We start from the raw sequence: 72,089 nt of genomic DNA, 5'->3' as shown, positions 1-72,089 counted from the left end.
TCCTCCTCTGCGTCCAAGGAGGACCACGAGGAGACAGAGGAGAAACTCAAAGGGTCCCTGGCTGAGGCCAACCAGAAGCTGCTCGAGCTTGAGGAAATGCACAGTCGGGCCAAGCAGGAAGTGAGCTTGCAGCAAAGAACATCCGATGCATACAAACAAGAAGTTACTCAGCTTTCAGAGCAAGTACGGGCCAAGGAATCTCTGGAGGCCGCACTTCAAGAGGCGAAAGCCAGGGTGAAAGAGGTAGAGCAGAAGTTGGCAGCTAAGGACCAGGACGTGCAGCGGCTTCAGAAGGAGCTGGAATCCAACAGTCGGAGGACAGAGGCGGAGCTAGAGCACGAGCAGATCCGCTGCACCCTGGAAGCCGAGGTCAATACGTTGAACCTGAAGCTGAATGACCTGACTGTAAAGCATGAGAAGACCTGCACAGAGGTATTCCAGGTGCAGAGGGAGGCGCTGTTCATGAAGAGCGAGCGTCAATCTGCTGAGGCGCAACTGGCCACGGTCCAGAAGCAGCTAGAAACCCTCAAGTCAGAGTCACACAGAGTCCAGGAGCTGCACGGTCACATTGAGGCCTCAGCCAATGTGGTCAAGGAAAAGGATCGCAAGGTAAGAATATTTCTGGGTATCCAGGTCCCCACTTCTTTAACCTTCACCCTTTTTTGCCTTCACTTCTACCTTTCCCACCCTTGCCCTTGACAACATGAGATTCCTCCGACTGCTTCGTCTGACCGCTTGTGCTTGTAATCAAACCTCTTCTGTAAACTCTTTGCAGATCACAGAATTATCCAAGGAAGTCTTCAAGCTGAAGGAGGCCCTCAACAGCCTTTCACAGCTCTCCAGCCAGGGAGGGGTCCTCCCCAAACCAGGGCAATACCAGAAGCAGCACCAAACCCAGCAGGAGCTAGATGCACTGCAAAGCAAGCTGAAAGCCATGCAGCAACAACTGACAGTAAGGAGCGACTACTTCTGCGATCTGTAGATCGCATTATTGACTAGTGAATTTGCCAGAAGCCTTTACAGGAGGACGCAGATGAAGAACTTAGAATCAAAAGCTATTTAACAGGGCACCATAGCTAGAGGCCTACACATGTAGTCAGGGCAGACTAATACAGAGCTTGCAATATCATCACAGTGAAAGATGTAGCCCTAACTGCAACATCATTATATTGACAACTTACCCCCCATGCGCCCTTAAGATTAAATGACCACCACACTAGAATGGAAAAATAATAGTTGGATACAGAAATGTTCCATGTCAAGCTATTTGCAAATACATGCTAAATAAAGAATACATCTTATGACTATTAAAGATTGAGATATTTTCTCGACCATGAAAATGTAACATATTTGTTTCCCGCCGGAGATATCTTAACTTAAGTCAAAGCACAAAAGCTGATCCCTCGCCCCATTTGAGCCATTCTCAGGTCTTTGATGTCTTTAGGCTCCCACTACAGACAGTACAATTAAAACTCCAACAAAGGATTGTCTAACTCACAATGTTTTAATGGCCACACAAGATAAAATGCACACAGAGGATAATGTAACGTATATAACTACCCAACTGGAGACTGTTATGCTACAATGTCACATAGTAGATGTTTCCATGCATCACTCACATAGTTGAAACCCCACAACACAGCAATTGACTCCATCTGAGATGTTACTATCAGCCGTTGTTGGCCAGTGTTTTAGCAGTCGGTGCCATTTTCCTGGATCTTTTTTTCAATTGGACCCCTTCCTGACCATGAACCTGACTCGACCTCGCGAAGTGGTCGAGTCTTGAGTTACTGATATCGCTTTATCGTCTCACATCTCGGTAGACCTCTTGAAGTCGCTGAGTCCTGAGTAACTCTTTGTGCCGCTTGATTATTCCACATCTACGTGAACCTCATCAGTACTTGAGTCCTGAGCTACTTTTATCTGCCTCATCCACCCATACCTTGGTGAGCCTCTCTGTGTACCTGAGCCCTGAGTATTTACCTGTCCACCTCCATCATCCCACAATTGCATAGTCATCACAAGAATGTAAGTCCTGAGATACCTGTCTGGATAGCTCTGTGTATTTGAGGCCTCAATAACTTTGATTTAATGCTAATACTTTAAAGTTGCCTTGGTGGTGCCATTGTGAGATCATTTCCTGCTGCCAAGACATGCAATGCTTTGGTGGCAACACCCATGCAGGGCCATCTTTTGCGAGCATACCATTTCTCTGAAACTGTTTCATTGTATATATTTGCAACATCATACAAGCCTAACATTTTAAAATACTTTCATAAATAGACCCCATCCATCAGCCCATTGTTAAAATGTCATCCCAGAATGGCTGTAATAAGCTGCATTTTAATAGGGGAGATGTGCCCTGTACATCATTTGCAATCATCACTGGCCTCCATTGGTCTATATTGATCTTTTCATACAGGAATCAGTGCTATCCTATTTAGTGATAGGTCAGTTCTGTCCAGTTCAGGGATTGGTTGATACTTCTCTGGAGTCTGATTGGTTAATAATAAATTGCTTGATGTTTGTAGGACACAGAAAGGCAACATCGTTCGCGTATTGCATTGTACCGGACCTACCTACTAAGTGCCATTCAGGTCAGTCTCTGTTCTCTCTGATCAAATATCACTCTTCAGGTGAAAGGTCACCAGTAGAAAGAAATGGGTCAGTCTGACTAGTCTGAACTGATATTTGAGTTACCTTTTCTGTATGAGGTGGTGTTTCATGGCTCTGTGCATGAGCACTGGTTCAATGTCTATTGAATATATGTTGTAAGGTCTATTTATTGTGTGTGAGCATGAGACTGTTATGTTATGTTACAGGTTTTTTAGAGCACATAGCTGTCCCAGCAAAGGGGTGTCCCAGCGCTAACTGTAACAGTAGTGGGGGGGGATACTGAGAGGAACAGAACCTATAGTATAGGAAAAAGATGAATCTTACTGGCTTTGTGAAATACCATGTAGTTGGTGATGGTGAGAATGTGCACCGGGAGGAAGCTCCAGAGTTTTGCCGCTAGGAGGCGGAACGAGCATCCTCCTGATCGCTCCCTCCTCACCCGAGGGACAACCGCCAAATGCTGGCCCATGGACCGTAACTGGCGAGTAGGTATGTAGGGTGAGAGCAGGTTCGCCAGGATATCTGGGGAAGAAAGATTCAAGATTTTATGGGCAATGCAGAGAGCCTTAAACTCACTGCGTTTCGCCACCGGCAGCCAATGTAGTTTACGAATGGCGTTGGTCGTAGAGCAAGTTTTTGGAAGGCCAAGTAGGGTTCTAGCAGCCTAGATATTGGTTGTGTGAGCATGAGACTGTTGCGTGCCCATGGAATATACACGTCCACACATCCTGTTTTTCTTTTCTAAAGATAAATACATCATACAGTCTATGTCTCTGATTGTGTGTTTTGTGTATAAGCATTTGTGTTTGTCTTCCTAGAAGTTATGCTTGGCACCTAATGAGCACGTCGGTCAGGAATGTGTGTCTGCCTCAAGTAGTCTGTGTTGTATAATTGTGTTTCTATGCACTGGTGACCGTGTTTCTGTGCCTGCCTTTATGCTTTTATCAGAATGTGTTATATTGAAAAACCACACCCCAGAGACACTCCAGAGACACTCCTGGCATGGGGAAGAATGACTGGGGTAAACAGAATATGAAGATGCTGTGCATGAGTTCCTGTGTCTGTTTATGTTTGTCCACGTGTGCATGTCTATGCACAGCCATGCGGTTGTGCTGACACTTTTCCCTTCCCCCAGTTTGCGTTGACCATGGTCTATGTTCCCACAGGGACACATGGATGAAGAGGCACAGAATGTGTTGATGCAGATCTTGAAGATGCGCCGGCTTCAGGACAACAGGCGGTGAGCGCCCTTTACCGCCTCACGGCTTGGATCTCTCTGAGTGAAGCTGAGATCCTCCATCCTTCCGGAGACCGCTCCTATGAAGATCCAGAAGAACTGATGCTCCAGACTGAATACGGCATGGAGTCTCCACATGGCCTTCGATTGGGGGGGGGGGGGGGGGGTCCTGAATGGCACAGATGGAGCTCTGTGTGTCTGGAGGCCTCATGTCTGCATCATATCTGTAGTGGTATATGCGGAGGCACACTCTTTTCAATATACAGACATGTGGGAGATGTTCTGCATTCAGTATCAACATTGTGCATTATGTAGACAAGAGTTGTAATACCCTTGTTTGAAATCTGCGTGGGGACACTAAACCAAGGGATGCACTCACTTGCGGTAGAACTTTGTCTCGCCTAGCTGCGGCATCTGGTAGTGTGAGCAAGAAATCGCCTATGTGTTAATACTCCAGAGGCATCCTATTAATCTCTTAGGGTGGGACCTGCCATCGTTTAACACCACCGTGACAACATACAGTTGTTGGCTTTTGGCAGTGTTTGGGGTGTTTGATTTCTCAATGTCATGCAGTGCAGACTTCTCCAGGGAAGCACCGATTAAACTGAAAAGCTGGAGTACTGAAAAGCTGCAAGGGACCTGTCCCCATTTGGATAACTGTTTGCCAAGTCCCGGAAGACCTGGTTAAAATGAACTTTGGCAAATGTATCCCCATCAAGAGTTGGACAGTGATACCACAAGGTTACCAGACTTCCAAACACCTGGTAGAGGACTATCTACCAGGTTTAAAGATTCCCTCCAGATTAGTGGGCACAAGTTTGCCATAAGTGCACTTGCTAGAGAGGCGGATGCACTTTCGGCAAAATTAATCCCTTGCAGGCTGCCATGTCGGTGCAGCCGACTGGGTATTTCTTTGTTTTTCTCAGAACAACCCCCAGAGCAGGGCAGTCAGACAGGTAATACTTTTTCTTCGCATTCAAGATTGATGTACAATTTAGTGTGGATTACAGTTTGTACAATAGTTTTTCTGCAACAGATTATGTTTCTGGGTCTAATTCTTCCATTGCAGTGTGTAGATTTATTTTCTAAACTATTTATGACCTCAACTGTGCATTCAGTTCCACAGGTATTCAAGCAATATCAAGAAGTTGAAGGCACCTGAGATCCTATAGGAGAAAATTGAGACTATGTGATCCGCTGAGACAAATGCTTGCTGCAAAGTATTTAAGAGTTCTTCTAGACTGGAGGAACACAGAGTGCCTTTAAGCGTCAGTCAGGCGGCCAGTGAGATTATTGCTTTCTGTATGTTTTCTTGTGTGCATCAGGATGGTAAAATGTAGGGCGTTGGGGTAAGTCTGAGGGAGTGTGAAGGACTAATGGGTAAGTAAGATGGAATTTGGGTTAGATCCGACGATGTGCGGTGCTCCAGAGAAGCGTTGATGGAGATAAAGGGATTCCAGAGCGGCATGGACAAATCACCACAGTCTGGGAAGTCGAACCTGGCATACAAATAGCCAAGTGTCATCAGTGAGGGGTGGTTGAGAACCACAGACACATAGGGATCTTGGCGGGTGGGTCACTCCGTCACAACGGTGATGGATATCCTGTCCGCCAAAAATATATCCCATAGGAAATAATGGGATTTATATTTCGCCAGACAGGATATCCATCACTGTTCCGACAGTCCAACCCATTGGCAAGATTTATATCAGGTCCATAGTCACAGAAAGAGTAAGTGAATTCAGGATTAGAAATGGGGGTCAGTAATTTAGTAAGAAATAGATTGTGACTGAGGAAGAAATAGATCCTTTGAAGAAGGGACTCACATTTAGAGTTGATGTTTCCGGGAATGTCAGCACTGAGTGAGGACTTGTGGGTGATGACGAGGCCGGTCCCTCGTTTGTTCTTCTGGTTTTGGAAGACGGTCATATCCATCCGGGATTGCTTCATGAATAAAGACTGTATCTTCCTCAAGGTAGTTCCAGTAATGAAGAGACGCTCAGGTTGAGATTATCATGTATGTGGTGATGATTTTTTAAAAGATCATCATTGTAAGACAGATTTTAGCGAAAGAAAGTCTCAATTTAGGAATTGAGGGGAGGTGTGGAGTGGTAGTCGAGGGAGGTGATGAAGGAAGGGGTGAGGTGTAGGGAGTTGGGTGATCAACAAGATTAGTAGATATTTGATAGGTTCATAAAGCCAGGGAAAAGCAGTGGTGTGGTGGACAGGAGAAACTGCAAATCGGGTGCAGGGATTTCATGGCTTTTTGTGTCAGAGAAATAGGCGGGGTCGTCTTCTAAAGTCAAGCTGAAGTGATGGGCAAAAAGAAGTTGCTCACATCCAGTCGTGGGAGACCTGATGAAATGATGTGACCGGGAAGGTTTGAGGTGGAGATAACAGTTGGGTCGGGACATACGGGAGTGATGCTGGAGGGGTTTAAGTAGCACCTCATGCGGATCAACAAGAAACAATGTGAGGGAGAGATGGACCAATAGGAAGGAGAAGTGCATTGCTTAAGGTGGAGGGATGCAGGTATGAGTGACCATTAGTTGAAGGGCCAGAAAGCACACATTTGCTTTCAAGAAAGGAGAATGTATAACTAGCTGAATTTCAACTAGAAGATGTCCCAGCCACAGTACAGGGGCAGAAATAAAATACACAATTGTTTGTGCTCTGTCTGCAACAAGTTTAACATTTTGGGGGTCAGCTTGGCCATTACTTTGTATTATGTCTCTCCTCAAATGCATCATGTAAAGGGAGCCGGCTAGAGGAGAGAGGCTCAGATGGTGCAGGTTGGCAGTAAACTTTTTAGGGAAAGGACATGAGGTTTTGTCAAAGAGGGTGCTACTTGAAAATTCCTCAAGAGAAGCGTCTGTAAAAAAAGGACATAAGAGTTTAGGTCTGTATTTCAAATCTAATCATGACACTGCAGATGGTCACTTGAGGGGCCTGCGCCACTTGAACCCAGGTGAAAATTGTTAGGATCCAAACGTTGGAAAGCCTGGATTCTGAACCTTGAAGCCATCTTTGACTGGACTAAACCATATTGCAATGTAGATGTCTTGACAATCCACAAGCTAAGATGTTGATTAACTGCAGACTTATCCAAAAAGATGGAATTATGACCAAATGAACAACTTGTTTCAGTTTCACGTTGTTTAATTGTCATGAATTGTATTATCACTGTGTGCCTTTTTGATATTTTACATTAAATAATGTCTGTGTGTACCTGGAGTTGATCTTTTGATATGAATGAAGAATGTTAACATAGAGAGAAATTGGCTTTTAAGGTTTCATATACTTGACAGCATTACTATTGATTTAACACATTTTAAATACATGGTCAAATGGTATTTCAGAAAAGGGTAATGTGGGAGACTTCTAACTTAAGAGCTGTCTCTCTTGAGAGGCACTGTATTTCCAAACAGACTGAATTACTTGACCACGGAATCCGATATGCACCTTTATCCTTATGGGTACCTATCTTCATTCCACGTCCTGACACGGACCTGAATTTGCGGATCTCCTTACCTTGGTGAGATTCTACGTCCTAACACAGACCTTCATTTTTGCGGATACCATTACTTTACCTTGACAAGATTACAATACCCTTCAATCGCCCTGACGAAGCCCATGTTTGGGTGAAACACGTTGGCTGTGCATTTACGAAAACCCAGCATTCCTGCAATAAAGACACACAAAGGCTACAAATAGCGACGTGGACTCATTCTTTCAAGCCAGAGACTTTGTAACTTACTGTCTATACATGTTGACTCTCATACCCCCTGTATGAATGTTTAACTTTATGGTCATGTGGTAGCTGGCCATTTGAGGTGGGCAATATCCCAGGAGGATAGTGACTAGACTGGGCAGTGCAATCCTCTCGAAAACCCGGCTGCCTCTTCCAATTGTAGATAATGTCTGTCTGACGTGTCTGGCTTCATCAGGGCTGATTCATGTAAATCCAGCAATTGATGTTGTGCGTTACAAGTTATAACAATCATACACTGGTTCAGTCAACATGACGCGCCTTAGATAAAAAATGTGTTCACAGTTCTTGTATATCTAGTTTATGATGCAAAACATGAATTGTTGAATTTTTAAAGTTTTCTTTTAATCATTTTTGAAAAAATCAAACTATACAAAAGTGAAGAAGAGAGGCGATAGATATTGGTGTACCTAGGACTCTTTATAGCGAGAGCTAGCACAGATAGATATTTGTAATGGGAATAATGTCTGATATTGTTTTCGGGTGCCACTACACCACTCGGCTATCCCTTCTTAATGATTATCAAACTATGAGGCGAACAGGGAGGTACATTAACATGTTAATACTCTTGACACTGTCTCAATTGGTATGTAGGCCTGTGTACTATTTCAATACGTTATAGCGAGCCGTTTAGGGACTGTATATATGACGTACATTACTATGTATTTTCCAATTTATTTGGATCATCTGCAATAGTAGTAAGCGAGGCTAGATATGACCGATAGGATTTCCATATGATACGTGGTCCAGATTGAAATTGACTCTGGGATTCTATGCCGGGCAACCTTAGAAACTAAACGAATGAGAGCTGCTTCAGGAAAATGCTTAGGACCTGGCTATAATCCCACTAGCCAATCTGCCCAGTATTGATTGCCAAGAACGGGTTATGCCTCAGTTAGCGCTGGGAAGTCTTCGGGTAGCCATGCCCTTTCCAAATTAGCATAACACACCATACCATAACATAACAAACCAAAGGTTTCTGACACGGTACTCAAAATGCAAGATCAATTCTCCATACTTCAGTAGCGGGTGGGGGTGCTCTGCACCATCTGATTTCTATATGTCTAATCGCTTGATTTAAAGTGATCAGCCTTGATGAATGTTAAGTGATGGCGGTGTGCCTCTAAGCTGGCGTGCACGGTTCCCATGCCACATTCTTTTCTGCCAGTGTGGTTTAATAGTTGCACAAGTCTTCCTCAATAATGAGTTTTGTGTTGGACCTCATGCACTTGAAACTGTGGCCTATGTGTGTTTGAAACTTCCTGGCAAGTTGTTAAATTTTGAACTGTTTTTAAGTAGCAAGTGCTATAATCGTTGAAAAGGTAGTAATATTTAAAGTGTGATGAATGCAGTCAACATAGGTTTGCGGCCAAAGTCTCAGCATAAAACTCACTTTTACTGGGAGAATTCTGTTACCAAAAAGTATTTGCAGAAGTTTACAAAACGTTCAAATCTCTGCAAAGTTAGTAGAAGCCAATTTCAATGAAATTTGGAAATGCATTATGTTTGATTTCATTCAGAGCAGTTACCTATGTAGGACCTTTAAAGGTATGTTTGTGTTTGTTTTACACAAGATGGGATTAATTTTGAGATTACGGGGTTAATAAAGACTATGTTACTTACCATCAATTTATTATCCCACTTACGACGATCAGCCGGACTTGTGTGTGGTGCGATGTTCGCGAGAGTATAAAAACAGGGTGTCAGAGGTATGCCCAGCTGCAGTCGAACAACTTCTGATTTCTCTAGGGAAGCCTTATGGTGCAGTGTCCACACTACCTTTTCCAGATGGCTGAAGTCTGTGATAGATGAAGCAGGAGTGGCTGTGTCTGTGTTTTTAGGTCATTCGTCCTGTTGAACAATAACAAGTAGAGTGGGTACAACAGGAAGGACGAACAAGGGTGGCAGACTGGTCGAATGCTAATCTACTCGCAAGGTCATATTTGAAACCCATTGAGAAAGTGTCTTTTGTTGCCTTCAGAGAGCTTTGAACATGTATAGAACTAGTCTTGATATAAAACGTCGTCGATACAATTTATTGTAAAGAAAATCTAGTTTTTATTAAAGACATACATCTAGCCCTATGCCTCCCTTCCACCCATAACAATATTGTTATTTTCTTTAAAAATGTAAGCTGATAGATAAGCTTTGATATTAGGATGAATTTGTTACTGTTTTATGGTTGTGCCGAGAGTTACGGGTTCATTGTTGGTGAAGCCGATTTATGTAGAGAGGATCTACCATCCTTAAACAAAGGTACATTGTCGAATGACTGCTGTTGAAGATTGTTGGTGGGGTAGAATTGAATAAAGAATGCCAGGCCTCTTCAAGCATGGAAGAGTTCTGGGGCCTTTGTCGGTGATTGTTGATGCAGTACTTAGTCAGGAGAACCAGATATTACTGAACAAAGAGATATTCTTGAACCTTGGTAGTTGAGAATTGGTGACGTAGAACACTATGAAACGAAGGAGGACTCCGGAGTCCAGATTGTGGCTATTATTGTCGGTGTTGCTGGACTTTACCGCGTTTCATTCAGCCCGTGTTTGGTCCTAACCACAGTTGGTGGTGCTCCACTGCTTCTGCCTCCCACTGCTTCCTCCGACTTTAAATTCCAAGCCATTCCACTAATGTAATATTGTATTTACCATTCAAGTTTTTTAACAAAAATACTGGCTATGGAATAACTTCAATCAACAAGCTGAGCAGAATACAGGTTTGAACAAATCTTTAATTATTCACCCATAAAATGTGAGGTTCTCTTGTAATATATGAAACCCCTTTAGTGAAGCTTGACCTGTGCCTTATTTAAATCTTCTGGAAATTGCCAGGACTGAAGGAAACCATTATGATCTGTTGTTAAAATTATTTAATGTGCATTCTAAACAGATTTGGTTCAGGAAGAAGGTATGGAGTCTTCATCGTGAGAAGATGGACGTAGGTTTCTTAGTGTTTTCTTTAGGAAGTCCTCTAATATGGGGTCAAATGTTTCCCATTTATGAAAAAATGTCCCTTGTAATTCTTTGAAATGAGTGATGAATGGTTCGCCCCATGCCGTCTCTTACTTTTAGATTTTGGTCATAAACCAACTCAGCGACTAGTCTACAGTTCTGTTTTGATACATTTAAAAGAGCGAAATGTGGTTGTTGTAGCTATGTTGCTAATCAAGCACCATCATTTATTTGGTCTATTTTTTCTACCTGAAGTTCAGTATGACAGAGGGAGGCTTTGGCATTAATAATGGTATTTTGATTTTTAAACCAAGGTGTGTATTATTTTTCTGTCTTTTTGACGCTACATGGCTCACTTTGTCTAGTGCGTTTAATGCCGTTCTATTGGAATTTAATATTCGTTTATTTCTATTATTGGGCGGAACCGCCAAAGAGAGGACAGTTTCTCTGCAGTATTTTAACTCAGCACCTTCTCATCAATATCAAATTACTGCATTGGATTCTCTTCTTAGTAGTGTTTGGCGACTGGAATCTCAAAGGGAATCAAAGGATGGTTGGACCCTTCCACAGCGAGAGGATCTTTCACAGTTATTCGGTGTTCTTTGGCTACGATAACATCTTCCAATGGCGCCTTCTGGTGTTTGTGGGAGGTAGAGAGTTGTGGGAGATTGTCGTCCTGTAGGTTGTCAGACTTAGCTGCTGCCTTGGATTTGTCGCACCACTGAATGTTAACTTCTCCAAACAGAACATTTGTTGAGCCTTCCGGGTATCCAGAGAGGATAACTCCATACGTTCTTGGAGAAAGATGGTGTTTGAGCCCAGACGTTAATAAAAAAATATTCCAGATGATGGAAATTGTGAGGTTGGGAATAATTGATCTTAATGGTCATTCAAAGTGTTTAAAGTTTAGCTCTTGAACAATCTTGTATTATAATCTCTCTAAATACAAGCCTCACTCCTTCTTGTCCTATTGTCTCTGTCCAATCTAAGGATGGAGTACCCTGATTGTAACCACAAGTCATTCAAAGTTTGGGAGGAGTTTATAATCCTCATTTTTGTGAGCATTAGTAAGTCCAGGAATTGAAAATCAAGGTGTCTCTCATTTCAATCATGTGTGTTGTGACAATCTGGAGCCACACACATACATTTCAAAGTCCCCCGTGTATGGTTTCCGTGAGTTCGGTGTTGATTTGTATCAGGGTAGACTGATCCTATCTTAAGTTTTTGTCATACTTTGTTCATACTTTTAGTAAAGTGTGTATCTGTGACTCTGTGGGATTTGAAATCATTTAAATAAGGTTTTTGTGGTTGGTATTCCTTTCATGGTATTTTAATCTGCTTTGGCCTCCTTGCTGTAAATAGCACTGTTAGATCGCATGCGATGTGTGGTGGATTGTTCGTTGGTGACGGAGCAAAGGAACTTGTGTCTGGTGGGTACTTATTGGTTTTTTGGCTGACTGGAAACCAAACTTGTGTTATGAGGAAGGAGCTCTCAGGGTTCTTTCTAAGGTTGAGTAAGAGAGGCTCAAGCCGTGAGAGTTTCCCGAGCAGTGTTTTACAGCCTCACGTGGGTGAGTTGTGATCTTACGGTTTGCTTTGGATGCGTCAACTCAGAATTTCCAGTAAAAGAAGAACTGAATATCAAGACTGAACTAAGTCTTCATAATTCGAAAGCAAGAGACTCATCTTACTCCGCGTCCTAGAGAGCTTGAACGACATGTAAACTCCCTGGTTTCTCTTGTCACTTGGTGGAGGTTTCAAAAATAGAGGTATCGTCCACATGGATAAAGAGGGACTGTCTTTCCGCTCCAGCCCGTTGGTCTCCTCATGAGGTCACAACCAGCGTGGATCTGAGTTTGTGATTTACCATCATTTGGTGTGATGATGTCGTCATGGTTGTCCACCACGGAGTCAATTAGACTTTCAAATCTTTATTGAGTTTTCCTGTACGATAGCAAGCAACACTTTAAAAGATACACAACCAAATCGCCTCGCAGGGCGAGCAGACCAACAAGGTAGAATGGAAACCCATCATCCATCTGTAGACCAGGCCACCATGGAGGACCCGCAGAAAACCAGGAGAAATACCAAGAACAGCCAAGTATGAATCTCCAAGAGCAGGCATAGGACAGGGGCAAGTAGGCAATAAATATTACTAAACAACTTAACGGGGGGAAGAACACAATCAACAAAAGGGGAAGGGAGAATGAACCCCGTTCCCACAATGGAAGTAAAATAAGAGGTCCCTCTGTCCCCCACTCTTTCCTTTAATGGAAACCAACAACAATAGGGATCAAAGTCTGGGGAACCTCAAGAGGACGGCCTGGGAATGGAAGATAGGGGTCTGCATGGAACACGAAGCAGGACCAGCCACACCGTAGATGCCTTACGTATTTATTGGTGTGTCTGGCTCTTTAATCCTTTAGAAAACAGCCTCAAACCTCTGCAATTTGTCATTGCGCGTATGCATAAGGCGCTCAAAGCATGCCGTGCCGTACATTTTGTCCACCAGGTCTATAATGTGGGAATTAGAGTTGATTTCCGGAGTCGCAGAATTGCCAATGTGGCCCCCCCTAGGGCAGGGGAGAGCCATCGGTTGACATGTAGAGTCGCAGAGGGAGGTCAGAAGGATCAGGCAGGAGCCCTAGCCGGGCCCTCAAAGGCCCTCGTCGATCGATCGTACTATGGACCATCAAGGCCAGGAATATCATGATAGACTAATATCGTGGCCGAAGACTGTGGGACAAAATATTGAAAGGTAAGTACATATAGAGGAAATATGGATTTACTCTTCTTATGCACCTTCAAGATATATATATATATATATTGCCAATGTACATCCACGGAGTTAGGTATAGAAAATCTGTACATACTTACCTTTCAATACTTTGCCCTTCAATGTAGTGATGCGATATTTGGTGCCATCAAGATTCCTGGCTCGATATTCCGGGGGACTCCTTGTCCAACCCTTTATTCATTCATCTGCTTCTCTAATGTTTATGGACAAATGTCGCCCCTGCGCGCCCGCTCAAGCGCTGAGTCCACAGGACCAATATTCACTGGAGATTCCCAAGAGGAGGACGGTCCCACCTGGAGATAGCACCTCCTCTGTCCCTGCTGCTTGGGAATTGAACCCAAAAACATTTCAATTTCTGGGGTCTCCTCAGGACAGGGGCCTGGTTTGGCACATTTGAGATTAATAGAAACTCGATCAAAACTACTTCTAGGACAGTAGATCGAAGATCCACAGGATTCCATTTCTTGCGGGCACCTTGATGGATTCAGAGTTTCATGCTTAGTTTTGCCCATCTATAATTAAATCCTGGCTTGCAAATATTTTTATGAGGTGGCAGTAGTTGCCAGGATCTGTCCCTAAGGGGATTCCAAAGCACCCAAATGATGGCTGTATTTGACTGTCCTGGCAGTGGATGGGGTTGTGGGGAGAAAGCCCTCTAGGTTTCCCCGGTCCATTCATGCTTAGCTGCTCCAGTCCAGGTTTTTTCTCAAATTGTGGGACTTGGAGGATAATTTATCCCATTATAAAACCAGCACTACAAGTCCCAGAATGCAAAGAAAAACCATGAACTGGATCAGCGACTCGGGCATGGATGTGGGAAACTTGCCAGCGTTTCCATTGCTTGCATCAGGGCCAGCTCGCTGCTGTGACCTGCCCCAGCGGTGGCTTCGCAAACAGGAAACGCGCCGTGTGATCTTGTACATTCCGTCCTCTTCATTGGCTGCCCTCAGCACCCGCAGGTCCTGTTTACGGCCACACGCGCGCGGTTTCCTTGGAGCTTTGGAGGAGGGAAGAGAAGGCGCCTAGATTCTCGTTTTCTGTCTTATTGGCAGTGGCTGTGAGAACATCACGAGCCCGTGGGAAAAGCCCGGCCGCCATTTCCCGAGTTCGTGCGCTGGGGAAGTTCGAGGTCAGGTTTCTAGTTAAAGAGTGTCAGTTCAATAATTCACTTATTCAGCGATGTCTCCGAGGCGCCTCCAACAAGCACATGATCTTAGCGCCTAGGGCAGATGCCAGTCTTCGAGGAGCAGCATCACGATTGCAAGCTAGGCGCCGTGCAAGGGAAATCAATCACTTGTGCAAGAGGCCTTGGGTATACTACTCACCAATAGACACCAACACATTCTTTTTGTCAAGGAGAGGGGTGAAAAGTGTCAGCTGAAGAAGCTCTGAACTCCTCTGTCACAAGTAACCATCATCATCATCTTGCGCTCGTGCAAAGACAGCTGATGGTGGCGCTGGGCACTCGTGCAAGAGACTGAGCGGTGGCGTTGGACACTCGTGCAAGAGACAGTGGGTGGCGCAGCTGAACCCTGTGCAAGAGAGGGAGAGAGCGGTGACCCTGGTGGACACTCGTGCAAGAGACACGAGACCTGAACGAGGTGCTTGGCGTTGGAGCTGGGCACTAGTGAAAGAGGCAACGGACGGCGGTTCTGCACTCTTGTGCAAAAGACACCAGATGGTGCCCGACAGAAGTGCTGGTCATGTGAGTCAGGCCAAACGGATTCACTGATCACCTAAGAATCACCAGGGCAGGGGATCGACGCCCCCAGTGAGACCCGGACTCTGTGGTGACCTCTGAGGGAAGAAGCACAAGGATGAGGAGGGCGCTGCTGTTCATCACGCTCCTTGGGGTCGCCTCTCACACCAGTGCTCACGAGCCCGGACCCGACGAGAAAGAAGGTAAGTGAAGTGAGGAACGTTCACTGAGCTCTTGGGGGCACTGGTCTGTTTACTTAAAGCGACACTCACCCGACCTCCATTTCAGCCACTCACTCACCTACTCTGCTGGCACTCATCCACTCTGCTGGCACTCATCCACTCTCCAGTGCTGGCACTCCACCGCCCTCCACTTGTGTCACTCATACACTCTCCGATCCTGGCACTCATCCACTCTCCAGTGCTGGCACTCCACCACCCTCCACTTCTGCCACTCACTCACCTACTCTACTGGCACTTAGCCACTCTCCAGTGCTGGCAATCCACCACCCTCCACTTGTGTCACTCATACACTCTCCGATCCTGGCACTCATCCACTCTCCAGTGCTGGCACTCCACCACCCTCCACTTGTGTCACTCATACACTCTCCAATCCTGGAAGTCACTAACTCTCCAGTGTTGACACTCCACCACCCTCCACTTCTGCCACTCATACACTCTCCGATCCTGGCACTCGTCCACTCTCCAGTGCTGGCACTCCACCACCCTCCACTTCTGCCACTCACTCACCTACTCTACAGGCACTTAGCCACTCTCCAGTGCTGGCAATCCACCACCCTCCACTTGTGTCACTCATACACTCTCCGATCCTGGCACTCATCCACTCTCCAGTGCTGGCACTCCACCACCCTCCACTTGTGTCACTCATACACTCTCCAATCCTGGAAGTCACTAACTCTCCAGTGTTGACACTCCACCACCCTCCACTTCTGCCACTCATACACTCTCCGATCCTGGCACTCATCCACTTTCCAGTGTTGGCATTCCACCACCCTCCACTTCTGCCACTCACTCACCTACTCTACTGGCACTTAGCCACTCTCCAGTGCTGGCAATCCACCACCCTCCACTTGTGTCACTCATACACTCTCCGATCCTGGCACTCATCCACTCTCCAGTGCTGGCACTCCACCACCCTCCACTTGTGTCACTCATACACTCTCCAATCCTGGCAGTCACTAACTCTCCAGTGTTGACACTCCACCACCCTCCACTTCTGCCACTCATACACTCTCCGATCCTGGCACTCATCCACTCTCCAGTGCTGGCACTCCACCACCCTCCACTTGTGTCACTCATACACTCTCCAATCCTGGCACTCATCCACTCTCCAGTGCTGGCACTCCACCACCCTCCACTTGTGTCACTCATATACTCTCCAATCCTGGCAGTCACTAACTCTCCAGTGTTGACACTCCCCCACCCTCCACTTCTGCCACTCATACACTCTCCGATCCTGGCACTCATCCACTTTCCAGTGCTGGCATTCTACCACCGTCCACTTCTGCCACTCACCTACTCTGCTGGCACTCATCCACTCTCCAGTGCTGGCACTCCCGCACCCTCCATTTCTGCCACTCACTCACCTACTCTACTGACACTCATCCACTCTCCAGTGATGGCACTCCACCGCCCTCCACTTCTGCCACTCATCTACACTGCTGGCACTTATCCACTCTCCAGTGCTGGAACTCCACCACCCTCCACTTCTGCCACTCATCTACTCTGCTGGCACTCATCCACTCTCCAGTGCTGGCACTCCACGACCCTCCACTTTTGCCACTCATCTACTCTGCTGGCACTCATCCACTCTCCAGTGCTGGCACTCCACGACTCTCCACTTCTGCCACTCACCTACTCTGCTGGCACTCATCCACTCTCCAGTGCTGGCACTCCCGCACCCTCCATTTCTGCCACTCACTCACCTACTCTACTGACACTCATCCACTCTCCAGTGATGGCACTCCACCGCCCTCCACTTCTGCCACTCATTTATACTGCTGGCACTCATCCACTCTCCAGTGCTGGAACTCCACCACCCTCCACTTCTGCCACTCATCTACTCTGCTGGCACTCATCCACTCTCCAGTGCTGGAACTCCACCACCCTCCACTTCTGCCACTCATCTACTCTGCTGGCACTCAACCACTCTCCAGCGCTGGCACTCCACGACCCTCCACTTCTGCCACTTATCTACTCTGCTAGCACTCATCCACTCTCCAGTGCTGGCACTCTACGACCCTCCACTTCTGCCACTTATCTACTCTGCTGGCACTCATCCACTCTCCAGTGCTGGCACTCCACCACCCTCCACTTCTGCCACTCATCTACTCTGCTGGCACTCATCCACTCTCCAGTGCTGGCACTGCACGACCCTCCACTTCTGCCACTCATCTACTCTGCTGGCACTCATCCACTCTCCAGTGCTGGCACTCCACCACCCTCCACTTCTGCCACTCATCTACTCTGCTGGCACTCATCCACTCTCCAGTGCTGGCACTCCACGACCCTCCACTTCTGCCACTCATCTACTCTGCTGGCACTCATCCACTCTCCAGTGCTGGCACTCCACGACTCTCCACTTCTGCCACTCACCTACTCTGCTGGCACTCATCCACTCTCCAGTGCTGGCACTCCCGCACCCTCCATTTCTGCCACTCACTCACCTACTCTACTGACACTCATCCACTCTCCAGTGATGGCACTCCACCGCCCTCCACTTCTGCCACTCATTTACACTGCTGGCACTCATCCACTCTCCAGTGCTGGAACTCCACCACCCTCCACTTCTGCCACTCATCTACTCTGCTGGCACTCATCCACTCTCCAGTGCTGGCACTCCACGACCCTCCACTTCTGCCACTTATCTACTCTGCTGGCACTCATCCACTCTCCAGTGCTGGCACTCCACCACCCTCCACTTCTGCCACTCATCTACTCTGCTGGCACTCATCCACTCTCCAGTGCTGGCACTCCACGACCCTCCACTTCTGCCACTCATCTACTCTGCTGGCACTCATCCACTCTCCAGTGCTGGCACTCCACGACTCTCCACTTCTGCCACTCACCTACTCAGCTGGCACTCATCCACTCTCCAGTGCTGGCTCTCCACCACCCTCAACGTCTGCCACTCACTCACCTACTCTGCTGGCACTCATCCACTCTCCAGTGCTGGCACTCCACCAAACTCCACTTCTGCCACTCCTCTGCTGACATACCATAAAATAACATAAAGGCTATATTTACCAATAGCCCAATACCAATTGCCAAATAACCAGTCAGTTGGCAGTGAAGAAAGTTCAATCGTTATTACACAAAATACTTTATAGAGGAGCCTCTCCCATCCTCACCCCTCACGGTGTGTGGAGAAGACTGCTGGCTTACATTCAAAACGATACATATATACCTTTAGGCTGGTACATGAAGTCACCGTACAAGGAAAAACACTACTTGGCTCTTGGCCCTAGGAAAGGACCATATATGGCACACATGATTAGTACAAAGCTCTGCTTTAGTTATTATTGGGGAGGTCGGTAGGGGTGACTCCCTTTCATCTTAGTGCCCGGGAGTGCAGGCACGGCACCTTCAGGAATGCGCTTATCACACCCGAAGCCAGATGCAGCGAGCGCAGCGTTTTGCTAGCTTTAGCTCCTGAGGCACAGCCGGGAGCAGGGACAAACAGCTTATTTTACTAGTATCTAATACTGTTGTGAATTGTTTTTAAAATCGCCGATTCTGTTGATCCCTCGCCACTCAGCTGATTGCTTGCTGACGTGGACAAGGTCTTACCAGCTGCCGCGACGTGATTGGCCTGTTGCCAGGACACGCCAACTAGCGAAGCCACGCCCCCTTTCACACAAAACGCGCGCTGACTACGAGCGCAGCGTTTTGCTAGCTTTAGCTCCTGAGGCACAGCTGGGAGCAGGGACAAACAGCTTATTTTACTAGTATCTAATACTGTTGTGAATTGTTTTTAAAATCGCCGATTCTGTTGATCCCTCGCCACTCACCTGATTGCTTGCTGACGTGGACAAGGTCTTACCATCTGTCGCGACGTGATTGGCCTGTTGCCAGGACACGCCCACTAGCGAAGCCACGCCCCCTTTTAACCCCTCCCCTCCTCCCCCACAAAGCATGAGCCCCCACCGGAAGTGCAGCGGACGAGCGCAGCGGGCGCGACGAATGCGCACCGAAGGCGCGCCTAAGGCAAGCCCGTCTGCGCCCGTCCGCGGCAGACCGGGGCACGGGGCCACTACCCCTGCTCATTTCTCCACAAATGCCTGCCCCAAAACCTCAATTGGGTACACTAAAGGCGACCTACTTGCCCTCCGCCCTAATACAGACACAAATTGTCGTCATACGATGTTAATAGATTCTACCATGCCTCACTGTGGATCCTGTGGTTACTCCATTGGTGAGGGGAAGAAAGATGTAGGGAGTCTAACAAATATGAAGTGGATGTTGTTAAACTGTAGATCCCTCAAAAAACACAAACTTGAGATATACGATCTGATATTAGAGGACAACCTTGATGTGCTCCTCTTAACGGAGACATGGTTAGATGAGGCCTCTACCCCTGAAACCCTTGAAGCCGTTCCCGCAGGATATTGCCTGCTCAGAATTGATAGAGAAAGACAAATAGGGGGGGGATTGGCTATAATTTTTAAAAGTGACCTTCACTGCACCTTAGAAAAGACCACATTGCCCAACTGTGAAGGTGGCTTTTTCACGATAAAAGTCAACCCCAAATATACTATTAATGGACTCCTCTTATACCGGCCTCCTAGGAAGGCGTCACAGTTCTGTAACCTTTTAACAGAGCTGATAACTACGTATACTCTGCGGTATAAGAAATTTCTTGTATTAGGAGATCTAAACTTACATTTTGAAAACCACGACTGTAAGGTGGCACAGGATTTGATAGTTGCAATGAAGGCTCGGTCACTTAAACTTCAATCTATGGCCCGTCTCATCAAGGTGGACACCTTTTAGATCCCATTTTTGCCAACTGGGAAGGAATTAAAACAGCCACGCCACTGCAAATTGCCTGGTCAGACCATTTTGCCATCCCGTTTGAAGTGGTAGTTGATCCTCAGGTTGACAGTGGGACTAAAACTCAGCCTGTGAAACATAGAAACTGGAAGAAGTTTACACCAGAAAATTTTAAATCTGCCCTACTTAAAGACCCGCCGCCCTTCAGCGACACCCTGCTTAAAGCCTGGGATCACTATGAGAACTGGGTGTCTAGGGCTCTGGATACAATAGCTCCCTGGTCATCCAAACCTCCCGTTAGGAAAAATAAAAGTGCCCCCTGGTTTTCTACGGAACTTAGGGAAGCCAAAGCTAAGTGTAAAAATACTGAACATCACTGGAGGAAAAATTATACTCCAGAAGATAAGTTGCTTTATAAAAGGAATTAAAAACCTATTATAAACTAGTCAGAGCAGCCAAAGGCGCTCATTACAATGGACGCATTGAGTCGGCCAAAAATCCCACGAAAGAGCTCTTTTTGATCTATAAGGAGCTCACTATTTCAACTAGGCTTGAGACCCAGGATAACTACACTAATGAAATATGTGAAGACATCGCTGACTTCTTCATAAAAAAAGTGGATTCTTTACATGCCACTTTCACAGGAGGCATGTTGACCACTGACCCAGTCGTGGGAAGTGTCGGTGCTATAAAGGCCTCTCTGACCCAGTTCACTGTTCCTGAGAGGGCAGACTTGCTAAATATCATCAATGGCATTCAATCTGTCTCCCCCCTTGATGCGATTGCCCCCAATCGCTGTAAGACAGTCATTTACTGTATGATTGAGCAACTGGAACACTTGATTACTCTATCCTTTCAGGAATGCCATGTGCCTGATACCTGGAAAATGGCACTAGTAATACCTCTGAAAAAAAAGGCCAATGCACACATTTCTCAGCTACAAAATCTTCGTCCTATCTCTCTCCTCCCCTTTTGTGGGAAGGTTGTGGAGAAGATAGTAAACAGCCAACTTATGAAGTTTGTGAAAGAGAACTCGCTTCTCCACTTCACGCAATCAGGGTTCAGTGCAGGCCACTCTACTGAGTCGGCGGTTCTATTCTCCACAGAATGTTTAAGACAACTTGCAGATGAGGGGCAGACAGCAGCATTGATATTATTAGACTTGAGTGCAGCTTTTGACACCGTGCTGCACTCAACGCTGCTGTCTCGCCTCTCAGATCTGGGAGTAGATGGGCCAGCTCTGAAATGGATGGTATCCTTTCTAGAAAACCGAAGTTTCCAAGTACACTGCCCTCCATATAAATCATCTATCCACAAATTAAAACATGGGGTACCACAGGGCTCAAGCTTGAGCCCCACGCTTTTTAATCTTTATATGGAGCCACTAGCCCATATAGTGGAATCTTTTGGTGTGGATATCGTCACATACGCTGACGATACCCAATTGATAATTAAACTCACCCACAATCAATCAGAGGATGCCATCAATTTTTCCAATTGTATGCGTTCTCTGGCAGGGTGGATGCATAACAATTGCCTACGCCTTAATGGCGAGAAAACAGAGGTGTTGATAGTGGGCAAATCCCCTTCTGTCTGGTCGCAGGCTTGGTGGCCATCAGAGCTGGGCGCGCTTCCCCAACCCGCTAACCTGGTGAAAAACTTAAGAATATGGTTAGATGCGGAGCTTTCCTTTAAGCAACAAATCAGTAAAATTACGGGTAAATGTTTCGGTATTTTAAAAACTCTCCGGAAAGTCTTAGACCTTCTCCCCATTAGCGCCAGGAAGACACTCATCCATGCCCTGATTACTCCTCACCTGGATTACGGCAATGCCCTTTATTTAGGACTAAGCTGTAAATGTCTACATCAATTACAGTGTGTCCAAAATGCCGCGGCCCGCATGGTACTGAATCTGCCTCGCAGGGCCTCCGGTAAAACAGCACTACGAAAACTCCACTGGCTCCCTATTGAGGAACGTGTTAAGTTTAAAGCTCTATGCTCTACCCATCGTATTGCCCAGGGAAAAGGACCTAGTTACCTACGCAACCTGCTGACTATTCACCGCCCCACCAGGAACCTTAGATCCGCGGGAGCGATGCTGTTTAAGCTCCCTCGCGTACGTAAGACCAGGATGGGAGGTAGCTCCTTTCGCTTTCTTGCAAGCAAGCACTGGAACAATCTCCCACTAGATCTACGCATGGAGCCCTCTGAAACAAGATTCAGGCTCAAACTTAAAACATACCTTTTCCCAAAGTAATAATGGTTTTGCTCCCCTGTTCCCGTGGGGGCTCCTGATCTCGGCCTCTTGATATATTGCAGCATTTCTTAGCGCGGGGACACACTGTCATAAGTGTAACCAAGCGCTTTATAATTGTTTTTATTATTATTATTATTATTAGATGTGACCTTGAATCCCAAGACAGAGAAAGAATAGCGTGCATTCAGCTGCCTCTGCAAATCAACTTAACTAGGGCCTGACAGCCATTGGAGGGTAACACGTGATCACTGTTCGTGTCTAACACAGATAGAGGGAAAGATGGCGTCCGTATAGTTTTCGGCCTACTCGATACAAACAGAGCACACAAACAGCATTAAGCATGGGCGAATTTTGCGAATCTCGCGTTCGCGAATTTTGCGGATTTGCGAACTCGCAATTCGCAAAATCCGCGAATTCTCGCGAATTTGCAGATTTTTTTTTTGTGTTCGCGCGTGTTTCTGCCAGTTCGCGAGGGTTTTGTACAATTTCGCAAAACGCGAACTTACCTGTCGGGTCGCAAGTTTTGCGAACTTGTTGTTTCTACGTGTCCGGCCTGTTTGGGACACTCTTCTTCATCACTGCCACTCTCTGTCACCACTGCCACTCTCTGACTACTCATGCCACCCTCTGGCCCACCCATGCCACCCTCTGTTTCATCACAGCACCCTCTGGTTGTCCAGTTTTACATTATTGTGGCAAAGCAAAGCACACCTTCCCTGCCTCAAGTGACCTGAATTAATTTGGGGCTGATTAATGTGTCACAGAATATTTTTTTAGCTGGCACCTGCTTCCTTAGTGCTTCCTGATTAGTGATCTTTTGCACTTGCTAAGTGCTTTCATTGTTGCAAAATTAGTTACAACACCTGCCCTGCCCCAACTGACAATAATGAATTAGGGGCTGATTAATGGATTTGAACTTCCAGCCTGGCTCCTGCTTGTCTCCCTTAGCTGTAATTCAGGACCTTTGTGGCATATGTGTAACTATTCTGAGGTTCAGAGCAGGGTCACATAATAGTTGCAAGTAGGCAACTGAACTCTGGAGGGCCCCCTCAGGAAGCACTACAGGAAATGGCTACTAATGATGAGCCTGAACTTTTGAACCTGGTAAGTAGTTTCAATTTTGCTAAGATCGTATTTCTATAATTTTGCGCTTATTCGCGGGGCGCAAAGTTGTACTGGGAAGCCGCGAACTCACGCGAACAGTGCGAGCAAGCCATAAAATCCGCTGCTCGCGGATTTGCGGATTTTGCGGGAGATTCGCGAATCTCGCGGATTGCGAATTTACCGAAAATCCGCAAAATCCACGAGCGAAACAGATTTTCCGCCCATGCTTAAACAGCATATACCCCCACCAACTAGCAGGAAAAAGTAATAGATTAAGCTCTATGTATACCTATATACTAGGGATATATAGATACATCATGCTAACACAATATATATATATATATTCGATCCATACCACTAATATAGGGGAAATCAGACTTTTATCCCTCCCTACTCTGCTGGCACTCATCCACTCTCCAGTGCTGGCACTCCACCACCCTCGACTTCTGCCACTCACCTACTCTGCTGGCACTCATCCACTCTCCAGTACTGGCACTCCACCACCCTCAACTTCTGCCACTTACCTACTCTGCTGGCACTCATCCACTCTCCAGTGCTGGCACTCCACCACCCTCAGCTTCTGCCACTCACTCACCTACTCTGCTGGCACTCATCCACACTCCAGTGCTGGCACTCCACCACCCTCCACTTGTGTCACTCTTACAATCTCCGATCCTGGCACTCATCCACTCTCCAGTGCTGGCACTCTGCCACCCTCCACTTCTGCCACTCACCTACTTTGCTGGTACTCATCCACTCTCCAGTGTTGGCACTCCGCCACCCTCCAATTTTGTCACTGATCTACTCTGCTGACACTCATTCCTTTGTAGTGCTCACACATTCTGCCCATTGCAGACACACACCCCTCACTAGAGCTGTCACTTACCTGTTGCTGACACTCACCCCCTTCAGTCCTGACGCTCTCTACCCACTAATGACACTCACCCCTTCCAGTGCTGACGCTCTCTGCCCACTGCCGACACTCACCCCTCTTCTGTACAAAACCTATGTTGGACACGCACACACCCTTGCACTATAGTGCAAGGGTGTGTGCATTGACACAAGGCAACCCTAGGTACTTCAGCACTAGAAGAGAGGGCAACAGCACCATACCCTAGTAGAAATGGTGCTTTGTTCTCTCTTCCTTTCCAGTAAATCTGTCCCTTCACTCCTCCAGGTCAGGCCCTCCTCACAGATGCTTCCTACCAGCATGATGGACATGTGACCCTCACACCTGGTAGTCCTCATGTCTTAAGTAACATCTACTATACATCAAGTTACACACTTGTGTCACTCATTGTCTCTGAATATATTTGTGATGTGCAGCACTCCACATTGGGATGACAGATACATGTGAGAGAGGGGCTAAGGAGAGGCGAGGGGCACTATTGAAAGGTGGATAAGTCACACTGGCACTTAGTGGCTGGCACATCGACACGGCCGACCAGGTCTCACCCTATGGCATGGCTCCAGAGGGCGGAGAGGCCACCATCTCCCTGGTTTAACGATGAACTTAAAGCCATGAGACGAGAGTGTAAAAAGCTCAAAAGAACTTGGCATAAACATTATCAACCAGTGAATAAGGAGCCTATAAAAAAGAACACTCCTCTTGTCACAGAGGGATAAATATAGTGCAAGCAAATTCTTTAGCCAGTGAAAATCTGGGGTCTGAAAATTAGTCTAGAGAGTTTGAAAAAGTAAAAAAAAAATTACGAATCCGTTCACTCTCGCTCGGACATTAGAAGCTTCGCCTAAGCTCTGCTCTCCACTATGTGACACTTTTTAGAAGAACATCTGTAATATTGTGGAGGCATTGCGTGGTTCGGGCTCATAAAACATAGCCCAAGTTTGGGGACAAGAGGTTGGTACCGAGATCAATAAGAAGCCATTTAGGTGGTCCGATAACAACCCTTCAGCATCTAGTGCAGGGGTCTCCAACCAGTAGCTTGTGAGCTGCTGTAGCTCTCAAGCTAACTCTGAGTAGCTCACCTGTGTGCAGCCCAGCTTATTAAATTAGAAAGCTTTTGCTTGGTTGAATTAATATACGTATAGAAAAATGGAGATAATGCAACAAAATAACCATTCGTAGCTCTCAGTGCGTTTCATTGAACATAAATAGCTCTCAGTACAGAAAATTCTGGAGACCCCTGATGTAGTGGAACAGTTGTCCATTTCCGGACAGCTCCCCCCTCCTGTTGCTCGCTGCTGGAGGTCTCCCCTTTTTCTTTAGAAGACTCAATTTAGCCCTTAGAGTCTGCAAATCGGGTCCCCCAAGGATCCATGTCCTCCTCAGACTCTAGCTAACCACGCGGAGGCTATCAATCCTGCACTAAATACATTATTAAATGAATTTTTATGACAGGCTATTGTCCCAAAGTGCTGGTCGAGAGCTAAGCCGATGCCGCTGTTGAAGAAGCCGTCTGCGGATAAATCCATCTTGGCTAATTATAGGCCGATCTCTTTGCTGCCGGCTTTCTAAAAAAATCTTGAGAAACTGATTAATTCTCAGCTTTCCAATTATCTGGTGGTCAATCAGCTGCTTCATCCATTACACTCGGGTTTTCGCCTGGGTTTCAGCACAGAATCGGCTTTAGTTGAAGTTTCCGATGTTATTAAACTTGCTGTGGATTGTTGATAGAAGCTGGCCTTACTGCTGCTGGACCTTTCGGCAGCATTTGATAAAGTCCCATCCTATCCTGCTGCAACGCTTGCAGGATATCGCGATAGGGTGGACTGCTCTGATGTGGCTACGCTCCTTCTTCTCAGATAGATCTCAATCAGTGTGGATCCCACAATTGACATCTGAGTCCAAAATCTTCAAGTATGGAGCTCCTCAGGGCCCGGCATTGAGCCTGATACTGTTTAATATCTACCTTGTTCCACTGCCAGCCTTGGTGGAGTCTTTTGGGGTGCAGATTATTTCCTTTGCCGATGATACACAGTTAATGTTAACGTGGGATGGTGAGGTTTCAACTACCCAAGTTAAATTTAAGTTGTGTCTTTCTGCAGTGTTTAATTGGATGTCTCAGCTCAATCTCCAATGTAACACTAGCAAGACGGAAGTGTTGGTTTGTGGTACACCCTCCTCCTCAATGGGGTGCTGATTTCTGGCCCAACTCGTCCCCCTCTCCTCTGACTCTTTCCACTGTAGTGCAAAATGTAGGAGTAAGACTTGATAATAATCTCACTTTCAAATCTCTAGTTGAGAGTGTGGTTGGGTCATCTTTTGGCCTCCTCAGGATGTTGAGGAAGTTGCTGTACATGCTTCCTGCTTCCTGTCAAAGCATGGTGAGCCATTTTTTGATAACGTCCCGGCTGGACTATGTGAATGCCCTTTACTAGGATCTCCCGGAGTACTTGTTGAAAAGACTGCAGGTGGTGCAGAACGCTGCTGCTCGGCTTGTACTCACGATTCCTTGTTATAGAGCTGTGAACGCCAATCTTAAAGACTTGCATTGGTTGCCGGTCAAGCAAAAGTGAAATTTAAGCGACTTACCTTAACCCACAAAGCTTTTTATGGGCTGCGACCTAACTATTTGTCCAAGAGGCTACCCCCAGCTTACAAGAACACTGAGCTCTACGGAGGTTTTGCTGATAGAAGTGCCCACGGCAAGGAAGAAAAGATGGGGCGATTCTTCCTTTTGTTCTATGGCTACCAAAGGCTGGCACTCTTTGCCCTTGTCTTTCCGAGGCATTAAGGATTCGGAGTCTTTGAGATGTCAGTTGAAGACCTGGCTTTTTTCATAAAGTGTTCTAACTCTCCCCTGTAGATCCCTTCATCTCACCGATCTGTTAGTGCCGGCACACTCTATCAAGTAGCTGTGCACTCTATAAGTGTTTTTTGAAGTGCTTTGAAGGAGTAGTGAGGAAATCTGTGGAGAAGGAGCCCTGGGGCCAGTGCTTAATTTGTAAAAAATAGAAGTGCCCGGGCTCTCTTCAGAAGGTCACTTCCGCTTGCACCGCTCATTGCTGCTGTCAGTGCTGCCAATACCAGGAACAGCACAACTACTAACCATCACACACCTACAAATGCGACATTTCTGACTATTCCAGACACCAAAGCTATAAGAATGGCTTTGGCGGCAGGTATTAGTCATTTTTAAAGTGCATTTAATTAATAAACAGCTGTTGTTATGCTCGTCTCTAAATGGGACAAAGAGCACCATCATGCAGCAGTCTGTCATAAGTGCCTGTTTTGACAATTAAGTGCTGGTGCCGAGCACCGGAAACCACCAGCTCAAATTAAGCACTGCCTGCGGCGTGCCAGGAGTTACCAGCGATGAAGCCAGCCCTGTCCATCCCGTCCCATATAGTTTCACCCTACACCTTGAGTAGTGTTCCATCACCCGTGGAGGGTCAGGAATCATGTTGAGTTATCCTTCGAGGTCTACATTCCTGCGATATTGCAGTGTAAAGACCTGTCCTGGCCCAATCCCTAAAACTCACTTCTCCAGTTGCTACTGGGAACTGCTGGGTCATGTTTGTGTCCCAGGTGCTTCGTCACAAGGTCTCCTATGTGCTTGTGTCCAGTTTCGCCCTGTATTTGACCACTAGTTGCCTAGTAGCCCTTTGATTGGATAACGTCATTCCGTCTTTCCATACCATAAATCATACTGTTTCCTATTGGTTGGAAGGCCATGTGTTGTTTTTAGGTTGTGGGTGTTTGTGTTTAAAATGTTTCTGTGCGTTGTGACTTTTGTGGCTAGTGGTTAGTTGCTGTGTCTTGAAACCACAGAGTTGTGCCCCAGGGCCGGACTGGCCATTCTGGCACACTGGCATTTCCCTGATAGGCTGCAGGCCAGGGTGGGCTGCTTTCAGAGCAGGGTGGCTGCCAAGACCCCAAAAGGCCCCAGTAACCCCATTCTAGGGAGTCTCTCAAAACTCGTAATGGGATAATCTTCTAAATATTCAATGAGTGGGAGTTAGATTGATTGCATTTTACTGGGCTGTTGAGGCGTGAAAACTGTACATCTTATTGTGTAAAGTGTTCTGTCTTCTCATGTTGCAGGTCACCTCGAACACAGGTATGCTAAGGTCGGTGATGACGTTCACCTGCACTGCCTGGATTTTGACTCCCATGCTCCCGTCGAATGGAGAGTCAATGGCTCCGCCATAGCCAGGGACGACCGTGTGCTGAAGATCAGTGGCGCGCTGCTGACTGTGCTGAGAGCCCAGCTTTCTGAAGGAGGAGAGTACAGCTGCCACCGACCAGGCACCGGCGAGGCCTTGGAGCGAACACGTCTGCAGCTGGGCTGTAAGGAAGATTCCGCAAGAGTCTGCATGCGCATGGCGCGTCCCTTAATTGTCCATAATGCAGCCATCTTCCGAACTCTCAAATGCCCCTCCCCCTTCTTGAGCTGTCCCTGGTTAGAATCCTGGGAAGGCATGCTAGATCCATCCATTCATGCATTCATCCATCCACTCATCCATGCTTGTGTCTGTCTCTCCTTCTGTATGGTCCTGATTAGGATCTTGGGGGACAGGGTTGCTCCGTCGCAAAGTCAGCGATGTCCCGTCCATCAAATTACAATTCCATTATATCCTATAGCACTTGTAATACGGCGGACGAGAAATCCGTCATGTTTGTGACAGAGTATCCCACCCACCATCATCGTAATCAGGCCCTATATATCTGTCCCTCCTTAAGCCTGTATGTTTACTTGTCTATTTATATTTAACACCTTCGCCCCTGGGCTAATTCCCCCGTGGCGCGGGGGAGATGTGGGCGGGCTCGGCTCCTCATGCAGCCCGGTGGCGCTGTGCTAATGACGAGCTGAGCTCACCATGACTACGCCCGTTCCAATGGAACACCCAGCACAGCAGGGGAATTATCCCCGCGTGGGCGTTCCGTAACTGTCATGACGAGCTCAGCTCGTCATCAGCACGCAAGAGGTTATATACCTGAACCCCCAAAAGTTCAAAGGAAAAAGTTTAAATTCACCAGTTATAGTTAGCTGAGCAAACATAATCTTGCATTCTTTGCTCATGACCTCACAGGTGACATCACAAATGACATCATTGACAACATAATTAATGCCAGAGTGGAAGGACGGCCAGACAGGCCATGGCTATGAAACTTCTAACACCTATACGGATCGTGCAAAGATTGATTAACATGTTCAGGCATTTTACTCTCTTTGCTGCTTCTACGGGACAAGTCCAGTGCTTCGCTCTAGTTAGAGGACAATCCTTACCTATTAATTACAATTCACTTGTGTTAATTCGGTCTCCTGTAGTAGCAAGGGCCTGATTATTAGTTTGGCGCTACCTGCTGCCCGCCCGCCTCATTTAGACGTGGTAGAAAAGCCATTTTCCAGCAATAGAGCCACAGTTGGCCCCATCATTGGAAACCCTGGACTTGTGGCCTGTCAACCACAGGGCTGTCAGTCAATGAACATTGGAAGGCCTGCCCTATTGCAAAGGTCCTTCTGAAATATATATGTTTCCTGCTCAGGACCAACAGGCAAAACCTGACGGTTCAGAACAATACAAATGACCCACAAGCACTGAGAAAATGCCCAGTGTGCCCGGGACATTTGGGGTACTCTTCATAAATAAATCCTAACTTTGGAACCTTGCTTATGAAAAATAAAAAAGTTTGCTGAGCTAGGCTGAAACAACATGGCGTCTCTTCTGCAAACTTCCATGCCTTCTTTCCAGCTACCAAAGGCGGTTCTTTTGAGCTGAGACAGCTGTCATGGGACTCTACATATCTGATGGGCCACCCTCTGAGGTCTAAGTGAGGCCTGAATTTGTAAACCTTTTAAACCATTCTGAATGACAGAACACAGATTAGTTACATTGTATCAGGACAGATGATGGAAATGCAAAATTCATCAACCTTGGTACCATAAGGTTGAAGTAAAAATTATTAACAAATCTAGTCCACATTACAGATACTCAAAGTTGAAGGCCTTACGTTTTGCTGCTGAGGGTTTTGGCCTTGTCGCTGATTCTGCGTACCACTAGCCTACATCATCCTTTTGACCCATTTGCCCACCCAAGTGTCTGCCCAAGGGGGCTCTAGTGGTAACTGCAGTTTCTTGTTCCCCTGCTAGACCCCCCTGAGAGGCCCATTGCCCAGTGTTGGGCAGTTGGATACCCGGAGACGGTGCACTGCTACTGGAGACTGGCGCGGGACCCGCTGCTCAACACGTCCTTCCTCGCCACGTACCGGTAAGAGCAGGCGCAAAACCACTGCAGCCGTTATATTACGCTGAGCTACGCTGCAAAATTGTGTGCTGGGTATTGTTGTTACTTTCTTCAGGGTATAGTGCTGGAAGGTCACGCCCTAAATATTGCCTGGCAAAAATATTGGGTCCTAAGTGTTGATTACAAACAACTTGATATTTTGTAAATGGTATTTAACCCCTTCGCTGCGGCGGCTATTCCGCCGCAGCGCTAAGGGGGCGGGGGTTCCGCACGGCGCGCCCATGCTGGTGACGGAACCGCTCCATCACCAGCCGCAGTCGCGCTGTGCTCATGACGGAGCGGTTCCGTCACGGCCCCGCTAGCTCAATGGAACGCTCAGCGCAGTCGCGGAATCCGGGCCGCGCAGGTGTGCCGAGCGGGCCGTGACGGAACCTCCCCGTCATCAGCACAGCGCGACCGCGGCTGATGACGGTGTGGTTCCGTCACCAGCAGGGGAGGGGTTAAACCACAATATTTATGTCAGACAATGTTTTTGTATCAATATTCTTACATACAGCCACTGCTCTACGCTTGAATTGTTTTGCTACATTATTTTATGTCATGGTTTGCAATAAGAAGCTACGCTATTTTATATTTTAGTATTGGTTTTATAATTTGCAAGCACATACACACATCAATGGTAGCTTCATGGCACTTTCCAAGGATGAGGGGGGATTCTATGGGGCTAGTAGAAGGATAAAAACCTGCCTGAAAATAAAAGCGCTGTCGGGGTGGGCATTTTGTCAGATGTGCTGCCGTCCACATGCCAGTCAGGACACATGCATCTTCAGAAACTCCCTGAATTTTCCCAAAATTTCTTCAGACCCATAGGGAGAGTAAGTGAGTTGCACAAGGAAGGGCTTTGAATATGGAGTTTTCTGCCACAATTGGTTTGTATTTCACCAGTCGGGCGAATAATCTGCCTTAAGTGGGTGATTTTAGTGGTCTTAGGCCAGATTATACAAAGTGCCCCTAGGCGCAGCATCGTGTATGTTCAGTTTTTGTGGCCCGGGCATTTTGGTATTACTTAAGGAGTCACAGGTATGTGTCTGTCCCTTTCTATACTATGAATCGCACATGTGCACATTTAGCGTGCCCTCATTTGGATGAGGGCCTCGTCCCATGTATATATGGGAATGCCTTTGCCTTTGTGCCTGTGTCATATTACAAATAACCAACACAAAAGCCAAAACTGGGGTTGTAATAATAAACAGAAATGATTTCACAAAAGGTTGTTTTGATTAAATCACACAACAACCGGTTAACTTGTTGAACCGGGCAATTTAATTTTTTGCAAACGGTCTTGTTTTCTTAATTTAACACATTATTCCTTGTGCATGGAAAATACAAAATATACAATGCAAAACATTTTAAATACAATATCTACAAACATATAAATGCAACAGTTCAGACACACTTGGCCATACATTCATACATAGACAAAACAAAGCAAACAATAATACAACAAAAACACTATGTCCAGGCGACTGACACGAAAATCAATAGAGAATGATTATTTTGATATTTCACAATGTCGTTATAATTGTCATGAGGTCCCTCATGAAACCAGATAGATGAAAACTCTATTCCAATTTGATTTAGTAGCCAGAAGCGGGACAGAAAAGCTGGTCGACGCGTTTCAAACCCCTAAGAGTGAATGGGGTTCTCCTCAGGACCGGGGATGGTTCTCAATCCATGGGTTCGGCCAATAGCTTCACAATCTTTGATCACTATCGTATTTCCCAATAGGTACGTAAAACAGCAGCTGCGAGCTGGCGGTATCAATCACGCTGCTCAGTAACTTGGGTGCCGGCTGCTCCTAATCGAGGCGGGAGCGAGGCGGTAGTCGTTCTCCCTCCACGGCGTGAGCAAAACAACCGTCTGGAGTCCTCGAGAGTAAATTGCCCGGTTCAACAAGTTAACCGGTTGTTGTGTGATTTAATCAAAACAACCTTTTGTGAAATCATTTCTGTTTATTATTACAACCCCAGTTTTGGCTTTTGTGTTGGTTATTAGTACTAGTTGGACTCAGCCTTACTGAGTAATGAGTCAAGGCCCTCTTTTGATTCTTTGTGTCATATTACAAGCATGAGTGCAATGGTAAACAAGCCACCAGTAGGTGCACTCACAGTGCACCTCATACAGGTGGCGCTCAGTTAATGAGATAAGACACGTGTGTCCCTGGAACCACACCAGCCATACTACTGAGGGTGGGTGCAGCAACTTACTGCACCTACCTGCTGAGGGAGTCTGTTTCCCTTTGACTCAGGCCGGGTTCAGTCTGCAGTGAAAGGTAGACCGTGGCTTCAAATAGCAGGTTCACCTTTCACAAATGTGCTGTCCGAATTGCAGGTTTGATGGATAACAATTCACTAAACTTTTCATGCACCTAAATTGTCACTTAGGTGCCCAAATATCTGGATCTATGGAGTACTTTGGATCAGTTTGCAAACAGTTTCCCAAGGATAACTTTCACTTTGAGAATGTATACAATTCTCTTAGCGGTGTCGGTATCCCATTGATGTGTCAGTATCCCATTGATATGTCAGTATCCCATAGATGTGTCGGTATGCCATCAATGTATTGGAATTCTAACGATGTGTCGGTACCCCATTGATGTGTCAGTATCCCATCGATGTGTCAGTATCCCACCGATGTGTCGGTATCCCATCGATGTGTCAGTATCCCATCGATGTGTCGTATCCCATCGATGTGTCTGTATCCCACCGATGTGTCGGTATCCCACCGATGTGTCGGTATCCCATCGATGTGTCAGTATCCCATCAAGGTGTCAGTATCCCATTGATGTGTCTGTATCCCATCGATGTGTCTGTATCCCACCGATGTGTCGGTATCCCATCGATGTGTCGGTATCCCATCGATGTGTCTGTATCCCACCAATGTGTCGGTATCCCATCGAAGTGTCGGTATCCCATCGATGTGTCGGTATCCCATCGTTGTGTCGGTATCCCATCGATGTGTCGGTATCCCATCGATGTGTCGGTATCCCATCGATGTGTTAGTATTCCATCGATGTGTTGGTGTCCCATCGATGGCTTGAAGCTACAGTAGCACTGTTTGAAGCCATGTTAAATGGATTTGGGGGCTATTTTCAGAGTCATAGTATGGGTCCTTGGGGGCAGAGGTAGGGGGAGCGGAGTAGGTGATGGAAGATCCAGGGCAGCATTTGCTGTATGTAGAGACCAACCCAAGCAGGAACTAGAAATAAAAGAGAAAAGGGACTATGGGACAGGAAATTAGTGAAAAGGAAGATTTGTATGGATGATCGGTGGTCACTGTCTGCTGCTAGTGGTTTGAAGATGGGCGTAAATGGAAAGACGTTGGAGGCTTGTGGCAAGCTTGGATCACAAATAGAGGAAAACAGAAGAGAGGAGTGAATCGAAAAGAAAGATTGAAACTGGTGGATATCCCATAAGCAAGATTACTGACAAAGGACCTGATTTAGATGTTGGTGGACGAGTTACTCTGTCACACCAGTGACGGATATCCCGTCCGCCAAAATATAAATCCCGTAGGCTGTAATGGAATTTATATTTCGGCGGACGGAAAAGCCATCTCTGTTGTGACAGAGTAACCTGTGCGCCAACATCAAAATAAGGCCCAAAGTGAGAAGGAAAAAAGTAATAAAGAAAATTTCCAGGTTGGCTTCAATAATTTGAGAATGTTAATAATTTTGAAAACTTTGTGGCATTGGGTTTTTAAAGGACGTTTCGCCAGAAAACATCTCTACCAGTTTGTTTTTTGTCAGGATCATGTACGACCATCGCCATGATGGGTGGAAGAAAACCAAATCTTATGAAACAGATCTGTCTGCTGTCCCTGAACAGGAGGGTCATAAGGTGTTCTCGCACTTGTTTTTCAGGCAAGGACTGGAGTCCAAGGAGGCCCATGAAGAGTGCGTCCAGTCACCTCTCCGACCCCACAGCTGCACCATAAGTGACTTCGAGGTCTTCTCCCTCACGCCGTATGTGCTGAACGTGACCGCCGTGAACCCCCTTGGAGCTGCAAGCGTCCTGCACCCCTTCATCGTGGAGGAGATAAGTAAGAGCTATCGACACTGGGACTTCTAGGAGTGGGGGGGCATAGTATCTCTGCGTGCAGGAAGTTAGGGGTTCGTAATATGGGCAGGCAATGGTTAGGGACTTCTTTTGTGGGAAGTGTTTTGTTCTAGGGTTCCTAGTTAAGGCTGCCTCAAAGGGCCAAGAGAAGATAGAAAGGTGGGGCCAGTGAGGAGCCCCTTGTGCTACTTCGAGGTGACCTTTAGGTAAGATTAGTGCTACACAAACAGACTAAATTCAACACATAAGACACTCTTGCACTCTGATTTGGGATCTGACTGTGATTTTTTGAGTATAAAGCTATACATTTGCCACATTAACTTTGTTGTTTTTCTAGAATTCTGCTGTGAGTTTGTTGCATTTGTGATGCACTTACACTAGCCTCTCACTGTGATTTTCCACATTTGCACAGTTATTCTGCTAGCATCTCATTGGCTTGCACAATGATTTCCATAGATATCTCACTGTGATGTTGTGTTGGGTAACTGCGATGGAAGTAGAATCATAGGGGATATGCATTGTCTGTAGCACCACCTTTACTCTCTACCTTTTGCTTGGACTTTGCAGTAAAGCCGGATCCTCCCGAGAACGTGAGTGTGTCATCTGTCCCCGGAGAAACCAAGAAGCTCCATGTGCTCTGGGATCCGCCTAAGACCTGGCCCCTCCCCCAGTATTTCCCACTAAAGTACATGATTCGCTACAAGTGGGCAGGAGCCAGCACCTTTAAGTTGGTAAGGACCTTGAAGGCCACTGTAATGTGAAAGAGAACCTTAAGACCTGTGTTGATACCCTATCAATGTGTCAGTATCCCATTGATGTGTTGGTATCCCATTGATGTGTTGGTATCCCATTGATGTGTTGGTATCCCATTGATGTGTTGGTATCCCATCGATGTGTCAGTATCCCATTGATGTGTCAGTATCCCATCGATGTGTCGGTATCCATCGATATGTCGGTATCCCATCGATGTGTCGGTATCCAATCGATGTGTCCGTATCCCATCGATGTGTTGGTATCCCATAGATGTGTCAGTATGCCATTGATGTGTCCGTATCCCATTGATGTGTCAGTATCCCATTGATGTGTCAGTATCCCATTGATGTGTCAGTAGCCCATTGATGTGTCGGTATCCCATTGATGTTTTGGTATCCTATCGAAGTGTCAGTATCCCATCGATGTGTCGGTATCCCATTGATGTGTCAGTATGCCATTGATGGGTCCTTATACCATCGATGTGTCAGTATCCCATTGATGTGTCGGTATCCCATTGATGTGTCGGTATCCCATTGATGTGTCGGTATCCCATAGATGTGTCAGTATCCCATTGATGTGTAGGTATCCCATTGATGTGTTGGTATCCCATAGATATGTCAGTATCCCATTGATGTGTTGGTATCCCATCGAAGTGTCAGTATCCCATTGATGTGTCGGTATCCCATCGATGTGTCAGTATCCCATCGATGTGTTGGTATCTAATGTGTGGAGAGGTGTGATGCAGCAGCCAGGACAGCTGACTTTGGAGCACAGGGTTCACATCGATCCCTGGCTCCGGCGGCAGCTCAGCTCAGCACCATGTGACTCTGGGCAATAGCTCACTTAATTTCCACGACGACCCCCAGCGCCTTGAGACCCGTAAGGGTGAGTAGTTCCCGCTTTACAAATACGGATTTACATTTAATATGTCCAAACCGAGGGGACATAGTTGCTAATCCTCAGTACTTACTAGTAATCTTTATTACTCTGAGTACAGGCTCTCACATCACTGTCCTTATAATACAAGTCGCCTCTTCACGTCATAGGGAGAAAAACTATTTAAAAAATAGTAGAAAGATTATTAAAGATCTGCTTTTGGAGGGTGGATTAAATACTATAAAGAATTCATCTTCAAGTGCCAGTTTTTCTTCTTCGAATCAGAGTGGATTCCTTGCTTGAACATAGTTGGAGGTATTGTACTGTCATGAGGCAGAATAGGAGGCTTTTGACCAATCTGTGATCTATACAAGAAAGCCCGCACTCGAAGATCAGAAGCTGTCCATATGTGTAATACACCAAGGTACGCAGGGTAAAACGAAATCCATTTGTTTTCAGTCTCTCAGCAGCAGAGAAAAATGGTTGTAAGTCATAGGAGACGCGTTTCGGCTGAATAGACAGCCTTTATCAATCCAAACATATCGCCATTTTGTAAGCTCTTTAAATACTAGTTCAATACTGGAAATAGAAGAAATACTTTACATTCCCAGCCACAAACATTATATTGGTAAAATGTTTCTTCAATCTTATGTGAAATACTGTGCCAATATCCATAATCATTCACAATTATTAAACTCAAATGGTTCATGATATAATTACTATGTGCACAATATTATCACCATTTGTTTTCAGCTCTGCAAGGATGGCATTGTGCTAATCCTATGCTTAAAGGCTTTGCTGTAAAAAAGGAAAACGGCTTTGTCCCTCTCTAGCTTGGAGTGGATGGTACTGTGCTAATCATATGTCTCAAAACTCTTCTAGAGAAACAGACATTCGAGGCGAGCAGATTCAAGAGTGCCGCTGGTTTTGTTGGGTGCTCCATATGAAGTAGCTGCTCCTCTCCTGAACCTACCCAGAGTTCCTTCCTTTCTGTTTTGTGTGTGTAGATATATAAGTTCAAATAATAAATATATATATATATTATTTTTTTCAAATAATTTAATTGATTACATATTTCATAATTTGTGGAGAATTTCAATGATTTAAAATTAGTTCATATGGCGTATTATTTTATTTAACTGTCTCTGTTCTATTATATGGATTGTGTTGCGGTTCCTGTGAGTTGCCATGTGTGATGCTTTGCCTACGCCAGGGCTGGCTGGGGCACGCTTGAGCTTCTTTTGGCTACTTTAAGGCTGCAGCAACGCTGGAAGTGTGGACTGTGAATAGCTATCTTTCTCTTTTGTCAGTGTATGTTTTTCCCTAAAGCCCTCCCATTTAGTCGTAGATATTCCCCATTTTCCCACCACTGTCCATAGTCCTTCCCAAATTTACTACTAAAACATATATTTACATGTGCAGAGATCTGTCGTCTTGGTGGAGGGCTCTGCAGGGAAAACATAGGAGACGCAGATGTCTCTGGTCGTAGGTTAGTGAATAGCATTTTGTCGTACATGAGTAGTACAAACTACAGAAAGCAGCATGTCAATAGGTTGGAAAGAATGGTCAAAATGTTTTATTTAAAAAGACTCTGATACATAATTTAACATGAAATATGTACTGATGCTCAACAAATACGCAAATAGGAGAAAGCCAATGTCTCGTAAATACTCCACCTAGTGGAGTGGTATTGAAACTTCTCTGTTTTTAATGACGCCCTGGTACCCACTTAATGCCACTATACATGGATTTAGAATGTCCTTACATACAGGACAAAACTACTGTGAATAATTATGATATATAAACCTGGAGGTACTTTATTCCGTATAATACATGGTGCTCAGAATGTTTGTTTTCAAGGACCCTCTGTTACTTACATTGATGCTGCTGCACTGGGTTATCCAAAACGCCTACTGACATCTTATCAGGCTGTAAAAAAGATGTTTTTTCTGTTCCTATTTCCAGTTTTACTCCAGAACCAAACCATCAAAAAACATTAAAGATAAACATCTCTCAACTCTTTAAAATGGCGTCTTTTGACAGTAAAATGTTAACTCTCTATTCAAATGTATCGGCCTCCTTATTGTGAATGGTGACAACAGGACACTGGAAATATACAGATTGAACAACATGAATATACTGACACTAACAACATCATGGTACAAGAATATCGAGGCCAGGATATCGAGTGACAACATATTGAAAGGAAAGCGCATATAGGGGAGTATAGAATTGTTATTCTTAACTCCACACCTCCGTATCTTGAAGATACATGCACTGCATAGGTCCATATGTGTGGAGTTAGATATAGAAAATCTAGACTTACTTACCTGTTGATAATTTCTTTTTCGATATTCTGTCCTCAATACTATATGTGTCCAATCAATATTGTGGTTTCTAAATTCAGGGTTCACACTTATGTAAGTAGATTGACTGACAGACCCTTGAAATTCTGGTTCTGAAGGTTACATATACAGAAGCCAATTTGTTATTGGTTAATACCCCATATTGGTTATCTCCTATTACCAATGTAAAAGAAGACGAAAGGTCTGGCTTTAAAGTGCTAACGTATATAAACGGAGCCATTCACATTTGTCTATATGTGTTGCCTGCACAAGTACGCTTTATCACACTAAAACCTGCCCTATTGACTTTGCCAGTAAAAAAGTAGCAAAAAAGGACTGATTTTTGTAGAACGCCTGTAGAATATAAAGCTTTGAATATGACAAACAATGTGATGATGGAGTGTACTTTTCGGATGTAAAATAGTTCCTCATGCACTGAAATCGACGCACTTCCTGGAAGGTGGAATGGTGCATCAACCAGCCAAGAGCATTAGGTAAGAAAGACAGTTGTGCTCTCGAGCCAGACCTAAAAATGGGGGTTACTGCCCCCACTGGGATTACAATTCTCAGGGGATACCACACGTATATATTTTTAACCCAGACACTTCACTTTTTGGTGCAATATCAGTCAAAGACTTCCGAAAACAAGGGCAGAAACACAGGTTCCTGCAAGTTATTTCCTAAAAGCATAAAATGGGGTCTGATTCCACTGTTCAGAATGGGCCTCCTAGCATTGCCTGCTTCATTGAGCTAGATTCAGTGCTTAATTTGAGCTGGTGGTTTCCGGTGCGCGGTACAGGCACTTAATCTCTGATCAGCTCCCGCTGCGGGTCTCCTGATCATGCCATGCATTCTGCTGTCAGCGTTCAGCTCTGTGTTCTATGCTGCCTGTACATTGTATCCCATTCCTAGTAAGTTTAGCAAGTTATTTTAGCTGCATTTTGTTCTGCTCTAACCAACTTTCCTTTCCTGTACCACGTCGCTGCTTGTATCCGTGTAACTGTCTGCAGTGAATTTTAGCGAGTTATTTTTATCCACATTGTTCTGCCCTGAATAACTTTTCCTTTCCTGTTCCGCGCCACAGCCTGTATTTGTATTATTATCTCCAGTGTATTAGCAACTGTTTAGCCATATTTGTGCTTTCATTACCCCTCTGTTGTTCCTCCTGTACCGCACTACTTTTTGGAGCCTCCGTGGCGCCCGCTCCTTTTGCACCCATTTCACCACTTCCAGCACCTACCGTCCTGCTCCCATCCCAAGACCTACTTAATGGAGGCTGCAGCAGCAGCAGGCGCATCAGCGCTGCACCAAAGGCAAGCCAGTCTGCACCTATCCGCACCTGGACTGCGCCCAACGCCAGGAATCCTGGTTCCTCCATCTCGCACAGCTAAACTGCCGCAGACCTTAGAGGCCTGGACCCCAGGCACAACAACATTTACCACTGCTGCTGCACATCCCTACACACCGCCAGAGGACCATTCTCCTGCCAGCACTGCTGCTTCACCTGCAACACAGAAGTAACCAACAATACTAGCTACATCACAAACACGACTGCATCCATCATGCCGACCAAGACCACCCAAGCACAATTCCAATGCATTCTACTCAATGCGCAGTCGCTCATCAAAAACACCACAGAGATCTGGGATATGATCTCATCCCTCACCCCAGACATCATCTTCCTCACAGAGACCTAGCTGAACCCTGAATCCACGCCAGACATCACCACACCCGAAGGCTACAAGATAACACACTGGGACCAGAGCAACGAACATGGAGGTGGAGTTGCCATCATCTACAAGGACACCATCCGCTGCACAACTTCCACAGACGACTCAACCTTGATAATGGAGCATCTCAACTTCCAACTCCACACAGACTTAAAAAGCACCATGAGACGCACCCTTGCATGCAGACCACCAGGACAATACACTAGCTTCTGCAACGCCATCCCTGACCTCATCGCCCTGATCACCATTGACTCGAGCATTACATCATCCTTGTGGATCTTAACTTCACCTCAAAGACACCAGTGACACCAACACAACCGAGTTCCTGGAAAGCATGAGCAACATCGGCCTCAAGCAACTTGTCATCAACCCCACCAAAATCGCAGGACACACACTCTACCCCATTTTCACATCCAGTGACAGAGTCAAGTACAACCACATCTCACCTGGACCGACCACTACAGTGTCCACTTCACCATTTCAGGCCCTACCAGCACTAGAACCATGCCCTCTAGCTCCATGCGCAGAAACTGGAAAAAGATATCTGAAGACCAGTGGAACAACGCACTCAACGTCCACCTCCCAGACACAACATCCAACCCAGAACAGGCTGCAAAGAACTTCTCCCAGTGGATCACAGATTGCGCCAACACAATCACACCCACCAAGTCAGCCCAACCCAAAGGACCTGCCAGAAGAGCAAGGTGGTTCACCTTAGAGCTGAAATCCACCAAACAAAACTGCCAGCAACCAGAAAGGAAGTGGCGCAGCAACAAAAAGACAGGAGACTATACCACCTTAAAGCTAGCACTCAACCAGTACCACCGCCTCATGAAAGAAACAAAGAACAACACCCTAGCAGACTGCATAGAAGCCAGCACAAACCACAGCAATGAGCTCTTCACCATTGTGCAGGAGTTCTCTAACCCCACAGCCACAGAGAACAACATCATCCTCTCTCAAGAACTGTGTGACTCCCTGACAGACTTCTTCCACGACAAGATCTCAGCCATCTGCAAAAAATTAAAACCCCTGCCGCTGACAGCATCAGCCTGCTCACACCCACAAATGCAATTCTGAACACCAGCTCACCCGGTGAGACCCTCTCACAACTCAAGCCACAATGTCCATCATGAACTCCATACATTCGGACACCCACATACCCATGTCCCCACCACATCTTCAACCTCAGGAGCAAGATGATTGCAGGTGAATGTAAGAAAGTCCTGAACACCTCCATCACCTCAGTCTCCTTCCCTGAGGACTGAAAATACGCTGAAGTGAGGACGTACCTGAAGAAAATATCCACTGACCCAGCAGGACCAAAGTACTACTGACCCACCTTCCTGCTCCCCTTTCCATCAAAGGTTCTCGAAAAAAAGCAATCAGCCAGCAACTCACCGAACACCTGGAACACAACAACCTCCTGGACCCCTCTCAATCCGGATTCCGAGGAAACTACAGCACAGAGACAGCCCTGATCACAGCCACAGATGACATCAGGGCCCTTCTGGTCCACAGCAAAATGGCAGTCCTCCTCCTCCTGGACCTGTAAGCCACCTTCAATACCAGTTCCCATCACATCTTGATCAATAGACCCCGACATCGCAATCCAGGGAGACACCCTCAAAGGGTTTGCCTTATACCTCACCGGAAGAACACAGAGAATCTGTCTTCCACTGTTCAGCTCAGATCCCAAGAAGATGGTGTGGTGTCCCCCAAGGATCGTCCCTCAGCCCAACCCTCTTCAACACGGACATGACCCCACAGGCCAACACCGTCAGATCGCACAGACTCAACATCTTCTACTACGCTGATGACACCCAGCTCAATCTCTCGCTGTTAGAATACCCTATACCACCAGAGTCAACTTCCACAGATGTATGATGAACCTCACCGACTGGATGAAGGACAATTGTCTTAAGTGGAACATGGATAAGATGGAAGTCTTAATCTTTGGGAACAACACCTCGCCATGGAACGATGCAAGGTGGCCTGCTGAAACTGCATCCATCTCCCGCCCAACAGACCATGGCCGCAACCTCTGCATCATGTTGGACAGCAAGTTATCTATGAAGAAACAGGTAAACACAGTTTCATCAACTTGCTTTCACACCTCGCATGCTCCAGAAGATCTTCAGGTGGCTTCCAGTCAACACCCGAAGGACCGTCATTCAGGCCCTTGTCACAAGCAGGCTGGACTACAGGAACACACTCTGCATGGGAATCCCTGCACGCCTTCGGAAGAGACTACAGAGAATAAAAAACTCAGCGACTCATCCTCGACCTCCCCAGACAGACCCACATCACACCCCACCTCAAGAACCTACACTGGCTCCCGATCCAGAAGAGATGCCAGCTCAAGATGTTGACCCATGCACACAAAGCCCTGAACAACAAAGGACCAGCATATGTCAACAAACAAAGAACCTTCCACCAACTAACCAGACACCTATGATCCACCTTCGTCTTCCTCGCAGACACCCCCTGGATCCGCCAAGGCAACAGCGGAGGATGCTCCTTCTCTCACCTGGTGGCCAAAGCCTGGAACAACCTTCCCCTGCACCTCAGGATCACCTCATCACTCCGGGAATTCACGAAACGACCCAAGACCTGACTGTTCAGGTGAACCGCAAAGCAGCTAGCAACTCCAGCACCTTGAGACCCTCGTACCACGGGTCAGGGGTTAGACTGACGCATTTTAATGTGGAACACCGCATTAAAAAGCATTAATTACACATGCATAGCGCCTTGACCACCTGCACGCTGTGAGGGGTAAAGCAGCGTGGCAGTGACCGTCAGGGCTGCATTTATTTACGGCGGCACAGCGACCGAGAGTTCACTGCTGCATTAGGGACAGCTGTGGCGTGGTGGGCTGTACAGCCAGCTCCTGCGGCACGGTGTCTCCGAAGGGATGACAAGAGCAATGTTGTGAGGCAGGAGTCAGCCCCTGATGCCGGCCTATTGCACTTACAGCTGCCTGGTTCTTCGGTGCTGGTGTATGTGTCTGTCTCACTGTGCTGTGCAGAGACGGTGTGCTGCTGGGCGTGACCGAGGTCTGCAGCGCTGTTTTTAATAAATAAAATAACTCTCACTCAGGCTGCAGTGCTTGACACATGATGGACACACAAATTAACATAATTTTATTTCTACGACTACCTCAGTCTGTCACGTGATCTGCAGTGCTAGGTCCAACTAATTGAATTATCCTGGGGTGGCACATGACCTGGCTGTTGCTGCTTTTCCGGCAGCAAATGATGCTGCCACCCCCAGTGTTCTTTCCTTTAATTCGGTGGCTTCCAGATTCAGAAGAATGCCGAGGCTGCCAGAGTATGATGAATGGCCCGGGCGCTGGCAATCTTCATGTTCTAGGCGCTTCGCTTCATCCGGTATTCCCCCGATGTGCTGGAGAATTCCACATATGCGCAGTTCGGACGGCCCCTGGCCATCCTCCGCACAGGCCCACCATGACGTCAGACGCACATGACAGGCTAGTCAGGACCCACATGTCCTAAGACAACTTGATCATGCCACAGGAGGGTTCGGTCGGTGCAGGCTGTGGCAGGATGTTTCATTTCAATTTCCTACCCTCTGACCGAGCCCCCAGGAATTCTGCTGCAGCACCAGAGTGATTAAGGACAAGAGGATGGTCAAGTGTAGGCATGGAAGAGCCTAGAGCGTGGTTTTGTTGCGGTCCTGAATTGCAAGTTTATGAAATATTTATATTTATTGTGTGTCTCTAATTTGTATTCATCTAATCATGAACCAGTGTGTGCATATGGACACATGAGCTTGCATTTTAGGCACAAACATTATATTTATTTTATTTATTTTATTTTTAAGGTTTTATATAGCGCGGACAAGATCTTTGCAGATATCAGAGTGCTTTACAGAGACAGGAGGTAGGGTAGACAAACTCTTGAAAACAATATAATATACGGTAGAGAGTGAGTTGCAAAGTAGGGTAGCAATCGCCCAAGAGTATACACACTAATAACAATCAGGAAACAATAATATAGAAGCCGTGCAATGTCGAATCGAATAATATTATAGCTCCCCAGAGGGTGGGTAAACACACTGTTGAGAACAGTATAGTAGTCAGCAATAAGTCAATTGCAAGTTAGTGGAGCACTCAAATCATAGTGTAAACCCTAATAAACAATCTGGAAACCAATAATATAGCATCCGTGCAATGATTTTGATCCAGTAGCAGTCATAAAAGAGTCTAACATAGATAAACATTCAGGTAGCCGATAATATAGGAGCCGTGTAATGTCATTGTTCCAGTAGCAATGGGGTTCAGGTGAACTTAGCCATAAGGATGGCTTTTACCTCTTTCTTGAAGAGTACAGTGGAGGGGATAAGCCTAGTTTCTGGAGGGAGTGCATTCCAGATCCTGGGTGCCATTCCTGAGAAAGAGCTTTTGTATGTTTTTTTCTTCCGGAATCTACGAGGTTTCAGGAGGAGATTTTGTGTGCTTCTGTTGGATTTTGAGCCTCCTGATATAGTCAGCTTGTGAGTGAGGTAGTTGGGTGACTTGTGGTGTACGGCCGAGTGTGTCATACAGGCAATTTTCAGCTGAACTCTGGCTTCAAAAGATAGCCAGTTCAGGACTTTTAAGTCAGGGGGTATATGCGAGTGTTTTCTTGAACCAGTGATGAGTCTCACGGCCGCGTTCAGGGAGGCTCTTAGTGGTGCCGTTGTTGTTAGGGGGAGCCCGCTGAGAGCCACAATTCCGTAGTCTATGCGAGGAATGACTAGGGCTTGTACAACAGTTTGGAAGTCCTTGGGTGGTAGGAAGGGTTTGAGTTTTCTCAGCGTGTTGATTTGGAAGTTGGCTCCCTTAGTTGCTTTGCTAATGTGCTGCTGCATGTCGAGATTGGAGTCAAGTGTGATGCCAAGGGATTTTGCAGAGTCCACGATGGTGGGCTGGACATTGAGTGCGGTTAAATGATTGAGCCAGGTTTGGGTGATGGCCTTTTTCGCAAGAGGTGCGATCAGAAGGAACTCAGTTTTCAGAGCATTTAGTTTGAGGTGATTATCGGCCAGCCATGCTTGGGTGTTTCTTAGTGTAGCATTCAAAAGTTTGATGTCTTCAGGGGATTGTAGCTTGAGGTAGAGTTGAGTGTCATCGGCGTACATATGGAAGTGTACATTTGATGCTTGAAGCAAGGTAGTGAGTGGTTCCATGACGAGGTTGAACAATGTGGGGGATAGGGAGGAACCTTGAGGGATGCCTAGTGTTACGGGCACAGGTGAGGACAATGCGTTGTTGATCTTGAACTTCTGAGACCGGTTATGTAGGAAGGAAGTGAACCATTTGAGAACAGTCCCGGATAGACCCATTCTGGTATTTAACAGCTCCAGTAGATTCCCGTGTTTGACCGTATCAAATGCTGAGGAGAGGTCAAGAAGGATGAGGAGGCAGGACTCATTGTGATCAAGGATTTGGAGGGCGTCATCAATTATGTGTGTCATAGCCGTTTCCGTGCTATGTTTTGCTCTGAAACCTGATTGGTGAGGGTTGAGGAGGTCAAACTGATCCATGTGTTTTGTCAGTTGGAGTTGTACGCATTTTTCTAGCAATTTGGCCAGAGTGGGGATATTGGTGATAGGTCGGTAATTGTTTAGGTCGGCCGGGTCGGCTGTGGGTTTCTTGAGTATAGGCGTGACTTGCCCTATCTTGAGGGAGTCTGGGATGAGTCCTTGTTGAAGGGAACAGTTGATGATTTTAGTCCAGAGTGGGAGGAGCAGGGGGGTGAGGGCTTTAACAGCATTGGCAGGTAGGGGGTCTGTGAGGTGATTGGCAGGCTTCAAGGTGCGGAGCAGCTTGTGAATTGATTCTTCAGAATAGGTGTCGAAGGACGTCCATGAAGCGTTATTTTTAGGTTGAGTGTTAGTTATGCCAATGGAGCAGGAGTATCGACTTACATCCTTGAGGAGATCACTTCTTATATTGTCGGTCTTTTGCTTGAAGAAAGCAGAAAAGTCTTCGCAACTTGGAATATCCTTTGCTGAGCTGTTAGGTTGTAGAGGTTGCATCTTGGTTTGGGTTTTGACTAACTCGAACAGCTTTCTTGGTCGGTTTTTTGCTTGATCCAGCTGTTGACTAAAGAAGACTGATTTTGTGCGTTTGATTTTTCTGAAGTAGGCGTTTCTCTTACTCTTGAGCGTTCTAAGGTGCAGTGCTGAGGGGTCAGATCTCCATGTGCGCTCTGCCATGCGCATAGCACGTCTGTCTTCATTGAGTCTACCATCATACCATGGGTTCGAGTTCTTGGTGGCGACTCTCTTCATTTGCAGGGGTGCGGCTTCATTGATTATTGCAGTCATAGTGTCTAGGTAGAGGTCAGTCAGAGAATGTACATCAGAGACGCCCGTCGGGGGAAGAAGGAGACTGCCTGTGTGGGCAGGCAAGGAGTTTGGATTAAGATTCTTCATGTCCCTCTTCCAGATCTTGGTTTTGGCAGGTTGAGCGGGTTAAGTTTGACCTTTTCGTTGATGAAGAAGGTGATGATGTGGTGGTCTGACCAGTCACAGGGTTTGATTGCCTCCAGCTGGGTAGAGTCTTCTTTGGCGATGATAAGGTCAAGGATAGAGCCTTTTTCATGTGTTGGACGGTTGCAGATTTGGGTGAGGTCAAGCGCTTTGAGGAAAGTCTTAAGGCTATTCACCACAGCGTCTTTCTGGTCGTTCCAGTGGAGGTTGAAGTCTCCCAAGTAGATTTGAGTGATCTGTCAACCGGCGTTGGTGGTTATCGTGTCCATGAGTTGTTGGGAGAAGGTGAGGTTGTCCCCGGGTGGATGGTAGATGACATGAAGGGAGCATACCGGTTTGCCCTCGCTAGAAATATCGAGGCAGATGAGTTCGCAGGAGGTGAGGGAGGGGGAGGGACCTTTAGTGACAGCGAGGTTGCTCCTATAGATGCATGCGATTCCCCCGCCCGTCTTGCCATTTCTGTCGAGTCTAATAATGTGATAGTTGGGGGGGACTAGTATGTCTATTATAGGTGTGGAGGCTTCAGTTAGCCACGTTTCAGTCAGAATGGCTAGATCGAGGTCCATTGATAAGATGAGATCCGCGATGCCGGAGGAGTGTCTCGGGCCGATCTGCAGTTGAGCAGGATACACTTTAGTCTGGGGGTGAGGAGAGTGGGTGAGTGTCCTAGGGAGAGGGGGACTTTTCTGAGATTACTGGGGACGGAGCTTCTATTGCTCAGTGTGGGGGGCCTGAGGGGATTTGTGAGAATCGTGGGTATGGGAAGGTGTGTGGTGGGTGGGAGTTTTGTGGGACCTGGGCCATATGATCGGAGTAGAGTGTATAAGTCTCGGTCAGAGAGGGGGTTTAGGGTGCGACGAGGGAGGCCGGTGGCCTTGGGATCGGGGATAGAGGGCCAGCGCGGGGAGTGATGAGTGAAATGGTTTGAGGGGCGAGTGGTGTACTTGTTGGGCGTGGAAGTGGTGGGTAGGGGGTGTCTGGGGTGTGCGAAAAGAAGTTCTTTGATGATGTGGAGATCTTTTTTGACTTGTAGGAGGGTGGATATGATCATGTCCAGAGTTGGATTGGGGATGGTATTGGGAGTGAGAGCAGTGGGTGAGTGATTGAGTGGGGCAATGGGATGAGCACTGGATCGATTGGGGCGGGATGTGCACGCGATGGTGCAGGGCTCTTCGGCCGTAGTAGGTGGGTTGGCATTCGATGGATTAGAGAGTTTGTGAGCAAGGGGCGTGGATGAGGACGGGGGGAGGTCGGTAGCGTGGGTGATGGTGGAAGGCGGCGCAGGAGAGTTGAGGGATGAGTGTAGGCTGGAGAAGGAGGGAGTGACATGGTGGGGGCTAAGAATGGGGGGGATAGAGGATAGCGGGTTAGGTTGAGGGAGGTGGTGTGTTCCGTGAGTCTGGCCGGTAGAGTGGGGTAGTGGGGAGTGAGAGTGGGGGGGAGAAAGGGTGAGAGTTGGTCATGTCGCGGGGCGTGGGAGATCTGCTCCGGGCGGTGGAGGTGGGTTCTGCGAGACTCGTGTGAGGTGTGGGGTGGGGGGTAAGGAGGGTGGGGGTATAGGGGGTGTGTGAAGGGGAGTGATATTCGCCAGTGCATGAGGGGTGTGGGGAAGTGTGATCGAATGGGTGACTGATTACAGTGGGTTCTTCGACGCGCGCAGGAGTCGTGAGGTGGGGGTAAGGAGGGTGGGGGTATGGGGAATGTGCGAAGGGGGGTGATCGATGGACAGAGTGTAACTGTGCTGCTCAGCTCTGTCTGTCTGTTCTGTGCACACAGACCACCCATTATAAAGTTATTTAATTTTAGTGCAGTGCAACTCGACTCACCGCTAATAGTCTGCAAACATTTGGGAATATATTGCACAGTTAATTTTTAAATTGCTCAATAAACCAGAGTCACCCCGTCCGGCTCAAAGTGAGCAAATCATGGGCCCTCTTTGTTTCTCTCAGTGAAGTGCTTGATAAATATAAACATTTATCTGGACCCGCAGCAGTGACAGCGGCCTAGTGTAGATCCTGAGGGCGGCAGCTTGCTTGCTTTGTCCTGCAGTATCTCATGCCCGGCGACAGAGCAGGCACTGAGGTGCCCTTCTATTTCTTGTGCTTTTGAACAGTTTTAAGATCTTAGAGTTTCGTGTTGCTTAAATGGGTGCAATCTCTGATATTTATTAATTTCCCTCGCCTTCATTGCCGTATTTGTTCACGAGAAAGTGTCATTCATAGTCATTAAATGTCACTCATAATTACATTGAAATTATGACAATGTCACACAGAAAGCAATCAATTTCCAACAATCTGCCACGTGGTGGCGCTGTTTGCCTGATTTAGAAATTAGCACCCAACATTTGTTTATTAATTCAATTTGCGTGAAAAAAAGACTGATGTCTGTCGGCAAATCTTTTCTATTTGGGGGCCTGGGATTGACTCACTTGTTATACTTGTAGGCGTGGGATGGCAGACGTTGCGTTAGTGCGGTCACTGGCAGGTGCAATGGACGGCGCAAGCTGCAATGACCGGCATTTATGTTTTTGTCTTTTTTTTATTTACAAATTTAGTTCAGCCCCGGATTATCCCAACCTAGAGGATTGCAGTACCTGCTCTCCGTGTGCTTGATGTGAGCAAAGCTCTTGCACTGGTTCATTTTCCTGTTGCCATGCTGTGGGGCTCAGTGAAATGGGCAACTGTAAAGTCACTCCTTGTCTGTAACAAACTATTACAGGCAAGTAGTGGTATTTTCATAGTACCACTGATTTCTGACCTCAGAAGGGGCGTGTGATAAGTTAACAATGATCAGAGGTGTGTAGGGTTGTGGCAGCATTCTATGCGTTGTAGCTGGTTGGGATTGCTCCAAATTTGCCACATAGTTAACTTGAACCGCATTATTTTATAGGAATGAACTAACCTCGCATACAACATCACAGAGCAAACATGCTTTTTTTTGCCTCATTTTGAATAATTTGCCTTTTTCTTACTCCTGAAGATAGCTCCCGCCGCCTTGTAAATCGCCTCTGTTGATGCTTATTTCCGGTGCCTGTGGTAAGAGCCCTCTCCTTCTCTCTCCGCAGCGGGGGCCCTACGAGCAGACCTCGGTGGTCATCAAGGGCGTCTGGCCGAGGAAGGTGCACGCGGTGCAGGTGAACGCCAAAGACTTCATCGGCTACGGGGAGGCCAGCGCCTGGAGCCCGCCGGTGTGTGCCAAGCCCTGGGGGCATCACTGAGAGGGGGGAGGGCCCCCCGAGAGTCCCACCCATCGCTGCCGTGCAAGGGGACCTGGGGGCAGCCGCCCTCCTCGGTGCATTCGTGCTGTGTCTGCTGACGTATGCTTGTAAGGCGCCCAGACTGCCATCAAAGCGGCTCAAAGCGCTAGGGCCGCATCTGTGATGTAACCATTGAAAGCAAGGCGGGTTACAGAGACAAGAGCGGTGCTCCGACTGCGCTTCTGGGTGATGCTCTGTCTATAGTAGGGCCCGCACTTTTCAGGGTATTTTCTTGCTATAGGTGAAATATATTTCGCACCCCCTGGCCTGTTCTTTAAGAGGCCATGTGCGTCGTTGCTCACTGTCTAACAGTGGAGAGCTGAGTCCATGGAGAGGGACGGCTCCATGGGTGAGTGTGTGCTTGGGTGAATACATTACGTTTTTAATGCTACTAAAATATTTTATTTTACGAAAACATTGTTCAGATTAGAGCTAACTCTGTGTTCTATCCATCCGAAAATTGAATGCCATTAATTTAGAAATCCCACTGATAATTTGCAATCATTAGAAACAACATCACTTGACAATATGTGAGTTCTGTAGAGTTATTAATATAGCACCGCATGTCATGGACGGGGAATTATAGTTGCACCCGGCCAAATTGTAGTCAAATGTGGTGGAACATTATGCATTTCTAAGCCAGGAGCGCTCTCCTGTGTCTAGATATAAAACTGATCTTAAGAATGAGGCTCGAAGTGTCCTGCTTGCTGTTTTGAGGTCTCGCCTACCATAGTTGTGCAATATCTCCTGTGTGGACAATACCAAAAGTTTCCACTGGGCTTAGAGCCCACCCATAGCTTCCATTGGCTGGCTTTGATGTCACTCAATGGAATTCCTTGCTCTTTTTGTGTTTGCCCCTTCCTTGGAGCATACCCTCTTTACTATGCTTTTGATTGGCTGACCTGCATCCTTCCACTGCTCGCATTTAGGGAACTACATGTTTCTTTTTTCATGAGGATACATCTATTTTCCAGCTCTCTCTCTCATGTGCTTTTCCTCCACCAATAACCAGCCCCCACGCTCCATTTTGTTCTCTGCCTTGTGTGCTGCTCTAGTGTTCTTCTCTCTGCCAGATTCCCCCTCACTCTGTGTTGCTCTCTACCCTGTATGCTGCTTTTCCCCTTCTTTATCCCTTCTCACCCAACTTCAGTTATATTTCATCCTGCACCCACTCCCTATTGTTTCTCCCCAAACGCTTCTCCATTGTCTTCCTATTCCTCCGGGTCCTTTTAATATGTATGTTTTTTACATTTCTCTAAGCGCCTAGCAGCTCCTTTTGCTACTTGGCTTTTCCGTTTCCCCAAAACGCTTTAGCACAATTAAAAAACGTATTTTTTAATTTACTGCACCAAGTGGGGTCCGCCATCTTGGAAAAGTAAATAAAAAAATAATATTGCACTAGCATCATTCAACAGGCAAGCGCGCATGCCTGCCATACGTCATCAAGCTTGTAGGCACCTCCTGAATGATGCATGTGCCAGTAGCATCCTGATGCATACGGCCTGTGCGCGCGTCACAACACATTTTATTCTTTGTCTTTCTTATAAAGAATAAACTGAGGACCATTGAATTAGTGTTACAAACCAGCAAGACATTTGTGGAAACATTTTCTCATAATTAGGACTGCCAGAAATGCCCTGGCACTACCCATTCCGGGGAGCTAAAACCTTTTATGTACAGGCTTAAACATTATAAAAACTTTTCATGTGTAGGTGAATTACAGGCTTTGACAATGTAGAAGTGTCCCACGAAATACGTGTTGGCTGCCTCTTATGAATGAAAGAGGGAACATATAAAGCGCAAACTGGTGCCCCAAAGTGTGTCCCAGTATGACTGGGAAATGGCTTTGAGTATTTTTATGAAGTATTGAACTGGCAAATACTAAAGATGTATTAACTGTGATCATGGAAATAAAAGATGTGTATCAAAACTGTGAAGAATTATTCTCAGACCATTGTCTCTTAAATTTAAAGCTGTATCATTTGCGTTTACTATGTACACGCATATTTCTATGTGCATTCTAGGTGCCTCACTGTTAATTCACTGTTTGTTAAGGTTATAGCATGCCTAATTGTAAAATCAGACAAAACCTATTTTGCACTAATTGGAAAACAAACTAAATGATATGGGTTATAGCTTCTGCAAAATTACCTTGTTAAAAACAACAGGCTCAGCAAATATACTTTGGGATCTGGCTTAATAGTTTAATAATGTAAAAACAGCACTTATATTTTTGGCTAGCATAGAGCTACATGACATGCTTATGTAAAAAAGAGAATATTTGGAATAAAAAGCTGTTATTCAAAAATTGGCCCTTGTGTACGTATTTATGTGACAGGATTTAAAATGTCTTAATGCACTTATTTGTTGTCTTCCTGGTACCTTGTTTTGTCGCACACCCTTTGCTGTCACTTTTATCTTAACCATATAAGGTGATCTGACGGTAAGTTCACAGAGAGTCACCTCTCTTGTCCGATAGGTACTTTAGCGGGTTGTATGATGGAAACCCGCATGCATTTACCATACATGCAACTGTAGGGAAGGAGTCAGACTTAAAATCCAACACCAGTCCAACGATAGGCTCCATCAAGCAAGTCATTGTAACGACTTGCGGGGTAAAGGAACACGCGGAATGTCACAGTCGGGATAGTGACTGCATTGTAAAGGATGTTTCCCACTTTAGAGACAAATTGTGCACTAGGATCCAAGTTGCTGATTCGGAAACCAGAAAATAAAACTCGATGCTGGTGCCACTCAAGCCTACTTGACAGGATCCCGATTTCCGAATGCAGTCGGCTAACCTGATGATACACTGCCTTTAAGGCGGTCTCTCCCGCTCTCATTTTCTCTGCACTAAATACATATAAATCCATTAAAAGAACAAGCTTGATGGCATGGAGAAAGGTGGTCATCCTACACTGTACTTTAAATGGAAATATAGAAGTGCAGGTACTCCCTATTTTAGAGTACCTGTTTGCTCCTCAGAAGTGTCAGTACTCTCCCATTAAATATACTACAGCAGTGCTGAGATGTTCAGGTACTTTCCCTTTCAAATAAAAGAAGAGCAGGTACTGAGTACAGGACAGTACCTGACCAATTAAAGCACAGAGCCTACAGCTTTGAGCCCTACTGGGTGCCACCATGTCACACTGGGTGGAGTTCTGGGCCGGACTGGGAACCCAAAGCAGCACAGGCAGTTTTCTCTGACCAGCTCCTGGGAAAGCACTGCCCGGCTCCGGGAGGCTGGAAACACTTGTGGCGTTTGTTACGGGGGCCGATATTGCAGTACCGCTACAAAACCGACCCCTAGTGACAAAACTGCCCCCACTGCTCCAAAACTGTCCCCACCCTTCCGGCGAAACACCAGATGCCTGGTATGGCATTATTGTCATATTAGACAGTGTTGTGTCATAACACTGTCCTTTTGTGCAGTACCTTGCATACAGGACAAGTCTGTATAAAATAGTGGGTAGTATTTTGCTATATTTATGCAGCAGGCAGACATACAAACCTGCATTTGATAGCCCCTTATTGTTTACCGTCAGAATTCTGATGGGCTGAACTTGACCCGAAATCGGGTATCAGAGCGCATTACAGGAGCACCAGTTGCGTTACATGAGGACACATTCATTTTTGTTAGGCACGGGGAGATTACGTGATTTGCCCAGAATCACAGGATGTTGAGCGTCATTGCCGAGACTCCAACCCGGTTCCCCAGATATGAGGTAGACAGCCCTAGACATTAGGCTACATCCTCTCCCCAAATATATCATCACTAAGGCTCCCAGTCCTCAGAGATTTTTACAGATAAATACAGGCAGAAAACTATGTGTGTTTATTTTGAAATATAGAAGAAAAAAAAGAAAATAGATCACCATATCAGTGGCTTGAAATGATGTCAATAATGACTAACAGGTCAGTGGTTGTTCAGACCAACAGAGGGGTGGGGTGGGAGGATATTAAAAGGGAAGAGGTGTTGAACTGAAGAGTTAAGCAACTGCGAACATGCACATTTTCGTACTACATTACTGTTTGAGTTTTTAACAGCCTCAAGTGTTTTTACTACCGTCCTTGTGTACTCTTGCATATTGCAATGATTTTAAATAATTGTGCAATAAAATCATTTTTTTTCGTACTACAATGCTGATATTTACACAAGAGAATTGCATAAGAGTGAGGCATTATATATGTCTTCTCACAGGAAAAGAAAGTAGGCATCCAAGAGTGAGTGGGGGTTCAGCCTTTAATAGGTGTGGAAAAACACCAGTTGCACCTTCTTTTTTTCACAGGAAACAAAGTAAATATGGCTAACTGCAGATGAAATTTGCACAAAAAAGTCTAAAAAAACAAATACATAGGAGACCTAATTATAACTAGGACTCCTGGTTTTATGGTACTTATTTTTTAAATATTTCCGTCTGTATTTATCCATATTAATATTTTGGCCATCTTATTTGTATTTGTATTTAACCCATATTTATTTTGTGTTTGTGAACAGATGAGGTGATAAATCATATATTTCCACATGTATTTAACGGATAAACGTGCACTCCTACTTTGATGCCTGCCAGGTTACATTACACAGTCAAAAATAAAAAAAAGAATAAACCCACATAAAAAAATTGCATTCTTGCACAAATACATGCTGTGATATGCAGTAATTTAAGTAAATCTCATTGAGCTTTTTAACTCCAGATGCTGCCAAAATGTACAGCTATTGGCCTGAAAGTCATTAATCTCTGCATTGAGAATCACTCAAAACAAAACCAAATTATCTGTCTTTTTCCACTTTTAAAAATAAATAGAGACAGGAAACACAATGTTTTCTGTCTGTATCTTAAAAAATCAGCCAAAAAGGAAAACAGGGAGCCCTAATTATATCTTTGTAGGGTATTAAAAACACCTCTAGGCACGCTGCTCTATAAAGCACACAATATCCTGAAGGACGCACACGCATTTCCTGCTGCAGTGTGGAGAGCCAGGTTATGTGGGCATTGTCAGGGAAAGATAGTAAAAAAAATATCAAAGAATGAGGGGAGGGAAAAAGGAAACAGATAGAACAGAGAAATATAGGGTTAAGAGATGACAGGGAGGCAAACTCCAAACAAATACTGTGATTTTTTCATATTTTTAGGTTATGGAAGGGAAAAGAGTTGAAACTTTATTAAGAACATGTGAAAAATCTGATGCAGTCTTTCTTAATCTGTCTGGTATACCTCAGTTTACATTAATATTCAGGAATGGGTTAGACAGCACTAAAATACACTTGAAGAGATTTCTTGTATTTGCTGTTCTAGTTTTATATTTCAAGAGGGAAAACATGTGCTTTTGCTGATTTTACTTGTTTTTAATGGGCCTAAACATAAAAATACTGGACAAATTGGTAAAATAGTAGTCGGTGGCAACCCTTGTATGAGAAAAGATGCGGAGAGGAATAAGTGGAGAGAGGTAAGGAAGTGGGTGGAAAGGGTTAAAGTAACAACATATTGAACCTGTTACTTACCAGTAATCCTCATAACAGGGCTTAATTTGAGTCTGTGGTTTCCGGTGCTCGGCACCAGCAAATAATTGTTAACACCGGCACTTATGATAGTCTGCCACATGGTGGTTCTGTCTGTCTAATTTAGAGATGAGAGCAACAACAGTTGTTTATTAATTCAGTATACATTAAAATGATTAATACCCGCTGCCCAAACCATTCTTGCAGATTTAGGGGTGTGGAATAGTTTGAATATCCACACTGCTAGGAGCGTGATGGTAAGTAGACATGCTGGTACGGTCATTGGCAGCGTTGGCAGGGTAAATGGGTGGAGAAAACTGCAGCGGCCTTCTGGCGAGGGTCCTGGCACTTATTCTTTTACAAATTAAGCACTGCCTCATAACCCTAAGGATAGTTATCCTTGTCATAGGCCTACTAGTACTAGTGATGCCTACTCGCCTCCCATGGGGATCACTACCTAAGCTTGCCTGAAGTACGCTAAACATGCTTGGGATATAAAGATCCCTACCACCCAGGCACTTCTTGTTAGTTAGCCAGTTATAAATTGTGTCGCAGGAACTGGGAGGGAAGAAGTGGATATACTATGATAAGGGAAACCAGGCTACGGGTAGTGAGGATTACGGGTAGCCGGTTATTTACCCCTACGTCTCATCCTCATCATCATAGTCCTTACTCGTGAGGATATACCAAAGCCAAAATGGAGACAGACACAATTTTAAGTTGCTCAAATAAATATTATTTCACTGTATAATTACTTCATTGCAGGTTCAGCACTGAGGCACCAATGATCAGTATCGTTCAAAAAAAATTCCAATCTATAATGCAACAGGAAAGTATTTGCATTTGCCCAGGCAGCAGTTCTGTACATCTCTTCCATAGACACTCCCTGAGCCTCCACCCAAGATGTAGCCATGGCGGAGTCGATCTCGCCAGCACATTATGTGGAAGGTGTTCCTCCATAGCAATGTAGGCTTGAGAAATCGCTTGTTTGACCAATCTACTGACCGTTGCCATTGTAGCCTTTTTTTCCTTGGCTTGCTGATCCATAAAAAACAAATAGAACCTGATATGTTCTGAATTCTTTTGATCTCTCCAATCAACAAGGCCCTTCTCACATCTAGAGAAGAAGGAACATTGTCAGAATCCTGAAAAACTGAAAGAACAATTTCTTGGGATGAATGAATACACACAAGATTGCACTTTTAGTTTGAATGCAGAGTTGGATTTAAGAACCACTCTGTCAGGAAGGAGTTTCAAATAAGGGTAGAAAATCAGTAGAGATGTCAATTGCCCCCACCTCCCTGCAGATGTTTTGTCTACCAAGAAGGGGACATTCGTGGACATCCATGAAATGTTTGTCCGATCTAATGGTTCAAAGCGTGCTTTCTGTAATCCTTGCAAAACCAGAGGAAAACCAATGAAGGGATTGTTTGGATACTCTGAGTATTTTCAACCTAAAAGATTTTAGAAGTTACTTCGCTAAGGGAACAATAAGTGATCCGTCCCCAGAAGCATATCTACAGAAATTATTTGTAGTCCACTGAGCTGTTAGAGTACTTGTAATGGTATTTATATAGCGCTTACTATCGCTGATGAACCATTGAAGCACTTTACGGCGAGTAACTGCTTACATTTTAACATTGGAAATTGATGGGATTGGGATGAAGAGGAAGAGAGGCTTAAGGCTCCATTGCCATTTGTGACAGGTGAGGAAAAGAAGGCCTCCTCTGCCGGGGGGGGGGGGGGGGGGGCAATTAGGATCACTAAACCATTCTCCTCCCCCCCCCCCCGAATCCTCTGAAGCACATTAGGGTGGAGGGGAATCCGAGGGAAATCATAGAAAAGCTCTGGAGTCCATTGAAACGAGAAAGCTTCTATCCCCAAAAAGCATGGAAGTAGAGCATTTTCTTTGGGGGGGGGGGGAGGTCCATACCCCAGTTTTGTCTTCCTCCTCTCCCCTCTTGCCCCCCCCCCATGGACGTGACAACTGTCTTGGCCCATTCCTTTACTTGTTACTCATGTTGGTTGGCAGTTAGGCGTCATCCTTTTCTTTTTATTATGCATGCATAAATACACGTTGTCGTTTTATCCCTTTTTCCTTTGCAAAAATATTCAGAAAGGAAATGTTGCAAAAGAAAGGATAGCATAATTCCACCTGCTGAGACCTGGCAACTGAAAAATAGAATCAACTACAGAATCGAAAAGATAGTTTGACCAGCGTGTTAGCATATACATTTGAGCCTTAGTACTGGAATGCCTGAGTGGGAACTGACCGAGATCTAAATTTTAAAAAAAGGAGACATATGTATTCTGTTTTACGCATGCTCTTCTATGTCTTGTGGGTAGCTAAAGCATTGATCACTGTGCATTAATACTCTTGTATGAGCATACACAGCAAACTGAGACACCTTTAAAAACTGTTAATAAGATACAAAATCTGATTAACAGGTTGATTTGCACCCAATTCATTATAAAAGAAAACTATGATTCAAATCATGTTTTTTAGACTGAAATCTACAACACGATGAACGGTGATGTATTGAACCCGCATCTTTTGACTGGGTGTGAGTGTTTGATTGATTCAGATGCTCTGTCCATCACAACCCCCCTTTTGTACCACTTTTGGCCACCATAAGTGTGGCAGGGTATGCTCAGACGTGAGTCCCTTGCTCACTTTGCCACTGGATTCAAGCAAGCCCGGCTGAAGACGGCTGGAATGCCAGAAACCGGTCCTCGGAAGCTTGTTTCCGGTCCAGGGAAGACATGGCTTGGCAGTTCGGGCTGGACTGTTCCCATGAGGCACAGGGTCAGACTGATTTGCATATAGCCATGCCTGAACTGGGATGGCAGAGTGGGCTAAATAACAGTGATGGATTAAACCCAGATCAGTTGACTGGGGGTGAGTGTTTGATTGATTCAGACGCTCCGTCCATCACCACCCCCTTTTGTACCACTTTTGAAATCTACAGCACAGCCACCAATTTTGTTCCAATCCTTTTACCCGACAAACTTAAAAGTGCCTGTAGTATGTATGCCAGTTTACAAGTGGCCGCTCAATCTGTAAACATTATTCCAAGCATCCTGCTAGGCTCTCCGAGGCCGGTCCCTGGGGCTAGATATGAAATTAATGCTGGGGGACATGCCCCACCTGCAGCCCCGGGACCACCACCTCCCTGGGCCTGTGTCCTGAAATGGAGGAGGCCGCTCTCCCCCCTCTTGGAGCCATACAAGGCCCTGGGGACTGGCACCTCCCAGGGCCAGCTCCTGCTGTGTCCTGGGTGACATCACTGATAATATCACTGATGATATCTACAGCATCACTGACACTCCCCCTCACATCCCCACAGAACCTTTCATACACCCATTCCCACACAACCACTCACAGACCCAAACAAGTACCTACACACTCGCTCACTGTCATAGAGCTACACACACATCCACTCACTGATCAATACGGCCACTCATACACCCACTCACTCACTAATACAGCCACTGATATATCCACTCATACACCCATACAGCCACTCACAGACTGAGTTAGTCACCCATAGAGCTACCCACATACCTAGTCACTCATTCATACAGTCAATCACACAGCCACCTACTCACCCATACAGATACACCCACTCACTTACTTATACAGATACTAACACATACTATACTAACACATACTCACTCACCTATACAGTTACTGACGCAAGCACACACTCACCCATACAGCCACTCTCACATTTACTAACTCACCGATACAGTCACTCATATACTCCAACACTCACCCATACTGCGTTTCACATGCTCATTCGCGGAGATACCCCTACGGGGGTCGAGTCCTGCGCTATACAAGAACCTAAATAAATAAATTACTCACCCATATACCACTGACACCTCCACTCACTCAAGCACACAGCCATACACACACTCACTCACCCGTACAGCCCCTCCCACATGCAATAACTAACCCAAACAGCCACTGACTCACCTACTCACTCATCTATACAGACAGTCACACACACGCACCCTCATCCACCCACACATACACTTATACAACCATACAGGTACTCAGACAACCAATCACTCACCCATAGATCCAGTCATATACCCACACATACACCCACTTAGACATTAACTGACAGACTGATACAGACATTCATACAACCAGTCACTCACTCATACATTTGCTGAGGTACCTAATTACTCACGTATACAGTTGGTCACAAACCCACTGAATCATCCATACAGGCACCTATACACCCACTAATTCACCAATACACCTTGGCATATATAGTAAACATTCATAAACTTTTAAAAATCATTCACAGTCACTCGATAATACCATCAGTGTCATCATTTGAGAGACCATCAGTGATGTCATAGGCCATATCGTAGTATGTGAGGTCATAAGCAGTGCATGGCGGGGGCACGAGTTATCGTTAGCTCAGCTAACCATAACTGCTGAATTTCACTGGTTTTGAATGAGTGAAATCTGCGCCTAACTATAATGTCCCTGTATCCTTTAGATTTTCTGTGAATGTATATATTTATATATATATATATATATATATATATATATATATATATATATATATATATATATATATATATATATATATATATATATATATATATATATACACTCCAACCAGTAACTAGTGCAACGCCTTTGCACAAAGTCCAGTACGCAGACACAGATGAATAAATCCACAGCCAGTCTTACTAGGATATTCTTCTTTTATTTCATGATAAAGTGCAGAGGTGCAACAGGATGCCGAACAGACGCGTTTCGGGCGTGAACGCCCTTGCTCACTGTCAGCGGGTGAGTGGCTGAATGCATGTTTAAATAATGCAACAATCAATTACCACATGGCGCCAAAACGCTAACATCAGTCAATGACATGGAAAGTGGACTTCAATCTATAGTCAGTGAATTCAAACCGTAAATTCATGGCGGCCATTTTTAAAAGGTACTAATGTTGTTTTAGGTATTGCCATTACTGCAAAATCGTTATATCTTGGTACAAATACATGTTAATCCAAGGCATTTTCACACAAATCTCAACACCTTGATAAATGGAAATTCCGTTGTAAAGTGCAAATGCATTATTACAATAATGTGCAAAATATCACTGTGCAAATACGCAAAAGTCAAAATTCATCATGTGCAAATACGCTGTAAACAATATTTTCTTTAACATGAATTTCCAAAAGGCGTTCTTAGCTAGCACTTAGATTATAATCATACTTGAAATTGCTCTATGATAAGTAAGGCAAAACCATGATAATTTTGGGTTTGGCAAAAAAAGTCCACATGGTGGAACTGGGGTAATGGCGTGTGGTTATAAGAACAAGTCTAGTGGTAAATATACAAAGATTTTTTTGTATAACGTCTTGCATTAAAAAAGAGTATATTTACAATCGAATGCTAATTCTTCATTTCAGACCACTTGATAACTAAATAATACTAAAGTGAAGGAGTGCTAGAATGTCCTGACCAACAGGTATAAGACATAATGGGGTTGAGGGAAAAAAACCATAACCAATATAATGTTAAAATATGCAATTGCATAATGAACTTGTTCATTAAATTATCTTGAAATGCCTCTATGTGACTCAAGGTGGTATATTCAATCATACGAATTTGGTTGACATTTGTCCCTGCCACAGACCAACGTCTTCCCAGCTGTATCGTGGGCAAAAAAAGCGTGGAAACCTCGGTTACTAAAACGAGGGAACATGGTATTAAGTCAAGGGAACCTGATGTTAAATCCTAGTAGAGATATATATCTGCCTAATCAGATAGTGACAAATTTACAGGTTGCATGTAATAATGTACAGTAACATAGTATTAAAGAAAAGTGCTCAGATCTTCCCCCATGTTCAGACCCCCCGGGATCTTTGTGTTGAGGCGAACAATGTAAAGGGACTCCAACTGTCTCAACTGCCTTTCATAGTCCCCACCTTTCTTGGAGGTTCTGACTGCATCTATTAATTTATTGCAAGTTTATATAGCGCTAGGATCGACTCCCGGAGGAGTATCTCCGCGCTTCGACCGCTGCGAAACCCTTCCTGGCTTCCCTGAGAGATGGTCCCTTAGTGGGTATCTCCAGGGTGAGACCAGGCATCCCCGGCGGTCTGGTGGGGCCGTTAGTGAAGATGAGGCAAGCTAATGCCCAGAGTTGCCGAGTGTGATCGCTGATCAGAGTGGGCACCGAGGCGAGAGAATTATCGAGTCCGCTGACCCTGGTCCAGAAACCTGCCGCGCCGGGAATCGAACCCTGGTCCCGGGCCGTCCTCTGCTCTCGGGTCTGCCGCCTCTAACCAGTGAGCCACACTACTTCACTTCTATCACACTATCACAAAGTAACTCAGATGGGATAAGTTTCTACTGTGATATTGGTCAAAATGCCGAGCTACAGGGTAGCTCTTATCGCAGTTGACTATGGCCCGTAAGTGCTGAAGGATACGTTGGTGCACCGGGAGTTTGGTGCTACCAACGTACCTTAGATTACATGAGCACGTAAGTACGTATACTGCTAGCTCAGTTTTGCAAGTATAATGGCCTCTGATGTAAGTTGGTTTACAGTCGAATGGTGTCATGTATAATCTGGTATTAGTGCCAAATTTGCACGCTCTGCAAGATATACACCGGAAGAAACCTTTGCGAGGTGACAACCAATCGTTGTTTTTAGTTAATTCCGGTGAACTGGACACTAAGGCATTTCTCATACTGTAAGCCCGTCTGTAAGTCACTTCAGGTTTTTTGGGTAGAATATCTCTCAATGTAGGATCAGTCAGGATGACAGACCATTGTCCTCTGACTAGTTTTGAAATTTGATTGGCCTGGCGACTAAACCCTGTGATCAAACGTATGGTATTGCTGTTCTCTTTCTGATTATCAGGGATGGATACAGGATTGGGAGGGGCCTGCAGGAGATTTGTCCTATCCAAATTGTTGGCTTTGGACATGGCTGTCTTTAGGGCACTGAGTTTGTAACCCCTCGCTTCCAACCTTTTCATGGCTTCATTTTGATGGAAGTCTCTAAGTTCCACTGAACTACAGGTCCTGTGAATTCTAAGGAATTCTCCATATGGTATGGATCTGATGGTATGACCCGGGTGGAAACTGTGTGCGTGCAGTATTGTATTGCCTACTGTGCTTTTTCCATATAGGCTTGTAGTCAGAGTGTGATTAACTATGGTTACCTGCACGTCTAGGAAACTAATTTCAGTGTTGCTGATTTCAGCACTAAATATAAGGTTGGAATCATTTACATTTATGGCTTTAACAAAGCACTCAGCTTCCTCCTGACTCCCCTTCCAAATAATGAAAATATCATCGATGTACCTCATATACTTTATAATGTTGTTATGCCATACATTCGAGTATTGTGCCCTGAGGACATATATATATATATATATATATATATATATATATATATATATATATATATATATATATATATATATACTATAAATGTATCCGCAGTTTAGCCCCTGCATCAAGGACTCCTGGTTCTGAAGGCTGTGGCGGTATGAGGGGATCCGATGGGAGCCTGAGTGAGCCTGGGACATTGTGGTGTTACATCGTACCCTGCCCTACGGGTTCCGCATGACACGCATCACATTGACTCTCCAAAACAAACACTCACCGTCCTGAGCTGCCGGTGTTACTGGGCAGCATGGGAGTTGTAGTCCGGAGGATTACGAGCGGACTGCACCTGGTGAGATGCATTAGCAAGGGGGAGGAGCAGACCTGTGTTCACTGTTAAAATGGAAGCAGGGACAAACTTTTGCTGATTTGCCATTCTGGTGTTGGGCGCTGATGAAGGCACACGCCGAAATGCATTCGCCGCCATCAGAGTTGTCTCATGGTTAATAAAGGCTTCCTACCCTGTTCCCCTCGTGGCTTCCGCTTCTTCATTTGAGGGAGTTTCTTTGGACATATATATATATATATATGTATGTTAATTACTGTCTGAAATAAAATATTCGTAAAAGGAGTGAAGACCCCTGCGAGTGCTTCTTTACACCTGGATGGGAGAGAGAGTGAGCGCTGATCTAAAAACGCGGTTTGCACTTCCGCGTCAGAGCACCCGTCCAAGAGCCAGGTGCAGGGGAGCAGCAATAAATATATATAAAAGGATTTCCTTTCCCCGCAGTGTCCTCTGGTTTTTCAAAAGGAGGGATCGATGGACTGATGTTTTACGCGCCTGCTAGGAGCGCGTTTGGAGCACCCGTCCTGAAGTGTTCTGGGCTTTTTCTGGCAACGTGGTACTAATTCTCAAGGTATTGAGCAGCCCAGAACCGCCTCAAGATCTGGCCAAGCAAGTTGCCTCTGCCAGGAGCAGTCCGTTATTATACAGGGTTTGCTGTCATTGCACAAGCATTCCGGGGCCCGGCTGAGTCTTGTGATTGGGGCCGGACATAGGGGACTTGAAGAGATCCAGGACACCCCCCCCCCAACTCAGGTTCACCAGTGATACAACGCAAGCACCCCTTTTGCATGGTATTACAGCATTTATTTAATAACATTGGTCCCACAACAGTACTCACTCGGCTAGTGGCATGCTGCAAGCTGTACTCAAGACTGCAACCAGGAACTTTTTACATCTAAGTGGGGACAGCTGAACTCTCACCATTGAGAGAGCCGGTGGAGTCTCAAAAGGAGGTGTGGGTGCTACCTTCAGTTATTAGCGGCATCTGGGGAAGGCTAATGAGCCGAAATGCATTATGCCGGAGGTGTTTGACTTTCAGGAGGTGTTCAATAAAAGGATTTCCTTTCCCCGCTGTGTCCTCTGGTTGGTCAAAGGGAGCGATCGATGGAGTGATATATATATATATATATATAAGGGTAAAAGCACTTCAATGCACATAGGCCTAGTCTTTTGAAGACAAAAGTGTAAATAAACAACTAGCAAAATAAATAAGCAATCTAGGACAAAGTCAATACGTCTCACCCTTATGACACAAAAGTGTTTTTGTATAAAGAGGATGCCAGAGTAGAAGCAACACAGGGGAAAGCATGAGGAACACAGAAGCTACATGATTGGAAGGGACGTGAAAGCAACGATGGGACAGCTGGAGGGGCACAAGAGCAACAGGCAGTGGAGTTTGAAAGCAACATGGGGTTGAAGGAAAGCAACATGAAGGGCACTGTTTGGAAGAAGTGAGGGGTGGAAGAACATGAGCACAATCAAGAGCATCCCTGCCAAGTACCAGGAATCAGGGGTTAGACCAACACATTTTAGTGCTGGTGTCCGCATCACTACATTAAAATGCATTAGTCACGCATATTATAGTGCCTTGAAACCACCCTTGAGGCACTGGTGAGCCAAAAGGAGCTGTAGTGAACTGTGCTAGCAGTGAGCATCCTCTGTCAATAGATACTAGTGTACCTCTGACTGTCGGGTTTCCAGTGAGTCTTCAGACATCATGAATTAAGAACTCTGTAGGGCACCCTTCGAGTGGAATAAGTTTCGCTCAGAGTTAAGCCAAGCACAGCTCTGAGCATTCAACGTTGTCATGTTGATAAACATTAGTCCATTTGGACCCAGCATTGCCCGGACGTGGATCATGGGTGGTACCTGTCCCTGTGACCAGGCTGCGTCTTCTTGACCCCTAGACCAGCTCTAGTTGGCGGACGAACGTCAGTAGTGCACTAAGGTCCGAGAGAGACTCTGTGTGCCTAGGTGTACACATCACAGCCAGCATTGAGCACCACACAGGAATCCTAAGGACCAAACTGAAGGGAACAAAAATGAAACAGAGTGAAAACCAAGACATCTGAAGGGAGCAATCATAAAAAAATAAACCTGCAAATACTTTCAAGAAAGGCCAAAGGCTCACTTTTATGAGCATCTGTTGAGACACAAAAAAGAGCCCAGCACTGATGTACCAGTGTGACTGATAAGGCGCTATGTACTCACTTGTGCATGCTTTTAACACTACATTCTGTTTTATAATTATGAGTCTACATTATAAGCTATTAGGCAAATAAATCTAACCCATCTCCTTCCTCCTAGCTGATAAATATCACAGCACCATCCTAACATTTCAGAAAGGAAAGGATCCTCATTCATTTTGCTAAAGCATTGAAGAAGTACTCATTTGAGGCTCCACAGTAGGCCTTTAAGTCTGTTGTCTTTGAACATCAATATATATTCTGCAGAGTTGTAGATGACCGTACACGTTTTCTATCAATATAGGATCTATAAATAAATATATAGATTTTAATGAACCTATCTCTAGAATGGAGAGCCTTGAAGGTTCCAGATCTTGATCTGGAGTCTTGAATAAAATGCATGTATTGGGCTAACTTGCACCAAGAAACTATTCAGCACCATATATTGTAACAGTTCTGCCAACTGCCACACAACACGGGGCAAATTAAGACAAATCTTTTCCATGTTCCTGCACTGCAACTTTAGTCAATTTTTAGAGCTTATGTAAACTCGCCAGCAGATGTTCTTTGTAAGTCACCCAGTGTTCAAAAGCTATTTGTGTTTAGGAAGAGAAAGTCTCTGACAGTCAACATTTAGATGCATGCTAGAGGGAAGGTTAACATTTATCACGGTGTGAGCTGTTTTACGAGGCTGGTGGTGGGTGGTCCCTGCTCTCTGCAGAAAACAGGTAACTTTAAATACAACTGCAGTATGCCACCAATGAGCAGCTCTGCCTTAGTGCCCAGAAGTAAATATGAACAAAAAGTGCATAGTAGGTACTTAAAGTTTTATGTTGCACCACAGGGGACTCTTACTGATTGCTTTTAATCCCAATTAGATTTCACTCACAGTGTCACACATAAGGCGCGGAATGTCACACCTAACCACTCTTAAACCATGATAATGTCACACATAAACCAGCCTCGAAACTTGGCAGTAATGCAAGAGGAGGGTGAGGAGATGCAGTCAGGGAGCGGAGAGCATGGGGAGAGTAGAACACAAAGCGCACACACACATTGATGGAGTGCTTTACACAAAAGAACAAGCATTGGAAATGCAATAGGTCTCGCATTAGAAAAGTTGGAGCTATTGGTCTTGTAAATGACAAATATTTTATTTATGTGTTGGTTTTTAAAATAGATAAATTGATAGCTTTGTCATTTACAATGCCAATAGTTATAACTTTCGCGAATGTGACACCTATACCATTTGTAATGCAACATGTTTTGTATGTACGTGACTTAGATGGCAGCTCTGGTCGTTAGGCCACATCTCTATAGAGATGTACGAAGTACTGAGGAAGACAAGATAAACTGCACTTCAACAATGATGTACCAACACACACTTTTTTCAATGTAAATTTTGAATGTTTTTCATGATTGTCATGCCAAGCAACCCTAAAAACTGTAGGCGGCGATAACCCTGGACCATCATTTGCGTAGTTAGGACCTGAGATTCTTGCCATGCAGAGTGATTATTTGTTGCTTTTGAAAAAGACTACCTACTTAAAAAAAAAAAATTGTTTTTGACCATTTAACCATATGATTCAAACGTTATCACAATGACATTGCTTTTCTGTACATCATTGTCATATGTATTTAGCCATACAAAACTTTTCCAGTGTAGGAACTGGTTGTGAATGTGGGCCCATGTCGTCTTTTTTTTAAAAAACATTCTGAGGAAACCGATCTCATTTAAATATCATTACAAGGCATTCCTTATTCCCATTCTAATTTCATAGTAAAAACAAACTTCACCACTTAATAAACAGGGAAGATAACCATTGAAGTCCATTTTATGTGTTTTTCGAGTACTGTAGTCTTAAATACAAATAGAGTAATGCCTGAGATATCACTTATAAAAAAAACATGTACTTGAGCTAATGGCAGCAACAAGAACGAACACGTTTTGCTCGGTCTTTTTTTGTGTTTTACATTCCATTCATCAGCAAACACACTGAAGAAACCCAGATCCGAGCACAACACAGTAGCTACTTCTCTGTATCACTACTACCGCATATCCGCACAGAAAAATACTACAAACTCCATGTGTGAATGCGAGGGAAAGATGGGTAAGTGCTGGAAGCGGCTCCTGCATACGTTTACAACACTGTGAAGAGGGATCTGAAGGGAGAGAAGGTGAAGAAGCAGTACTAGGAAGAGGAGAGAGAATGGAGCAGGCACGAGACAAAAGAGAAGGAGAGGGAAATAAGAGCGAGGTAAAATGATTAAGCATAGAATAGGACACAAGAAAGATTGGGAGGCAAGAGCGAAAGTGTTAAAGGCGCGTGCAAGCACCAGAATTAGAGAAAGAAGCGAGAAAAGGGCAAACAAAGGAAATGTGATGCAAAAAAAAGTGGACTGAGACAGAGGTATTAAAGAGATAGATGAAAAACAGGAGGGAAAATGAGGTACGGCATTAAGAGGAACGGAAAGCATAAGAGAAATACACGGAACCTGCAACAGTGGATAAAGAAAAACATAAATACCATACTGATGAGAAGACAGCAGAGAGTACGTGCGGGAGGGAATGAGATTAAAAACAGCGAGCCAAGACGGAGGGCATTGCTGTGGGGAGGGGGGAGGAGAAATGCGACACGGCAGGCAGGGGAGGGGGCGGAGCGGGGGTGTGGGAGGAGGGAGAGTGGATTAAGGAGAGCGGGAGGAGGCAGCGAGTAGTTTTTAAAAGAACAGCGAGCCAAGAAACCCAGATCCGAGCACAACACAGTAGCTACTTCTCTGTATCACTACTACTGCATTTCCGCACAGAAAAAGTACTACAAACTCCATGTGTGAACGCGATGGAAAGATGGGTAAGTGCTGGAAGCGGCTCCTGCATACGTTTACAACACTGTGAAGAGGGATCTGAAGGGAGAGAAGGTGAAGAAGCAGTACTAGGAAGAGGAGAGAGAATGGAGCAGGCACAAGACAAAAGAGAAGGAGAGGGAAATAAGAGCGAGGTAAAATGATTAAGCATAGAATAGGACACAAGAAAGATTGGGAGGCAAGAGCGAAAGTGTTAAAGGCGCGTGCAAGCACCAGAATTAGAGAAAGAAGCGAGAAAAGGCCAAACAAAGGAAATGTAATGCGAAACAAAGTGGACTGAGACAGAGGTATTAAAGAGATAGATGAAAAACAGGAGGGAAAATGAGGTACGACATTAAGAGGAACGGAAAGCATAAGAGAAATACAAGGAACCTGCAACAGTGGATAAAGAAAAACATAAATACCATACTGATGAGAAGACAGCAGAGAGTACGTGCGGGAGGGAATGAGATTAAAAACAGCGAGCCAAGACAGAGGGCATTGCTGTGGGGTGGGGGAGGAGAAATGCGACACGGCAGGCAGGGGAGGGGGCGGAGCGGGGGTGTGGGAGGAGGGAGAGCGGATTAAGGAGAGAGGGAGGAGGCAGCGAGTAGTTTTTAAAAGAACAGCGAGCCAAGACGGAGGGCATTGCTGTGGGGAGGGGGAGGAGAAATGCGACACGGCAGGCAGGGGAGGGGGCGGAGCGGGGGTGTGGGAGCAGTGCGGCTGAGGGAACAGACGGAGATTTGGTGCTGTGCACGCACATTTTAGGTCAATGCGCTTGCGCATTGACCTAAAACCGCACAGGCACAGCACCAAATCGCCAGTTGGGTTAAGTCTGTTTAAAGGCCTATAGTCTCGCTCTCCTCAATGCGCGCATTGAGAGGCGAGACCTAAAAAAGTAGTGGAAGCAATTATGGCAGCCAACATAAGAGACTGTACAGAGTGTATGCTTCATGTGAGGGACAAATAAAAGATTGACAAGCTGGGCTACCAATGGAAAGAAGGCAAATGAGAGTGACTTGCAGAGCCGGCCAATGGTAGCAACGGACAGCTCCAAGCCTTGCTGTGCTCTTGGTAAGCAATATGACAACCGATATGCCGGAAACAAAGACTAGTAAACTCGATCTAACAAATATTTGCTAACTCGACAGTCGAGTCATGTTCAATTGTCGTTGTCATTTTGTAAGGCGGAACTAGTTTTGGGTGTCTTTTTACAGGAAATCGCGCTTGCTTACAAACGCCGGTGACTCCGGAAGTGCTTGTCTGTTTTGGTACCGAGCTTGCAGTAAGCCGCAACCCGGAAGTGCAGAGGTTTATCGCTAAAGCCGGAGGAGTCCTTCTGTTCCACCGGAGAGTTAAAACCCGGCAGGATGTCGGAGCGAAAAGTGTTAAACGTGAGTGACCTCGGTGCGGATGGGAGGGCGGGGTGCTCCGGAAAAAGAGGGAAAATTAACTGAATATGTGGTTGGCAGATGAGTTAAAAGGAGGATCCCTGCGGGAGGGTGGAAAGTATCGAGCACCCCTGCAGTCCCAATAAAAATCTGCAGCACGCCTTAGGGGTTGTTCCACATAACTATTTATTGCATGAGCCCAGACATTCACTCCCTTCAAGCAGTGGAAGTTCATAACAAGGGTTGACCTATATAACTTTGCTCCCTTTAAACACTTGCATCATATGCTCGGGTTGCTGCCCTCAAAAATACTGCAGCGAGGGTGGAGGCTTCCTATACTTTTGTGCCTACAATGTCAGAGAAGAGATGACCGCCCCATTCCTTGTCATCAGCAGCACGGGTTCCAGTCCTGGGATTTGATGAGTAGACCTGGTGCAATCTGACTATTGTAGCCCTGGTTAACTTCTATGAAGTTAACTTCTATGAAGTTAGCACCTGTGGCTTGAGCCTGGACTAGAGGATGCCCCTCTACTATACCCCGAGTCAGAGGTGTGCCCCACATATTCAGTCTGAGTCTGTTTTCCCCTTAATCATTACATGCAGGCCTCCCCGTTTTCTGCCATATATTAAAGCCGAGAGCTTGCCCCATTACACCCAAGACATAGGTGAGGCTGGTTCTATATACAACCTTTTGCATGAGAGGTGGTCTCCTCAAACACACAGTCTGACATATCATGGCCTTCCCACGAACACCTAACACACCACATTCAGCATATCTTGTCTCTGTAGGGAGACTGTTTCCCAAAAATACATCATTTGACTTGGGGCTCCCTCTCCCAAATTTGCAAGCAGTCCGACTTGAGATTGCCAGCATAAACACCCATCATCTAAAGCTGGGGCTGTCTGCCATAAGCAAATGCAGGGTTAGCTGGTTCCTCTCCTTATCCCTCACACCTGCTTTCGGAACAGTGTTGGAAAGCAAAAGAGACACAAATGGTGGACGGAATGCAGAACAAATCAAACATTCACCCCCTGTCAAGAGATCTGGGTTAAATCCATTATTTCTTTTGCTCACTATGCCACCCCAGTTTAGACCCAGCCATATGCAAATGTGTCTTGACTCTGCTCCTCATGGGAACAGTCCAGCCTGAACTGCTAAGCCATGGCCTCCCTGAACCAGAAACAAGCATCCTGGGAGGGTTTCAGGGTATCGTCCCTCAACAGCCAGGCTAGCATGAATCCAGTGGCACAGTGAGCCCAGAACCCACGTCTGGGCATGTAAATGTATTTGAGCTTATATAGCGCACAGCTACCCACAAAGGGTTTCCCGGCGCTTGCTTAGGGAACCCGTCCTGGTATTCCCCTGTGAGATAACCCCGGCAGGGTATCCACAAGGTGAAAGCCAGGCATCCCGCCGCGAGGGGCCGTTGTGGAGATTAAGCAAGCTATTGCCCAGAGTCGCAGAGTGTGAACCCGTGAGTTGAGAAGGCACCGGAGCGAGAATTATCGAGTCCGTGGAATTTTTGAGCCCAAGACCCGCCGAGGCGGGGAATTGAACCCTGGTCCAGGGCCGATCTCAGCTTCCGGGTCTGCCGCCTCTAACCCCTGAGCCACACTTCTCCACTCATACCCAGCGCATTTATGGCGTGAAAGCAAAAGAGACACAAATAATGGACGGAATGCGGACCACAGGAGACACATCCCGCAGGAGAAACATTAATTGTGAAGTCAATTTTTTAAGAAATCTTCTAAGAAGAATTTAAATTGATACTAGCTTTGTAAGAACCAGGACACGGCACCAAGATTCAAACTGACTTGGTGGTTTATATCTCCGCCTCTCAGATTCACCTTTAGAGACCGCAACCCTCAAGGTGGTCTTTATTCAGAATACAACGCATGGTAAGTCCATGGCCTACCACTCTCTCTCTCTCCTAGTTAAATGTTACTACTGGAGACTTTGGTGATACTGTTACAAGCTTTGAATCCATATCTACTTTCAAACGCTCACCCCACCGTAGGAGTGTTAAATCATAATTGGAATTGGCTGTCCTTATTTGTTTGCTGCTCGTCCTGAGGAAGACCCGCTGGGACGCTCCCCTAATTGTGCACATGCCTGGGTCGAAATGTTGATGTTTATTTCAGTCTATGTCCACCAGGTCTCCCGGCTTCAAGAATTAAAAAGCCTACTCAGTGCGTACCAGAGAACATGTATTAATAATTGGAAAGGACAAACTCCATTTCAGTTGTTTTGTGTTTTCTGTACATATTTGTATGTCTCTTGCCATA

General features: G+C 45.7%; 3 protein-coding genes across 3 annotated transcripts in view; all 3 read left to right on the top strand.

The window, feature by feature from the left end:
* ANKRD24 (ankyrin repeat domain 24) overlaps positions 1 to 3,860 on the top strand; it is a 95,807-nt gene extending 91,947 nt beyond the window's left edge. The window contains exons 16-19 of the mRNA XM_086946572.1: positions 1 to 609; positions 776 to 952; positions 2,532 to 2,597; positions 3,783 to 3,860. The exon at positions 1 to 609 is cut by the window's left edge and continues 918 nt beyond it. Coding sequence (XP_086802698.1) covers positions 1 to 609; positions 776 to 952; positions 2,532 to 2,597; positions 3,783 to 3,860 — 930 coding nt within the window. The remainder of the gene's footprint in view (positions 610 to 775; positions 953 to 2,531; positions 2,598 to 3,782) is intronic.
* A 10,674-nt stretch (positions 3,861 to 14,534) lies between these two features.
* On the top strand, positions 14,535 to 52,475 carry EBI3 (Epstein-Barr virus induced 3). Its single transcript, XM_086947082.1, has 7 exons — positions 14,535 to 15,269; positions 28,448 to 28,693; positions 30,498 to 30,615; positions 34,514 to 34,692; positions 35,277 to 35,440; positions 49,976 to 50,732; positions 50,807 to 52,475. The coding sequence occupies exons 1-6, from the start codon at positions 15,185 to 15,187 to the stop codon at positions 50,126 to 50,128; spliced, it is 945 nt and encodes a 314-aa protein (XP_086803208.1). The 5' UTR covers positions 14,535 to 15,184; the 3' UTR covers positions 50,129 to 50,732; positions 50,807 to 52,475.
* A 17,195-nt stretch (positions 52,476 to 69,670) lies between these two features.
* The window catches only part of YJU2 (YJU2 splicing factor homolog), a 25,038-nt gene continuing 22,619 nt past the window's right edge, over positions 69,671 to 72,089 (top strand). The window contains exon 1 of the mRNA XM_086947081.1: positions 69,671 to 69,806. Coding sequence (XP_086803207.1) covers positions 69,783 to 69,806 — 24 coding nt within the window. The 5' untranslated portion in view covers positions 69,671 to 69,782. The remainder of the gene's footprint in view (positions 69,807 to 72,089) is intronic.

The sequence above is a fragment of the Lissotriton vulgaris genome, chromosome 12, assembly GCF_964263255.1.
Source record: "Lissotriton vulgaris chromosome 12, aLisVul1.2, whole genome shotgun sequence".
NCBI lineage: Eukaryota > Metazoa > Chordata > Amphibia > Caudata > Salamandridae > Lissotriton > Lissotriton vulgaris.
This window is presented reverse-complemented; position numbering and strand designations above follow the sequence as displayed.

Bases quoted from the DNA above. Each gene is read 5' to 3' on its own strand.
- EBI3 (XM_086947082.1), top strand. From the start codon at position 15,185: ATGAGGAGGGCGCTGCTGTTCATCACGCTCCTTGGGGTCGCCTCTCAC. The intron at 30,616-34,513 runs GTAAGAGCAGGC...CTTGTTTTTCAG, and splicing joins TCCTTCCTCGCCACGTACCG to GCAAGGACTGGAGTCCAAGG. The intron at 35,441-49,975 runs GTAAGGACCTTG...CTCTCTCCGCAG, and splicing joins GAGCCAGCACCTTTAAGTTG to CGGGGGCCCTACGAGCAGAC.